Here is a 72,089-nt window from a genome sequence, read left to right as displayed (position 1 = left end):
AGGCTTCTTACTCAGATGCACAGATACCAATGCAAGGAATCAAGGATCATGGAGAGTCAGGTAAGCATGACACTACAAAAAGAAACTAATAAAGTTCCAATAACAGGTGCTAAAGAAATGGAGATCTATATACTGTTCTGGCAAAGAATTCAGAATAATCCTTTTCAAGAAATTAAGTAAGTGAACTAGAAGAACATATAGACAAGTAAGTGGAATTGGGAAAATAATGTATGAATACAATGAGTTCAGCAAAGAAATAGAAACCATCAACAAGCAGAAATTATAGAGCTGAAGAAAACAATGACTAAACTGAAGAATTAAATAGAAAGCTTCAATAGCACATTCAAAAAGCAGAAGAAAGAATTAGTGAACTGAAAGAGAGCTCCTTTGAAATTATTCAGTAGAACAAATAAATGAAAGAATGAAAAAGAGTGAATAAAGCCTACAGGACTTGTGGGACACCAGCAACATACAGAAATTAGTTGCATTTCTGTTCACTAACAATCAAATACCTAAGAAAGAAATAAAGAAAACAATCCCCTTCACAATAGCATCAAAAACAATAAAATACTTAGGAACAAACTTAACCAAGCAAATGAAAGTGACATAAAATGAACCTACAAAACATCAATGAAAAAGTATGGAAGACACAAACAAGTAAAAAAATATAATATCCTGTGTTCATGGATTGGAAGAATTAATATTGTTAAAATCTCTGTACTACCTAAAGCCACCTATAGAGTAAGTGCAACCCCTCTCCAAATTACAGTGACATTCTTCACAGAAATAGAAATAACAATCCAAAAATTTGCATGGAACCACAAAAGACCCCAAACATCTGAAGAACTCCTGAGAAGGAACAAAGCTGGAAGCATCACACTTTCTGATTTCAAACTACATTGCAGAACTATAGTAATCAATAAACATGGTACTGGCATAAAAACAAAAACATAGACCAATGGAACAGCATTGAGAGCCAAGACATTAACCCACATGTACACAGTCAACTAATACTGACAAGAGAGACAGGATATTCAAGAAGGAAAAGACAGTCTCTTCAAAAGAATGAAAATGGACCACTCACAAAAATTAACCCCAAATGGATTAAAGACTTAAATATGAGACCTAAAACCATAAAGCCCTTAGACGAAAACAGGGAAAACATTCGTTGGCATTGGTCTTGGCAATGATCTCTTGGATATGACATCAAAAGCACAAGCAACAAAAGCAAAAATCAAGTGCGATTACATCAGACTAAAAAAGCTTCCACATAGCCAAAGAAATCATCAGGAAAATGCAAAGGCAACCTATGGAAGGGGAAAAATATTTGCAAACTACATATCTGACAAGGGATTAATGTGAGCTTGTTTTAAAAAGAGTGGTTTCTCAAACAGGGTCCCTAAGAGGTACTTGCATTTGCTTATCTCTCGGGAACAGACTCTGATCTATGAATTTAAAGCAATTCTTTCTCCAAGGATGCGGTAGAAATCAGTAGCGTTCTAACTTGTCAGTTTCTGCTGGGAAAGTAGTTGATAAAGACAACAGAACTCTGAAGTGGGAGGCGTCCTGTCGTGTGATGTTCTTCCAACACAAAGCACAGGCTCCTCAGTGTTTAAAATGTTCACTTCCTAAGTGGTAGTCTTTTGTACTGCCCAAAGTTGGTGGCACCCGAAGAACATGGGAGTAAGCATTTGTAATACTGTCTGTCTATGCAAATAGCTTTAAAAATGAAAGTCTAAATACCCAAATGCTACTGTACAAACTGAGGTAATGCATTTTATCCCTTCGACTCAACTTTTCCTTCACATTAAAATGAAAAACTTGGCTATATCACCTCCTGGTCACTTTATATTTAAGCTATTGTTATTATTCTATAACTCTGCAAGTATTAATAAAATTATCCTCTTATTTCTTCCTCTGAAAGCTCTATTGGCCCAAAGCATATTGTTGAGTGATGAGCTGTACCCTTTGAGCTTGATGGGGAGTTATTTAAGTGTAAGAATGTTGCTCTATTAAAAAATGGATTTATAAATGCCTGACAGAAAGAAAGAAACAGTTGAAGAAATTTGGCTAAAAGGAAATAAAAATAGGAAAATAATAAAGCCAGAAATAATGTTAGTAGAAATTAATATCATACAGTCATATATTATTGTCACAGGTGGGAGCAAATTTTCCTCTAATCTTTCTAGCAGGCAAAGAAATAGAGAAAAACAATAATTTAAAAGATTTATTGAATAAAAAAGTATGACTTTTTCAGAGGAAAAAACCTTTTTTTATCTTTTCTCAAAGGGAACAGTGTTCAGTGTGGTAGATAACATCTTCAATATCTCAGAATTTTATAACAGCGGAGTTTTATAATATTTTTAGTAGCTTGAGGGTGAACGTCAAAGCACACATTCAGTGTAATGTTATGCAGTTGAGTGAGGCAGGATTTCTAAACATCAGCTGCAGTGACATTTTGGGCTGGATGATATTTTGTTGAGAGCGGCTGTCCTATGCACTGTAGGATGCTTGACAGCATCCCTAACCTCTACCCTCTAGATGCCAATATCAGCCCTTCCTGTGCCCCAGTTGTGACAATCAAACATGTCTCTGGACATTGCCAAAACCCCTGGGGGAACAAAATCATCCACAATTGAGAACTGCTGAGCAGCAGTAATTAACAATTACTAATTGTTCAACCACTTTTGTGAAAAAATGCTATAAAAAGGAAATGGATTTGGGGATTAGAAAATGCTTTCTGGAGGAAGTAAGACCTAATAGGAGACCTTAAAGGTAAGAAGTGTTAAGCTACAAAAAATGTGGGTAAAGAGTATTCCAAATAGAGGAATAATATGCATACTGACCGTGAAGTGGTGAGGCAGGCATGACATGCCATTGAATCAATACCAATGACCAGGATGACAAAATCAATTTCCTGTCATTGTCCAACCAAGAAATGTTGGCTGAATAGTGATCTCCTAGCACTCTGGGAAGGTGGGGGTCTAGATTTTTTATCTAGGACCTTGCAATCTGATAAAGAAAATAGAAATAACAGACAAAACAAAACTGAGTCATAATTAAAGGTAGCTTGAAGAAATTTGGGTAGAAGGAAAAAAATAAGAAAATAATAAAGTGAGTAGACAGTACTTACTCCTTTCCCTATTAAGATGGTTTTTAAACCTGAATTCTAAGCCACCTAAGCCACAAATTCTCCCTGGTTATATCTCCCAGGTATACATGAGGTATACATGTTGGTAAACTTCTGTTTAGTTTTCTCTTATAGAGCTGTCTTTTACTATCGTGGTCTCAGCTAAGAACTCAGAAGGGTAGAGGGATCATTTTCCCTTCTGTACAGGAAAAGGTGATGGAAGTACTGTCAGGGAGGTGAGTTTGAAAGTGATTTGATGGACAAGAGAGAGACATTTATGTTTTCTGGCTGAAATGATGCGTATAATGTTTTGAGGAGGTAAGCTTGCAGTGGTGCTTATACAGAGAGAGCGGGGACAGAACAACCTTCTAGCAGGCGCATGAAATAATAAGTTGTTTATTTACAGGTACCAGGATCAATAGAAGCGTTGGGAATAGGAATTGGAAGAGGTTTGAATTGCTGCATCAATACAAATGCCTTCCTAATCTATATTGCTTGGTGTGATTCCTTAAATTCCATCTTTGTTTAATCAATGATTTGTTAATGTAGGGAAAGTGAAAACACTTAGGCTTTCTCGCCACCTTCTCACAGCAGAAGGTCGCAGTTATGTGAAAGTGATATAGCAGAGTCATAGCAGATGCCCTGTTAGCTGACTAAATTGTCCTGGTTCCTATAAGACTGGCCCAGAACTTTCAGAGGTGTGGGTTTGCCAGTTTGCGGTTTTTGCGGTTTGTCCCCCGGGGGTGTGGTTTGTCCCCTGTGTATGTATGCCCAGCTGGCCGCCACCAGGAAGGCGGTTTGTTTCTCTGTACGTCAGCCTGGCCATCACCTGAATAAAGTAAATGTCTCTTCCCCCTTCAGCTCCACTGTCTTCTTTGGACTGTCCCCAGATCTAGAGTGAACCTCCCTGGTCACTACAGTTGGTATAGTCCTTGGCACGACACTTGGCGTAGTCCTCTGCATTACAGTTAGATATAATACCTTTATGTTATTGTGTACCTTCAAACTCACTGTATCTTAAACTAATTGGATTCTTTAGGCTGTAAGTAATAGAAACTAATTCTGCCCACCTTAGACAGAAAAAAGAAATCCAAAGAATGTGTTGAGTAGTCAAGCCTCAAGAAGTAAGAAACCAGGACAGCTCAAGATTATTATTGGCGGGTCAGTCTTCTAGAATACTTTCATTCCAAACACTCCCCTATCAAGAATCTCCTCTTTCTGTGTAACAGATTCCCAATTTCAGGGAGAGAGAATCTTACTCATTGGGGTCCAACCAACTACAACACAACATTGACGTGTGACTGTTGAAAATCTACCTGCTGTTCAGAGAAGAAAGAAATTCTGAGAGGAATCTGAGTTGTGAAGATGAGGGTCACATCCCAGAGACGGTGGTGTGGTAAGCAGGAAGGAAATGCCACAGCAGAAGGTAGCACAGAAGAAACAACACACAAGTGCCAAACAGCACATACCAGTTATCTTTTAAGATTTCTCCAAACTCATCTTATTCTTCTGTTTACATGTCACTATATATATTCCAAGTGACATATATGAGAGGGGCAGGTAAATGCAGGCTTTATTCCAGGCTGCAGTGTGTCCAGCTAAAAGCTGGAATTCATTGCTAAGAAAGAAGTGTAGAGTGGATATTAAGATCAACAGCTAACAGCTTTATGACACAGTTGGGAAAGTAAGTTATACACATACATGCAAATATACACAGAAATACATGTGCATGCATATGTGGAATTAATGTGTATATGTATATATCTGTGTGTGTGCATATATATTTATATAATTTTTAATATTTTATCTGGTGTTTCCAGGGACCATAAAGATGGAGAAAAGTAACTTCATGATTTGTAATTAAGTCAGTATTTGCTGATATGTTTTCTGTAAATTCTAGTCTGGAGTGATGCTTCATGAAAAATAGGTGACTTATGGTTAACTATTGTCAGGGAATGCTTTATGCAATACTGTGGATACAGACTCATGATACAAATAAGCATGTTAAAGTTATAGAAAGGTCCTGCGGTAAACAAGCTTATTTAATGTTAACTCAGAATATTCTAAACTTAATGGAACATTTTTCTTTTTGTATATACCTATCACTAGTACATATTTATATTTATATTTATATTTTGAGAAGCATTGAGATAGTAAAACAATAATGAAATGAAATGAAAGAAAATATCAAATTCATAAATTAAGAAAAACAGCTTAAAAATCTTAGATTAGTAGCCATATTTATGTTTAATTTTATAAATGATATTTATCTAGTATTCTGTTGTTGAAAATACAGAGAATTCTAAATGAAAATAACCACTTTAGTTTTTATCAATTGTTTAAAATATTATTTTAAAAATTAATTTGCAACACTTAAAAATTATTTATTTCAAAATCAAACTTTTATGCAGGAGGTAGCCTATCAATGACTCTCATCATTGATGTTTCTATCTCTCTCTCTTCCTCTCTCAGTAAAGATGTATTTTTTTTAAAAATCAAGCTTTTAAATATCAAATCTATACTGTTCTTGAAAACTAGTTGGCCAGTTCAGACATAGTTTGATATGACATACAAATAATTACCTGAAAAATAATTGTAATATATTTATAGAGACAAATGTACCAGTCTAACACCTGGTGCTATTCTCACTGGTGTTAGACCAGTGGGGTCAGACTGGACCTCTGTTCAAATCTTGGTACTGGAGTTCTAGCTAAGAAAAAATTCAAAGTCAAGACTCAAACTGTAGGAGAACGTTTATTTAGAAGGTCACAGAAGTAGAGGAAGTGAGCTATAAAAGAAATGGGCTCAGGAAACAAGTTACAGAGACAAAAGAAGGGCCCCGGAGAAAAATGTATCTCGGAGAAGGGGTGGGGAAAGGCACAGGTATGCTCCATAGAGAAAATAGAGGTGGACCCTCCATCCTATTATCTGGAGGTCTCAGGGTAGGATCTCAATAGAATATTCATCAGCTTTTTATGTGTTTCCTTTCAGACTTGTGGTCTCTACTGATTGGTCAGTTCCAGGGCAGGGGGTCATTAGTCAGTGCAGCTGGTCCTGATGTCAGCCATGGCATCCCTTGTCTGGTTTTGCTGCTCGGTTTTACACAACCGAAGTCTAGATGTATTTGATGCAGATCAGAACCTCATTGTCCTGGGGGCTTAACGTTTAAGGGTTATCCTCTGGTCCCCTTGTTTCCCCCTCAAGGAGGATCTGATCCACATTACTAGCACCATGCCAGTGAAGAGAGGTCAGGGGAGCATCTGAAACACATGACCAGCACTATGAAAGGTCAGCAGGTCTAAACCACATGACCGGCCATATGCCAGGGGAAGAAAGGTCACTCTGGGGGCGAGGTCCTTGTTTTCTCAGTTTTGCCTGTTGCTAGGCACCCGAAGCTTTCTGCCCTGGTGATCTTCTGCACCTGACCCATCATCCTTGCTCTGATCATGTCTGCCTAACTGCCTACCACATTAGAATTTGAAGATTTTTATTGTCATACACCATCCTTTCTGGAAATCATTTGATTTTAGTTGTCCTTCATCATTTTAAATGTAAAAGCCTCATTGAGGAAGTTTTCCTTTAGTTTTCTTTAACAAGATGGAAAGGTCCTAAAGTTTAACAGGTCTTAAATGTCCCTGTACCCCACACTTTTGCAACTGACAAAGGAAGCTAGTTTAACTGTCTGAAAATTCTAAGGGCTATATCACATCAAATGTATGCTTTGTAATTGCTTGTGGCAAATTATCCTACTGGTAGAGAAATATGTACCCAAGTTCCATGTGGATATTATTTCTTTGAACATCAGAAATGATTCTAAGTAAACGTCTTCAAAGTAATCTTTTGAAATGGGCTAGCTATGTCTTTAGTTTATAAATTACACAATATGTACTATTTTCAATCAAACTGACCACTATAAATCAAAGAATTTGTATCTATTAGAAGGATGACTTTCAAAGCTCATTGTTTGAAAAATTACCTAGAAATTAGTTTTATTTTATCTTCTCAGACATGGGTTTTAAGATATGTGATGCTAGTGAAATTGTTTTATTTTTTTAACCAGCTTTTCATTTTCTTTACTACACGTAGCAGTGTAGTTAGGCATTGGGAACAGACTTTATACTAATGCTTAAAATTCCCAAAAGGAATCCCATGTAAATAAAACATGCAGTTAAAATGATGAGGAAAAGTTATGTTTTTGATTAAGTAAAGATTTATATAAGAAATATTTTTATTATAACTCCTAGTTACAAAATGTTCATTGGCATGACTATGGAGCTGTAAGGGAGCTTTGAGTGGATTTTGTCTCTTTTCTCAGAGAAGGAGAATTTTCCTTGTCTTAGTACACATAATTTCATAAGCACAATCAAATCTTTCCTTGATAACATTGAATTTTATAGTGTTTCAGAGACACAGTTTAGGAATTCATCAACAATGTGTGAGAAGGTGTCCTTGACCGGGGGTCTGCCATGTGGATTTGGATAGACTATTTGACCTCTTTGACCCCCCTCTGGTTCACCTGTGATATAAAAGCATTTATCACTGAAGCCATTTCTAGACCTTAAATTTCTTTATGGCTGAAAATTCTGACTCTTTGTACTGTGAATTTGCAAGAACTAAAAGATTTGAAAGATGATCAGCTTGTCTCAGATACTCTATAGAAAACTCTTTTCTAAATAAATACTCAGTATTAACTGATTTTCATCTATAAGCCATTTAATGCCACAAATAATGTACAATGCGTGTTTGAGTAATTGGTGGTTCTGAATTTGTTGGTTTGAGTGCCGGCTTTATTGTAGCTTATTTATTATACACTATATTAGAACTGAGTGACTAATAAGACAAATTCATATTAGAGGGACCAGACATACGCACCATTGTGACATAAGCAAGATATGTCTTTGGTATTTCTTCTACTGGCTTTTAGTGCTCCTCCACTTACCATTCCACTTAAGGACTCTAATTCCCCTTATCAAAGTCGGCTCTCAGCAAAACTCCAGCTGTAAATGACTGACAAGAGTTTAAAAGAATTTTCTTTCTTGAAATTAAAAAGATGAATTTGCAGTAGACTTTCAGATAATAGCCCATGTATAGGAGTGACATGTTTTGGGCAGCATACCTCCCTTCCTTTTACTGAATGAACACATTGCATATCTCTTACACTGTGCCCTTCCTTGTAAAAATGCACTAAAACACGTACTCCCTGCGAATCACAGGGCCTCCCAAAGCTTGTACTCTAGTGAGGAAGATGGACGGTGAGCTAAGTCATCACAAAACATAAGTCTGTGACTGCTGCGATGGCCGGTACACGTGGTGACCTGGTACACACAGTAGTGCTTAATGTTTTATTCCTGGTATTTAATATTTTGTATAACAAGAGAAGTCATAACACTCTTCCTTTATTTCTCTTTAGTTGTTAAAAATAAAACAACAGTGAAAAAGATTCTGTCAAGGAAAATACCCATAATTTGACCATTCCCAGTCAACAGCTTTCCCTGTATGTGCATTCTTTTATATAGCTATCCATGGTCATGTGCATTTTGTATGGTCATTAACATGGCATAATTGGGTGTTTTGTATATTACCATTGTTATTGAATGTTATTTTGTAAAATATTGCAATAATATCTTTATAATTATTTACTTTAGGGTAGACATAATATCAGTTTATGATGAGATGCCATAATCTCCTTGAGCAATTGTTTTGTTAAATATTTACTCTTTTCAAATAATATTGCCCAGCACAGAACATCATCATTGGTAGAGCCATTTTTTCTGTTGAATTATTTCATATAAGTAAATTATAGGATCATAGGTATGAACATTTTAGTATTTCTTGTCATTAATGCTTCATTGTTTTTCAAAGATGCTATACTAATTTCCTGTGCCATCATAATTATGTATTTTATTTTGAATAAATTATTTGTTTTATTCAAGAAATATTTACTGAATATTAGTATGGCCAAGGTTTGGAGTTGAACAAATTAAAGGGATTTAAAGCTAATCATATCTTTTGGGTTACCTGAGGGGTGGAACAAGATAAAGGCTTTTGGAGCTGTGAAAGAATCTCAGGGTACAGAGGAGGAAGAATATGGGAGTGCTTTAGACACGACACTTCACAAATTTATCACAGGGAAGCATTAAAACATGATTTGTCTAAAATCTGGTTCCAGCCAGCATTGACCTCTATGCAGCATCCTGGTAATGCATCCAGTCACTGGGCTTCTCCCTGAGGACTGCTCATGGTGCAGTCAGCTTTTCTTTAAGTTCTCTGCCTTTATTGATGTCTTGTCTAAAAAACTCAACAGGTAAACACATTCCTGTCCCATACAGTGATAACAAGGTATGCAGCAGTAGCTTGGCAGAAGATTATTTTAGAGTTTTCTGGTGGTATATGTCTTCCTATTTTCATCTGTATTTGAGGAAGAATCACCATGTAAACAGAGCATCTTTCACATGCACAGCTATTGCAGTCACAGCCACATACAAATGCTACACTCATTTACCTCTTTTAATGTTTTCTTTTCCTACTTATTAAATTTTGGAGTGTTGCATTTACTGCCTCCCTTAATCCTCAAGCATTTGTGATTAACTCCTTTCTATAGATAAGGAAATAGAGGCTTGGGAAATTAAGCAATCTGTTGAATATCATTCAGCTGGTAATTTTGCATCTAGAATTCAGACCCAGAGCTGACTGACTCTGAATACTCTCCACTGGGCACCTCTGCTCAGTTTTTTACTTTGAGATTTATGGATGTTTTCCTAGATGGAAACACATCTATAAGTTGACCCTTTCCCCTTACTTCTCATTTATTCTTTCTCTATTTGGTGACAATATCTAACGTTTATTGAACATTTATGATCACCTATGTCCTAGACAATCATCACATTTAATCTTTGTAACAACCCTAAGAAGAAAATACTATTATCATTACTATTTGATACTTGAGGAATTTGAAACTTGAAAGAAGCATAGTGATGTGCCAAGATTCTTCAGTTATTTGGTGGAAGAACTGGGGAAAATAGGAATGAATGATGTCTGTTCCAGAATCAAACAATTATGTCAGTCACCCTTTACATCAATAGATTGAGGGTTGTAAGCTTTGAATATACCTTTGGCTCCTGATTATGGCTGAATTGGAGAGCTTGGTCAGCATCCTTGGACCTCAATCTACAAGCAACAAGAAAACAGCTCTGAGATAAATGAGAAATTTAACTGTTACCAGTTAACTCAGTTTTCCACCTTCAGCTGTTAGAGGCTACACCACAGATTTACAGCAGATATATGAAAGTCACCTGATAATTGTGTGAGATAAAATTTTGTAACTGAATAATGCATGGTATGATGCTATTTACCCAGAATGAAATTTTAAAATTTTATTCCTATAATTACCTCTATCCTGAGAGTTGGCTAATGATATATGATTAGGAATTAATAAATACTGAAATAAAAGACAACTACAAATAAATAAAAATTATGTTGAGTGATTATAATACATCCCTTATATTTTAAACCTAAAGAGATTTAACCTTTTATTCAAATAGTGGCTCCTCAGATTGTTTTTCATGTAAAGGTATAGAGTGATACCATGCTTGGGGTATTTGCTTTCCTATATTACTCTAGCATCAGTAGTGAGATGAGCAACCATATATAATCGAACACAAAAACAGATGTTTCCTTTCTTTAACTTATTGATATACTATTATATTTTGAATCATTGAATTTATTCCATCGTACTCCAACCTAAAGATTTAAAGGGAGGAATCATAGACACCATCCTCCCATCCTTCCATCCTTTCATTCACTCATCCATCCAGTAAATCTTGAGCACCTGCTGTGTTCTGCCTAGATTCCGGGTTTGAAAGCTCTGACTTCAAGAAGTTCACACTAATCTAGTGGGGGAAGCAAATAGGCTACCAAATAAGTGAAGTGTAGACAGTGTTCTGTGGAAAATAGAGGGCAAGTGCATAGCTATGGCTTTGCCAAAAAAGGTGACTTCGAAATTTTTTTATTGAATTTATTGGGGTGACATTGGTAATAAAATTATATAGGCTTCAAGTGCACAATTCTACAATACCTTATCTGTAGATTGCATGGTGTGTTTACCACCCAAAGTAAAATCTCCTTCTGTCGCCATATATTTGAACCCCTTTACCCTTTACTCCCTCCCTCACCCCCTCTCCCTCTGGTAACCAGTATGCTGTTGTCTGTTTCTTTGAGTTTTTGTTTTTCCTTTTTGTTCATTTGTTGCTTTCAGTTTTATATCCCACATATGAGTGAAATCATATGGTTCTTGACTTTGTCCATCTGACTTATTTCACTTAGCTTGATATTCTCAAGATCCATCGATGTCACAAATGGCAGTATTTCATCTTTTCCTATGGCTAAGCAATATTCCATTGTATACATGTCCCAAATCGCCTCCATCCAGTCATCTATTGAGAGACACTTTAGTTGTTTCTATGTCTTGGCCACTGTGAATAATGCTGCAATAAACATAGAGGTACATATTTCTTTAAGAATAGATATTTTCGCCTGGCTGGGCGTGGCTCAGTGGTTGAGCATTGATTGACCTAGTATCCAGGAGATCACGGTTCGATTCCCAGTCAGGGCACAGGCCCGAGTTGCGGGCTCCATCCCCAGTCTGGGGTGTGCAGGAGGCAGCTGATCAATGACTCTCTCATCATTGATGTTTCTATCTCTCTCTCTCCCTCTCCTTTCCTCTCTCTCTGAAATCAATAAAGATATATTTTTTAAAATAAATAAAAATAAATATTTTCAGATTTTTCAGTTAGATAGCAAAAGAGGGATTGGTGGGTCATATGGTAACTGTATTCTTAATTTTTTGAGGAATCTCCATACTGTTTTCCATAGTGGCTGTACCAGTTTACATTCCCATCAGCAGTGAATGAGGGCTCCCTTTTTTCAAAAGGTAACTTTTCATTGGCGTTAGGAAGGATAAGTAGGTGTTCTCCATGTGGGCAAGGAGGAGAAAGAAGGAAAGCCATCGATCAGCTATATGGCAGGCATAAGATTGGGTTTTATTTTACATAAGATAATATTTAATTTACTCTGAGAGCAGTCTTATTATCTCCACTTTATAGATGAAAAAATGTGGGATCAGAGAGATGCAGCAACTTTCTCAAGATTACATGGGCAAGTCCTATAAGAGTTGAGACATAAGCCCCAATCTGCAAAATCAAGAGGCTCATACTAGTTGCACTATGATATCCTAAAAAAGGGAAGATTATTTTTCAAAACATTGCCTAACATTAGCAGAACACAATAGAGACAAGAATGACTGTCAGCTGTGATCAAGGAAAGCTTATCTAGTTCATGTCACCAGCTGCCATGGCCCCACATGAGAGCCCTGATGCAAACTAAAGAAGTGTTCCCTCATCTGGACTTTTTCAGTCTTCTCAACAGCAGCATTCACCTGTCATATTTTTCATATTCTCAGACCTTTTTCTTTTTTCAATCCTCACCGGAGGATATTCCCCTCCATTGCTTTTCAGAGAGAGTGGAAGGGAGAAAGGGAGAGAGAGAAAGAAACATCGATGTGAGAGAGACACATAAATTGGTTGCCTCCCCCATTTTGCCCTGACCTTGGCCAGGGATCAAGCCTGCAACCCAGGTATGTGCCCTTGGCTGGAATCGAACCTGGGACCCTTCAGCTTGTGGGCCAAAACTCTAACTACTGAACCAAACTGGCTAGGGCCCCAGCCCTTCTTTTTCTGCCACTGTGGTAATGAACTAACAGTTTTAAATAGGCTAATCTATGGACAAATCAGTACGTATTTCCCAACCTACTGTCTTTGGCACATCAAAATAATTTCCCTAGCACAGCAACTTCCAATAAAAATATAAAGTGAATCACATATGTGAATTTCTACTAGATATAATAAAAAACTGAATTTAATTTTATTAATATATAATATTTCATCCACAGTCAAAATATCATTTCAATATGTCATCAACATTAAATTTTCTGATAATTTTGCATTTTTTATTTCCTACTAGAACTCTGAACTATTAGAGCACTCAATAGCCTATGTGGCAGGCTAATGGCTACTGTATTTATTTGACAATACAGCCCATAGGAGACATATATTGTTGGTTTTAATAATGAAATATCAGCTACTACAGCAAGTTAGTGAAAAGGATACTTTTGGTCTGCAGTAGCTTTCTTGCTTTTCACATCACAACAAATAAATAAATTAGGTTCTCAACCTTCGCTGAACTTCGAACTAATTGGGGAACTTAAGAGCTCAAGTGTCCCACCAGAGTTCTGATTTGGTTCAGCTAGCGTGGGGTTCACACATCACTCTTTTAAAAGCATCCTTGATGATTCTAGCATGTAGCCAAGGCTGAGAATCACTAAGGTAGATACAGCCAATTCTTATCCTTGCTATGTCTAGTAGCAGGAAAGGGTCAGGACAAATGGAATATCAGACACCTTGTTGTTCCTTCCTTCATGAGAAATAGGCCATTAGAGTCTCCTGGAAATGCCTACTGACTGACAGGGCTTGCACATGCTTTGGTTTGAAGATAATGGGTCCCCAGTAGGGCTCATATACCCCAGTGATCTCTTCCCTGTCATTCTTGTATCAATTTGAGATTTTTTGTAAAAATCAACATAGAAATGACTCACATCTGAAAAATACTGTTGTCTTACTGAACTAAAAAACTTAGTTAGATGTCGTTAAAAATTATATATATATATAAAATATACAGCATACATATGGTGAAAAGTTAGGAGTATGTAGACTTCTGTAGGAACTGCTTTCTTTAACACTGTGGAAAAATAGTGTTTTTGCCCTTTGCACTTGATGTGGAACAGTCTAGACTTCTGCACTGGCATTTCTGTGCATAGTCTTCATGGTTTGGAGTTCCTGGGGTGAGGAGGCCGGGGAAGAAGGCGGGGCTTAAGTATCCACTGTCTGTGCCACAGGCCCGATCCTCTTTGGCTATAATAGAGCATTAAAATGCATGCATATCCTTGACTCAGTCCTTAGCTAATGTCCCATTTGTATCTAATGGTATAAATGCCATTGTAAATTACCCTTAAATTAAGGCTTACCATCTCTCAATAATAGGGTTAAGTTATTAACTGGAGTTTAAAAGGAAGACATCAAGCTTTCTTAATGCTGAAGCAAATACCATCCAAATGAGTAGACCAATATAACTTTAAGTTTTCATTAATAGAGTAAAATTATTAGCACCTGGTTACCCAGAGAATATCTAATACTGGCATGCAATTGCTTTTTTATGATCATTACAATAGTGATTTATTCTCTTTTAACTCGTAACCATTCTCTTTGGAGTGTTTTTTCTTCTAATGTGTATAGAGAAGCCTTAGGCTCATGACAATGATATTTACTACCCTCAATATTAGGATATTTCTTCATTTTTGTACTCATTTACAACATTTATAAGACATCTGCCAAAATGCTAAAATCAGCTTTGAGAAAGTAAAGTAATGGCGCCCTGTGAAATGAGGAGGTCTGCGAGGTTTGGAAGGCTGTAATTTCTCGAGCTCTCACACTGCGATCTGTATCTATAGCACAGGGACACATGGCGAGTCCTGAATGAAACACTGATGCCCATGTAGTGTCCCCTGTAAATGAAGCTACTGTGCTAAATGCCAACAAGGCCCAAACCTGTGCATGTGCGCGTGCATGCACACACACACTCACTCACTCACTCACTCACTCACTCACTCACTCCAAAAGTAGGGTTAAAAAATGCTGCAAAGAGGACTTAAGAATTTAAAGTCCTCACAACCTGCATCATCATGTTAACAGTGAAGTAGTTTGTCATTAGCGATAGCCTCTATTTCCATTTTTGCACCCTAAAGACATTTGCTAGTGATGGCTGTGTCCTCAAATTTTGAAATTAGAAATCAGAACTTTAAGAAAATAGCTAACTTGCCTGAATTCACAGAGAACCAAGTGTAGAATCATACTGTGATAAATAGTCTATAGTCTGTAATATTACGATGTAGCCAATCAGATTAGGGACAATTTAATATAGCAAGAAACCAGTCAGCTGCATTGAGTCAGTCCCCAAGGGTTCCATTAAAATCAGATGAATCAGAGCAGTATGGCTGCTAATCTTGTGCTCATCCAAATTATATGTGAACAGCCTGAGCCTGCAGATTTGGGTTGAGAAAAACCTAAACACAGTTTCTTCTTAGATATTTAACACACAAACTGATTAGCACATTTCAAAATGGGCTTCAGTTAGATTCACTGAACAAATCTTATCAAGAACTTCCCGATTCCTCTCAGACACACATTTAGAGATGCCATTAGCCATTTTTGTTTTTTAATTTTTGATCAATAGCAAGTTGATGTAAAAATTTACAGAGATTCATTCTGTTTTCTCAGTCTGTTTTATCTGTAGAGGAATGCCTGAGTTTGTCAAAGGTGAAATGCAACTCTAAAATGTTTTGACGTGGTTGAATACTTCTTACCTGTGTTTTTTGGCATAGACTTCATCACAACTGTAAATCATGGAAATATGATCATTAAAAATATAGTTTTTTCCTGGTTGGATGAATATGTATTTGAAGACACTGTAGTGTGCGGTGAGAAGCATTCTTATCAACAAGGATAATGCTAGATTTCTTCTGAAATAATTTTGTGGGAGGAAAGCAGAGTTTACCTTTATTAAGAGTTGGAGGAATTGGAGCAGCAGTGAGCAAAGTATACCTAAGACACACGGGATACCTGAAAACATAAATATACCATTGAATCATTAAAGAAACAATCTTGTTAAGAATTAAGTTTGACCTAAGTCTCTGGTTCACATTTTTGACCACTCAGAAGCTTATAATATTGATAAAAGGGAAGCAAGAAATTTAGAGATTTCAAGGCATAACACTTGGCAATTTAAAAATGGAAAATCTAAAAGTAACTTTGAAGTCAAATTTGTAATAAATTCTTTATTTTACCAATATTGTCTCAATTGTTATTTTTTTCAAGGACAGTCTTTGGATGTGTGTTAGTTTTATGACAAGTGATTATGTTTTCCATTTTTGAAACAGTCCTGTGTTCCAGTGTTGTAGAAACAAACTAACATCTTGGTTTCCACATCTAGTTTATGGTTCATCAGCACTGGCATGTAAAAAAAGGGAGGGGACAGTGAATCTAGGAGAAAGATAGCATTCTGTTGATTACCTGCTTTGAACAAAGATAAATGTCTTTATATGATTATCATTGCAATTTAGCTGATGAAGGCCCTGATGCCATTGAAATGAGGAAACTCATGTAAATTCCCCAGTGATATAGTGTAACAGAGCTAGGGTTTGCCTAGGACCAGGGTTCTGGTTAACACACACTGCAGGAGAGTACTGAAGTTGAATTTCTAGAGCAACCGCTTTATTTTTGGCCCATCCAACTTAAACCAGCATTTACTGGGTAAATACTTTGTGCAAAGTGCTATGTTCTCATAGTTTACAACTGAGTAGGTGAAAAGATCATTGTGGAATTAACTTGTGCATGTGGATGTAATATGCAGCGAAGCAGCTCTTGCCCCCCTCAGTTTGGATGATGCCCCACACAGGACCACACAAATCTGGATGGTTTGAGTTATGATGTAGTAAATGAACAAACCCCAAATCTCAGAGGTTCAGCACATTTCTGGCTCGTGCTCCATATTTATCACAGGTTGGCTGAGAGCCCTGCTCTGCATCTCCCTCCCTTTGGGACCCGGCGCTCTGATCAGGGATCCTTGGGAATGATGTCAGTTACTATGGAAAGGGTAACACAAAAGCATGGTAACTTGTATCCTGGTTCCTACAGATTTCACCCAGAAGCGATTCACATCAGTTCCACTTCATCTCATTGGTCAAAATAAGTCTCTCAGCCACAGTGAACTTGAACGGAGTAGGGTGTGTACCTTATCCTGTGCTTGGGAGGGGAGGTGGCAGTATTTTTTGACAGTACTGACCACCGTAGCACTGTTTTTTCTCTGGCCCGGACTCATTCACTTTTACTGTTACTGTTCTTTAACAGAAATTCCATGATGCTCCTGTTTCTTATTATATCTCCAACACGATCACAGTGGTTGGGATATGCACTATTTGTTGAATTAAAGGCACGTTCCTTTTGCACATTCATAATAATTAGAGTCTGTGGTCAGCTGAGAAATCACAAAACCCTCCAGTTTCTGTATTAAAATCTCAAAACAAAAAAATTCCCACATATATTGGCACAAATGATGTTTTAGGGAAAAAAAATTAATGAAAGATTTTGATGCTACATAGACCTGAGTTAAACCTTGGAAAATGCCTACCCATCTTTCATGAAATGATGGCTTATTTTTCCTGCTTGTGTAGTTGTGGTGCACCAATCACATATGAAAAGACTTATGCAAAAGACATTTTCATAAATTACGAGTGCTCTAATAACATTCTATCTCAGGAAGCTTCATCTCTTTCTCAAGTGTGATTTTTTCCCCTCTTTTCATCTCAAGATGAAACACAGATCAGTACACACCATATCAACACTTTTTCTTGGCATAAAACCATTTACTATCTCAACCTTTTCCTACAAAAGAATCCATTGTTGTGTGAATTTTGGAATTAAAAAAAAATCTTTATTGTTGAAAGTATTACAGATGTCCCCTTTTTCCCCCATTGATCCCCTCCACCCCACTTCCCCCTCACCCCAGGCCTTCCCCATACCAATGTCTTTATCCATGTGTTATGGTTATAAACATATAAGTTCTTTGATTAATCTCTCCTCACCCACTCCCCCATCCTCACCTTCCCTCTGAGATCCCTCAATCTGTCCATGCTTCTATGTCTCTGGATACACTTTGTTCATCAGTTTATTTGTTTATTATATTCCACATATGAGTGAGATCATGTGGTATTTGTCTTTCTCTGACTAGCTTATTTCACTTAGCATAATACTCTCCAGTTCCATCCATGCTGCCTCATAAGGTAAGGGATACTTCTTTTTTACTGCTGCATAGTACTCCATGGTGTCCCACAGCTTTTTTATCCACTCATCTATTGTTGGGCACAAGGGCTGTTTCCAGATCTTAGCTAGTGTAAATTGCGCTGCTATGAACATAGGGGTGCATAAGTTCTTTCTGATTGGTGTTTCGGGTTCCTTAGGAAGTGGGATCACTGGGTCAAATGGCATGTCAATTTTTAGTTTTTTAAGTTAACTCCATACTGCTTTCCATAGTGGCTGCACCAATCTGCATTCCCACCAGCAGTGTACTAGGGTGTCCTTTTCACCGCACCCTGGCCAGCACTTGCTGTTCATTGATTTGTTGATGGAGCCATTCTGACAGGTGTGAAGTGATGCCTCATTGTGGTTTTAATCTCTCTGATGATTAGCGACGTTGAGCATTTTTTCATGTGTCTCTTGGCCATCTGTATGTCCTCTTTGGAGAAGTGTCTATTTAGGTCCTTTGCCCATTTTTCAATTGGAATATTTGTCTTCGTTTTGTTAAGTTGTATGAATTCCTTATATATTTTGGATATTAACGCTTTATCAGATGTGTCATTGGCAAATATGTTCTCCCATACAGTGGGCTCCCTTTTTGTTTTGTTGATGGTTTCTTTTGCTGTGCAGAGGCTTTTTGTTTTGATGTAGTCCCATTTGTTTATTTTCTCCTTTGTTTTTCTTGCTGTAGGAGATGTATTGGCAAACATATTGCTATGTGAGATGTCTGAGACTTTGCTACCTATGTTTTCCTCTAGGATTTTTATGGTTTCACGTCTTACATTTTTAAGTGTTTTATCAATTTTGAGTTTATTTTTGTGTCTGGTGTAAGTTGGTGATCTAATTTCATTTTTTAATGTACCTGTCCAATTTTCCCAACATAATTTATTGAAGAGACTGTCTTTACTCCATTGCATGTTCTTGCCTCCTTTGTCAAATATTAATTGACCATAATGGTGTGGGTCAATTTCTGGGTTCTCTATTCTGTTCCACTGATCTATATGTCTGTTCTTATGCCAGTACCAGGCTTTTATTATAGTGGCTGTGTAGTGTAACTTGATATCAGGTATTGTAATCACTCCAACTTTGTTCTTGTTTCTCAAAGTTGCCATGGTGATTCCGGGTCTTTTTTGGTTCCATATAAATTTTCGAAGTGTTTGCTCTAGATCTGTGAAATATGCTGTTGGTATTTTAATAGGGATTGCATTGAATTTATAGATCGCTTTGGGTAATATGGACATTTTAATGATGTTAATTCTTCTAATCCATGAACATGGCATATTCTTCCACTTGTTTACATCTTCCTCTATCTCTTTTTGCAATGTCCTATAGTTTTCCGAGTCTTTTGCCTGCTTGATTAAGTTCATTCCTAAGTATCTAAATTTTTTTGTTGCAGTGGTAAATGGGATTGTATTTTTAGTTCCTCTTTCTGAGAGTACATTATTGGTGTATAAAAATGCCATCGATATCTGGATGTTAATTTTGTATACTGCTACTTTGCCTAATTCATTTATTAAATCTAGTAGTTTTTTGGTGGAGTCTTTAGGGTTTTCTATGTACAATATCATGTCATCTGCAAATAATGATAGTTTTATTTCCTCCTTTCCACTTTGGATGCCTTTTATGTTTTCATCTTGTCTGATCGCTGTGGCTAGGATTTCCAGTACTATGTTGAATAAGAGTGGTGAAAGTGGACACCCCTGTCTTGTCCCTGTTCTTAGGGGAAATGGTTTTGGTTTTTGCCCGTTGAGTATGATGTTGGCTGTAGGTTTGTCATATTTGGCCTTGATTATGTTGAGGTATGATCCCTTTATTTCCACTTTGCTGAAAGTTTTTATCAAAAATGGGTGTTGGATTTTATTGAATGCTTTTTTTGCATCTATTGATATGATCATTTGATTTTTGTCTTTCAATTTGTTTATATGATGTATCACATTTATTGATTTGCAAATATTGTACCAGCCTTGCATCCCTGGAATAAATCCCACTTGGTCATGGTGTATGATCTTTTCAATATATTGCTGGATCCAATATACTAATATTTTGTTGAGGATTTTAGCATCTATGTTCATCAGGGATATTGTCCTGTAATTCTCTTTCTTTGTAGTGTCTGGTTTTGGAATTAGGCTAATGCTGGCCTCGTAAAAAGAGTTTGGAAGTGTTCCTTCCTCTTGGATTTTTTGGAATAGTGTGAGGAGGGTAGGTGTTAGTTCTTCTTTGAATGTTTGGTAAAACTCCCCTGTGTAGTCATCCGGGGCAGGGCTTTTCTGTGCTGGGAGTCCTTTGATTACTGCTTCAACTTCATCAGCAGTTAGCGTATTCAGGTTTTCTGACTCTTCCTGATTGAGTTTTGGAAGGTTGTGTTTTTCTAGGAATTTGTCCATTTCATCCAGGTTGTCCAGCTTGGTGGCATATAGTTGTTCATAGTATTTTCTTACAATCCTTTGTGTTTCCATCGGGTTAGTTGTTACTTCACCTCTTTCATTTCTGATTTTGTTTATTTGGGTCCTCTCTCTTTGTTTTTTAATGAGTATGGCTAAAGGTTCATCAGTCTTGTTTATCTTTTCAGAGAACCAGCTCTTGGATTCATTGATCTTTTGTATTGTTTTTTTAGTCTCTGTGTCATTTATTTCTGTTCTGATCTTTATTATTTCTTTCCTTCTACTTACTCTGGGCTTTCTTGTTGTTCTCTTTCTAAGTTTTTAAGTTGTAGGGTTAGAGAGTCTATTAGAAGTTTTTCTTGTTTTTTGAGGTAGGCTTGTAGTGCTATGAACTTCCCTCTCAGGACTGCTTTCATTGTGTCCCATAGATTTGGAGTTGTTGTGTGTTCATTTTCATTTGTTTCCAGGAAGTTTTTTTAATTTTTCTTGATCTCTTTTGTAACCCATTCATTGTTTAATAACATGCTATTTAGCCTCCATGTGTTTGAATGTTTTTTAGTGTTTTTATTGTAGTTGATTTCTAATTTCATGCCATTGTGGTCCGAGAAGATGTGTGATATGATTTCAGTCTTCTTGAACTTGTAGAGACTGGTTTTGTGTCCTAACATGTGGTCTGTCTTTGAGAATGTCCCATCTGCACTTAGAAGAATGTATATTCTGCAGCTTTGGGGTGGAATGTTCTATAAATGTCAATTAAATCCATCTTATCTAGTGTGTCATTTAGGGTCACTGTTTTCTGTTGATTTTTTATCTGGAAGACCTATCCTGTGAAGTCAGTGGGGTGTTAAAGTCCCCTAGTATGACTGTATTGCTGTTGATCTCTCCCTTAAAGTCCTCTAGAAGTTTTTTTTATAAATTTAGTTGCTCCTATATTGGGTGCATATATGTTTGTCAGGGTTATATGCTCTTGTTGGATTGATCCCCATAATACTATGTAATGACCTTTCTTGTCTCTCATTATGGTCTTCATTTTGAAGTCTATTTTGTCTGATATGAGTATTGCTACCCTAGCTTTTTCTTTCATTTCCATTTGCATGGAAAATGTTTTTCTATTCCCTCACTCTCATCCTGTGTGAGTCTTTTGTTTTGAGGTGGGTCTGTTGTAGACAGCATATATTTGGGTCATGTTTTCTTATCCATTCAGCTACCCTATGTCTTTTTGTTGGAACATTTAATCCGTTTACATTTAAGGTTATTGAAGATACTTATCTATTGCCAGTTTAATTCTCTATGCCCATGTTTTTCTCTCTATATATTTCTACTTCTAATTACAGCAGTTCCTTTAACATTTCCCGCAATGCTTGTTTGGTGGTGATAAACTCCTTTAACCATTTTTTGTCTGGGAAGCTCTTTATTTCACCATCTATCTTGAATGATAGTCTTGCTGGATAGAGTAGTCTTGGTTTCAGATCCTTGTTTTGCATGACCTTGAATACTTCATGCCATTCCCTTCTGGCCTATAGAGTTTCTGATGAGAAGTTAGCTGACAGCCTTATGCAAGCTCCTTTGTAGGTAACAGAATGCTTTTCTCTAGTTTCCTTTAAGATTGTCTCTGTCTTGAATTCTTGGCATTTTAATTATGATGTGTCTGAGCATGGGCCTCTTTGAATTCTTGCTTCGGGTTCTCTGTGCCTCCTGTACTTGTGTGACTATTTCCTTGAAGTTTTCTGCCACTATTTCTTCAAACAGGTTCTTTAACCCTTGCTTACTTTTGACCTCTTCTCTGGAGCTCATATAATGCTAATATTGTTATGTTTCATATTGTCCCAGAGCTCCCATACACTGTCCTCTTGCTTTTTAATTGTTTTTTCTTTTTGGATCTCTGATTGAGTGATTTTTTTCTACCCTGTCTTCTAATTCGCTGATCTGATCCTCAGCTTCCTCTAATCTGCTGCTTATTCCTTCCAATGTATTCTTTATTTCTGTTATGTCATTCTTAATTTCCTTCATAATTTCCATATCTTTTTTATGCTGTTGAGCATCCTTACAGTGAGTATTCTGAACTCTATATCTGATAGATTGTTTATCTCCATTTCATTTAGCTTTTTTCTGGAGACTTCTCTTGTTCTTTCATTTGGGGCTTGTATTTTTACCTCCCCATTTTGGCTGTGATTTGGGTTTGTTTTTATGTATTAGGTAGATCTGTTGAGACTATCAGTCTTTTTTGAGGGTGTCTGGTGTGGGCCATTCTCAGACACAGTTTGTGACTGGCCCTGAGTACCCTATTTGGAGCTGTCAACAACCCTCAGTTTGAGGTCTCCTTTGCTCGGTCTGGGTGTGGTTGAACAGGACCAAGATGCACACCAAGGTCTGCTCTTCCAAGGCCCGAGTTCAGAAGCAGATGAAGCAAAGACTCAAAACACTCTTAGGTCTACCTCTCTGCCTGCAGGGTGATTAATATGATTCTCTTAATGAGCCTCAGACTGTAGAAACTCCACAGGGTAGGGACAGAGGTTTTCCATCAGAGTGGGGAAATTCCTTCCCCTGCCAGGCAAAGGCAGCACATTTTCTGCCTGAGAAAGATGTCCTCTGCAGTGTGGGGGAATGACTAAGCACAGGAATCCAGACTGGTGCCTTCTGATCTCAATCTCCAGAGCCCACAACCCTAGATTCTCCTCACACAGGTCCAGTCCTCTCTGCCCTCCCTCTTCCGGAGCCCAAGGTGAGTGGCTGCACAGGAAACTTTGTGTGTTGGCTCCTTAAGAGGGTGCCTGCATTTCCAGCTGCCTCTCCCTGGCAGATAGAAACCCTACTGCTTTTCACAGCCAGATGTTATGTGGGCACCTTTCTCAGTTCTGGTGCTCTGGGCTGGGAAGCTCAGCCTGGGGGTTAGGCCCCAGAGTCCTCAGTGGGAGCCCCCACAGCTGAGCTATCCCTCCTTTCTCAGCTGCGGCCTGTGGGAGCCCAGCCAGCCCTCTTGAGTCTACACTTCCTACTAGTCTCTATGTGGTCTCCACTTTTCCTCCTTGGTTATGAGGGTGCTCTCCAGCTCGTCTTCAGTTGCAGTTGATTATTCAGGGTGGGTTTTGTATATTTTAGTTATAAATCCAGTTTGCTCCCAGGAGAATGTCAATGTAGCTTCCACTCAGCCCACCACCATCTTTAATCTCTATGAATTTTGTGTATCGTTTTTCAAAGCTCAGTCTCCGAAGGTAGTACTTGGGGTAGATTTTAGTACTATGCAACATTTTCAGTTTTTTAAAAAACTTAAAAAAAATTGGCACATTTACCCGAGAAAAAGTTAAACATGCTAATAAACAGACCAAGTTCCTTTGATTTGAGCTAGAATCATATTAACACCCTCTGGAACCTAGTTATTAAATGATAAATAAGATTCAATTTTTAAAAATTAAATTATTAGCCTGGATGGCATAGCTCAGTGGTTGATATCAACCCATGCACCAAGAGGTTGCCAGTTCGATTTCCGGTCAGAGCACATGTCTGAGTTGCCAGCTCAGTTCCCAGTGGGAGTGTGCAGAAGGCAGCCAATCGATGTTTCTCTCTCGCATTGATGTGTCTCCCTCTCTCTCCCTCTCCCTCTCTCCCTCTCTCTAAAAATCAATAAAAACATTTAAAAAAAATAAAAATTCAATTAAAGTATAAATTTTAGATTGTTTGGAAGACATATGCTTTTAAAAATCAGTCTTGGTGATAGTTTGTATGTGATAGATGGCAAATGCTATAGCGTGGCTACTTTTGATGTACTTACAGGGACCAGAGTGCTTGCCAGGCAGATGAAGTGCCCTAGGGTCCTGACCGCTTGCAGTCTCTGCGCACACTGCCCCCTGCGAGCCGCATTTCTTAGGTAGGAATGTGCTGTATGACCCATGCTATGACCCCACATTACTGAAGAAAGAGTGGGAGGAAGAGAGGGAGAGGGCAGAGGAGGGTGAGAAGAACAGAGAAGGAGAGGAGGGCAAGAGAAAAGGGGGGAGCTTTGGGTTCTGGACCTGCCCACCTCTTTATCTTTAACTCTGGGAGCTGGGATTCTTCAGTTTTTTACAAATGTTCTCTCCACAAACTGCTTATTTTTCTGAGGTAATTTGAGCAAGACTGTTATTTTATAACCAAAAGTGACCCTCTTATAATAATCTCCTATAAACAATGAGCTCTCCTGTAGCATCTGAAGTAGGACTTACATGCACTGAACATTTTAGGAAGCACATCGTGTAGACAGTTGTTTCTGGGCGTGGGTTTGCCCCCTCACCTGCTAGCCTGCCCCTGTGGTGTTGATCTTGTCACAGTGAGAACTGATATAAACCCCTCCTTCTTGAGACATTTTCAGGGGCTCTAAAAAGAGAAAAAGAAAATGAAATCTAAACACAAAAACCAAGAGCATTAACAAACTCCCCCCCCCCCCCAACAACCGACTTTGCTTGACTTGGAATAAATGTTACCTAACATTATGGGTACTACTCGTAGTGTCTGCCAGTCTTCATTTGCTTCATGCAGTTTTGCTTTTTGATTAGTAAGGTTTTAGAAACTTTTAATCACTTACAGTAGGCAAAAACATTAGCAATAGCTAACATTTGGAGGACTTACTCTGTGGCAGATGCTGTGCTCTCAGAACTCTCATTAGGAAACCGAGGCTACGTCACATTAAGGGTGTGCAGCTAGTGAATGCTGGGCTTGCTTTAGAAGCCAGGCAGTCCGACTCCAGAGCCCACGTTTACCCTTCAATCAACTCTGTTTATTAGGATATTTGACCATGTCTGGGTCTAAAGTTCTTTAGAGAATTCTAGGGCTCAAACTTTGACTGGATTTTCTTTGTGTGTGCACATTTTAACCTTTCATACACCCCTTTGAGATGACGTGTGTATAAAATAGCCTTCTCACTTTCAGTTCCTTTCCATATGAAGCAGTCTTTTCACATATTACTTATAGAATATGAACCCTGATTTTCAAGATAAGACAAGCTCAGCTAGTGTTAATAAAACATGTTGTCTTTTTCTCTATTTAATCCACAGTTCCGGAAACTACAGCATTGCCTCATTAAATTCCTACTTAAGAGCCCAGCGTGAATAAATAATTTAGAGTATGCTGTACTTGGGGAGAATCTTGGATAAATATACTCACCAGAGTAGCTACACCCTCTTTGCAACAGAACTTCTGCTCAAGGCTTACATCCATCCTGAGCCTTTTTTTTTTAATTTGATCAAATTTTTATTCTATACTATTGGTAAGCAATGGCACATGTTTATAATATGGATCATATATAAAGATTAGTAGTTATTAGGAAATGTTTGAAATCATTGCTTTTACCTCTGTTGGAGTGGAACAGAAAGTGAAGGTTATTTTCCAGCTTTATTGAGGCATAATTTACAAATAAAATTGTATATATTTAAGGTGTACAACATGGTAGCTTGATGTAATTCTGAAATGATGACTACAACTGAGCTAGTTAACACATCCATCGCCATAGTCACCACCCTTTTTTGTGTGTTGAGAATATTTAAGATCCACTCTCCCAGCAGACAGCAAGTATACAAAAAGTATTATTAGCTGTAAGTGGAGGTTAATTGCTTGAATCAATCGTCTCACTGCCCAAAGGAACTGCCAGAAAATCTTCTTTCACTTTGAAACTTTAAATGTAAGACAAAGGCTTCATAACTCATTAAGTCTGAATAACTGGCAGTTTACAAGTCACTGGGAATGAACTTAAATGATCTCTGTAGAACCAGCAGGTATTATGTATGCATCCCTGGGCTGTTCAAAGATAACGGGATATTTAAGTATTAGTCTTTGTCTACTCTTTTTATGTAAGGGATTTCTTGGTCTTTTGAAAAATATGATTACTTGCCTACCTCTCATCTTAAAGTTATAAACAGATATATAGAACTTAGTAAATTTTATCTGTTTGTTCAGTGCCTGCATAATCATCAAGAGCCTGGGCTCTGGAGTAGGAAAGACCAAGAAAACCATCACCACTCTGGGACCTCAAGTCTGTGGCTCACATTCTCTAAGCCTCAGCCTTGTAAGTTACAAAATGGGTGTCATATTAGGACCAATTTAGGGTGGTTTTGAGGATTAAATGAGATAATGTACCTAAAGCCTTAATAAAGAGAAGAGATTTGTGATTTACTCAGTACAACCCAGTCAATTATGATCTTGGTGTCTAGAACAAATTGTATGCTTAATAGAAATGTGGGAAAGAATTTATGGATGTCCAGAGCTGGTGTTAAGATCTGCGTGGAAATAAAATGCATAAAAAGATAGTCCTTACCCTTTAGAAACTTTTGTAGTGGGAGTGACAGAAGTAGAGGTAGAAATAGAGACAGACAGACAGAATAAAATACTGTATTGATTTATAAAAGCAGAACTAGTTTATGTCTAGGTGAGGCATCAGGGAAATTTTATGAAGGAGTACTTTGAATGGGAACATGAAATATTGGACAGCATTTGTATTTGTGGAGATATTATGATATTGGATATAAAGCTCTGAGAGAGTAAAGTCATTTTTCCGCAGGGTTCTTCCTCAGCAAAAGGTGTGCATAGTAATGACGTGAGAGTTGGCGTGCATTCCTCTTTTGAACATGAATATTTGTAGTACCTGCATAGGACCTAGGGAGTTATAGGACTCCTTTGGACTTGTTAGGAAAACTTAAACTATCCTGGGTTTAAACATTTTAGAAGTTCCTTCTTTTAAATTCTCTAGCTATTCAAATAATTTTAGTAAATTGTTGGTCTAAATATTATAGATAGATGCCAGATAGATGATAGATAGATAGATAGATAGATAGATAGATAGATAGATAGATAGATAGATAGATAGATAGATATAGATAGATGATAGATAGATGATAGATAGATAGATAGATAGATAGATAGATAGATAGATAGATAGATAGATAGATATAGATAGATGAGAGATAGATAGATGAGAGATAGATAGATAGATAGATAGATAGATAGATAGATAGATAGATAGATAGATAGATGATAGATAGATAGATAGATGATAGATAGATAGATGATAGATGATAGATAGATAGATAGATAGATAGATAGATAGATAGATAGATAGATGATAGATAGATAGATAGATAGATAGATAGATAGATAGATAGATAGATAGATAGATGATAGATAAATAGATGATATAGATAGATGATGATAGATAGATGATGATAGATAGATGATAGATAGATAGATAGATAGATAGATGATAGATAGATAGATAGATAGATAGATAGATAGATAGACAGATAGATGATAGATGATAGAGGATATAGATAGATGATGATAGATAGATAGGTAGATGATAGATAGATGATAAATAGATAGATAGATAGATAGATAGATAGATAGATAGATAGATAGATAGATAGATAGATGATAGATAGATAGATATAGATAGATAGAGATAGAGATAGAGATGATAGAGATAGAGAGAGAGAGAAAGAGAGAGAGAGAGAGTGTCTTGGAAGAATACACTGACTTTATTTGCAGTCTGGCTGTATTTAAACATCTTTGTCTCCTTTCCACATTCTTGGGCTTATGGAACACAAGCCCTTTCTTGAGGCAGAGATAGAAATTGTAACAAGCACGTTCGCCTGAGCTGCAATTAAAGAGGAGGTGCAGTTTAATCACACAGCCTATGCTGTGATTTATCTGCATCGGGCTTAATCATTAGAACCTTTTTAAAGACCAGCACTCTATTTCAGGTCAGTCTTCATGCTTGTCACAGGCTCTAAGGTGACCGTTAGTGCCTTACTCTATACTTCCATGTGGTATTTGGGACGGAAACAATTTATTGAGCTCATTTTCTATGTTAGCCAGGGTGCTCACAGGATTATTTCAATGCTGTTCTCAGTAATTCTGTGAGGTAGGTAATAGCGTATCCTCCCTCCCTCACTGATGAAGACAATTCGGTTTAGGCTAACTTGTGCTAGTTGCATACCAGCAACTGGTGAAGCAGGATGGAACCTCAGTTCTGATTTTAAAGACTCTGTTTTAATTACTGTATCTCCCTGGTTGCCTGTGGAGAAATTAATCTTGAAAAAATTACATGTGCATACATACATACATACAGACTTTTACATACAGTATGTGAGTTTTCCTTTATTTATGTTCCATTATAATCTAGCAGGCTACTTGTTAAGGGATTAAAAAGCAAAGCAAGACGTTCCCTTCTCAGATTGAGTTTTAAGAACTAGACCATGCTGGCACATTTTTGCTAACTTTCAAGTCCGAATGCACTGAGAGAGATTTGGAAATAAAAGTTCCCCTTCATTTTTGGAGGATGCAGCTACATATAGCTGATCATGACTTAGCTGGTGAGTATAATCAACAAAACTGTTGGACCATCAATGCTATTTATTCAGCAATTGTTTTGCTTAATCTTCATGTTTTGTTCCATTCCCCGGCATCCTGCTTCCCTCGAGGGGCCACGCAGTGTGACAGGGAGGGTGTGTCTCCCAATAACCATCATGTCCGGGACAGAGCCCCTGGTAGTTGTGTGAACTTCAGCAAATTATTGAACCTTTCGATGTGCCAATTTTCTCATTTCCTAAGGAGTAAAAATAAACACCTTCCAGGGTTATTCTAAACTGAAGCTGATGATGCATATGAAGCACTTAGCAAAATACTGCTTTCATTCACCCTTAAACTTTGTCCCATTCTTTGCAACAAGTGAGTAATATCTACTCTGTGTGTGTGTGTGTGATGTGACTAAATATAAATCACATGTAGAGAGTCTGGCGCCCGGTAGAATCTCAGTGAACAATGGAGCCCCTTTCCACCCATTAATTCACATTAAAAACACATTTCTGTCACCTTTATCTTATTTCGCTTATGGGTGTGTGTATCTCTATTGTCCACCACAGTGCGCTTGGCTTGAATGCAATGTGCAGTTTTCACATTTTCACCTAAATGGTGAAGGAAGGGAAGAGCGCAGGCAGGAGCGGTGCCGGCAGGAGGAGCGTAGGCCGCTTTCCAGGCGGACGGTGAGCTTGAAATGTAGGCTCCTGTCAACATTTCAGGGACACACTCTACATACGGCGCCGGGAACGTAGCCAGAGGAGAAAGCCGAGGGCTTTATCCCGCAGTTGTGGGAGCGGAGGCAGAGTCACAGATATCCAACCACTTCTGTAATAAAGGCGCAGCGGCCATTCCTTCTACCACAGCTTTGTTTTAGAAGAACAGGCAAGGGGTGGAGGCTCTGCAGGGAACCGCGCAGCCCATTGGAAGGGCTTCTCTCTTTTCCTCGCGCCCTCTCCTATTTGTATGCAGCAGGTCTGAGCCAAAATGCAAGGAGGGCCCCTGCATAGAGCATTATTCTTAGGAAATTCTTCGGAGGCAGGTTTAATAATGTACCTCTATCGACTGAATAAGTGTTTTGAGCACCTACTGTGTGCCAGGTCCTGCGATGGATGCTACAGATTCAATCAGGGAGCTTGAGGAAACTCGCTTGGTGCTCATACACCAGACCCAGCGACATGGGTGTCCCGGCACAGACCCCCGTCCCTTCTTTACAGCGCAGACCTGCCCCGCCCCCGCCCCCGGCCTGCTGCGCCCCTGGGTGCTGTGGCCCACGCCCATTCTCCTGCCCCGGGCCTTCGCTCCTGCCCTTGATGCGCCCCGGTGTTCTTCCCTTTGGTGAACATGCTTATCCCTCTTAATAGAGTGGCCTCCTGCTTGCAAAATATGTCCCCCAAACTTACATCGCTCCCCGTTTCTCCAGTGCCTCTTATGGCAAAATTCCTTCGAAGGGTTGTCTCTACTGCGCCTCCTTTCCTTCCGAGCTTCCTTCCAGACTGCTCCCTTCACGCATGCATCCTCATGTTTCTGCAGAACTGCCCCGACCGAGGTCGTCAGGCCTGCCTCACAGCCGCAGCCGCGGGCCCCTGGTCTTCAGGGCACCGTGTCCTGGTTCCTCTGAGCTCAGAGGTGAGCCTCCTGGCCTCCCCTGCTCTGGCCTCTGCCTCCTCCCCAGCACGGAAGGCTGGGGGCCCAGCGTCAGCCCTCAGGCCTTCACTCTGTCTTCCTCACCTGCGAACCCGTCTACATCCCAACAACTTCCCAATGTACGTCTCCACTCTCAAAGCTCCTTAACTCCTTAAGCCAACTGTTACTTGCATTTCCACAGCTGAAACTTTACTCATCTCAAATTGAGCTCTTAATTTCTACCTTCCAACCACCTTCTGTCCAAATATTTCTTATTTTGATCAATGCAACTCTAGTCTTCAAACTGTTCATGCCCAAAAATTTGGAGCCATCCTTGGTGCGTTTCATTCTGCCATTCCTCCTCCAGCCGCTCAGCAAATCCAGTCACTTTACTTTCAGATATACACAGAATGTGACCCGTGCCCCTCACCTTGACAGCAGTCGCTGTTCCATCGTGGTCTATTCTATCCGATCACCCGACTCCATCCTGCTCTTTCACTTAAACTGCTGCAGTCACCTCTTAACCGTTTCCCTTGAGCAACCCCTTCCAGGCTATTCCCCATACAACAGGCAAAAGCAGTCCTTTTAAAACATGTCACGTCCTGTCACTCTCTGTTCAAATCACTTAAATCTTGTTCCCGCCTCACCCAGAATAAAACTAAGTGCCTTACCGTCTCAACATGCCCTTCCTCGTGCCCCATAATCACCCCAGTCTCACCTGCCTTCTCTTGTTCACTTTGCTCCAGCTCAGTGCCCGCCTGCTGTCCATGGGCACAGCGAGCGATCCCAGGCTCAGGTCTTTGCACTTACTGTCCCCTCTACCTGGAGTCTCTTCCTCTACTTGTCGTCAGGGGCCCACTTATAAGGAAGGCTTCCCGGTTTACGTTTGATAAAACAGACCTCATCCACCGCGACGACCTCTCGTGGCTGCAGCCCAGAAGCACTCTTTGTGCCCTCCTATTGCTATATTCTTCATAACATTACAACCTACCTTTTTCATTTTCATTTTTGCTGTTTTCTGTTTCCCACTACTAGACCGTCAGTTCACTGCTGTACCCGGTGCCTACAAACAATGCTTGGCACCTAGTACGTGTTAAATAAATATTTCTGGATGCGGAAGAAAACCGATGCGGTTTCTGCCCTCACAGAACTTACATTTAGTGGGTGCTAAAGACAAATACAAGTAAGCAGACGAATGACTAGAATAGCATACACCTTTGAGAAGTAATTTTGATCAGTATTTTAAAAGCAATGCACATCGATGTGGAGATTAATAGGGAAAATTAAATTTGGATTGATTGGTTGGGGAGGCTTTTCTGAAGAGGTGATAGAGAGATGGTAACCATCCTGGATTAAAGGGAGAGCACTCCATTTCTTGCAAATGCTGGAAAGTGTAGTTACAAACATTTGATCAACAAGCTTCTCATAGTGATGTGCACACACCTTTCAGTATAAAGGAATCCTTGTAGAAATGAAAGAGTAAAGAACACGTTTATTCCAGCTAGTGGGTAATAGAAAGAAGGAAAATTGTATCTGGATGCCAATGAGATGACTGTAGGCCTAAATGGAAAGTCCACCTTGGGATGCGTAACAGCTATGAATCCAGGCTGATCTCAAGGTGTTTGGAGCCAGTCTCCACATTTTGCGTCTCCTTGAAAAGGAAAATCTGTCTAAAATTTGGATTAGAAGTAGAGTTAAATCTTTCATTCCAACCTCATCTGGCATCAGGATATTAAGACATTTATTAACACTGTCATTGAGATTAGGAATTAACTAGCTAAAAGGAATGGCATTAATGGCGATTTTAATGGTAGCCACTATTTGTTGAGCACCTAGTATGAGTCTGACACCTTGAAAAGAACTTCAGCTATGGTACCTCAGTCAGTTATTTTTGTACTAGCTTTCCCTTTCTTGCATAATGATTGTATTTCTCTACCGTCTTTCCTTTGCTTACCTGGTGGTTTCATATAATTGATTCAAAACGCACTAAACCAGGCTTCTTTTCAGGAATTTGCTACCTGGCTGACTTTCGATCAAGGTTGAGCCCTTTCCTTCATTCCTTCCTCTTGCCTTCACTCTCCCCTGCCCCCGGCTTGACTGCATCATCTGCCCTGCATCTGTTTCCAGGCCCCTGTCCACACTTCACCCTTCCGTGTGCACTTGAGAAGTTGTTGCTCCTCCCCTGCACAAGAGCCCCTCTCTTTCCTTTCTTGGGGCTCTACTTTCCTGCTGGCACCCTGTCCTGCAGCTGGCCTCCCCTTGGTCTTGGTACAGGAGCGCCGGTCTCCACTGGCAGCTCCTCCGCCGGCCTTTTGGTGCCAGCCTCCTTCTGAGTGGCCAAAAGCTATTCCCAGTTCCCTCCTCTACTTCTGGGGCTTGCCAAAGTTTTCTTCAGACCAGCCAAGCCTCTACTCTTCAGAAAATTACTTAATGACTACCGATGGATCTTTACCCCCACAAACAGCCACCAAGCAAAACCACACCGAGAAATGAAGCTGTAAAATGCTTGTGAAGAAACTAGTTAGTGTTTCAGAATTGTAATAGCAGCTATGAAAGGCAAGCACGAGTATTTACAAACTATATTGTTCAGTAGGATTTACTTTGTGTCCAAAAAACCAAAAATCTCTTTTCACGCTGTCTGTGTGCTAATACGAAGGAGCAAAAGTGCCCTCCAGGTCCATATTCCCTTTAAGAGGAGTCAGTAGTGTAATTGGCCCACGATGAATTTCGCCGGTCCACTGAGCCTCAGGGCATGGGTGCTACAGGCCAGCAGATGAGAGAGCTTTGGAGTCAGAAAGGCTTAGGGCTGAAGCCCAGCACAGTCATAAATGAGCTGTGCTATCTCGAGGAGCTACTTAAATTTCTCTATCCAAGTTTTCTCATCTATAAAACGGGAGAGAGTAATTCCTACTTTGTAATGCTGTTACAGGGATTAAATAGGTAGTGTGAATCAACCTAGACTTATAAATCCAGGACTGAAGGAAAACAAGATTTCTCCATTTTCTTTAACTCATAATTTATGACTGAATGCTTCTTCTATTGGTCTAGTGGAGATACAAACATAAAAACTCAATTTAATTTGTACCGGCGATTTTATTCTCACACTCTTTGGGAAACAATATCCACTGTTTGAGGCCAGTATACGGTGGTAAGGTTTTGGCTGTTAGATCTTGGTGAGAGTCTTAGAGTCTTGTCTGAGGTCATAAGTTAGCCCGGGGGGCCTTGGAGGCATCCACCGCATCAGTGTGTGGGCCCCGTCAGATCCCAAGCCTCTCCAAGGCGCTCTAATTCTCTCCACTGCCCAGCTGGACTATGGAGTATTGGCCCAGGTCCTAGGTGCCACTTTCTCCAGTCCTGTTGCCTTTGTTGCTGAAAACTAGGGGCTAGGTTTTCTCTGCTCTCAGGACCCATAGAATTTTCTCTCTTCCTCTGTTTCTTATTCAAGCCAAACAAAATATTTTACTAATAACAATCTGGGGAGTACCCTGCTTTCTACCTGATATGGACCCATAGGTACGAAGACCCTTTCCCACATTACTCTCAGGAGCATCTAGCATTATTTCCTCAGTAGGTTTGGAAATTCTGAGCACAAATACTCTTCCCCAAACTTTATAGAAGAAAACTAACCAGAATTCTGTCCTTAGCCTTGAATGAAGGTTGAGAGGAGTGGGCATTAAAAGGGGAAAACTCCAGGGAAAGAAATGAATACTTTAAATTAGTATTCTGCATCATGTGTAAAAGCATCCTCACAATTACTGGTCAACAGGTGCTCAAGAGGTTGGAGTTATTGCTGACATTAGAGGTGATTCTCTAATACTGTTGTGTTGTTTTTTTCTCATGGAACCAGAACCTTCTAGGATCTCTCTTCTGGAATGTCTTGATTCTGGGCAGTCATTTTGAGATGGCTGGCCTGGGGTCAGAAGAGAAGTCTGTAACTATGGAACTGAACTAACTTAACTGGTGCACGCTGATAGAGTGGGGAGGGGGATCCAACTCAGCACTTAGGTCCGTGTGCAGTGGAGTCCAGCCCCGAATGAGACACTCACAGGAGCACTTTCTAAGAGAAACATAAGCTAACCTATACACTTGCTAGTATATTTTTGCTTGCTAAGCCTAATTCGCTAATGAAGGAATGCTAATGAGGATGGCAGTTCCTTGGTGGACAGGCTAAGGGTGATGTCTAGAAGAATAAACATATTGCAGGAGCCCAATCATGACCTATTATTGTGGAAAGCAGCAGGCAGAGTTCTGCAGAACACAGAAAGCAAGACTGTCTGTCTCCTCACGTAAGTAGTAACAGCTCATGTTTGTGTAGCACTTTAAATTTTGTAATACTTTTTATAAACCTTAATTTCCTCGTATACCTTCACAGCATTGGTCTGGAGGTATGTAGATGGTTCTTATAATTTCCACTTAGAGACAAAAAAAGTCTTAGGAACTTACCTGAGCTCAAACAACTAAGCAGCAGCCAGAACAATGCTTTTTCTGATATTCCGTGGTCTCCTCAGAGGCATGGAAAAGGTCCCCTGCCTCTAGTTTTTGACCTGCAATCTTAACATTGACAGAAGCTTTCAATGCAGTGCTGACTACTTAAAATTACTCCTTTATGAAACTTCTGACTTTCTGTTATGGGACAATTACTGCTTCAAGGAATTCTAATAATTCAGATGAAAGGCTTTGTTTGATTATTTAAACTTGTTTGATATTTAGATCAATTCGTATACTTGACCATAGCTGTCTGTTGTTTTTCAATTTGACCTTTTTCTCATGCTTAGACTAATCTTAACCTTGTTGTGTTTTATTATTTATCTTCTATTTTGCACAATACTTTCAAATGAGAATCACAAAAGGGAGATAAAATGGCTTTGGTTTTTAAAATGAGCCTTGCCATAAGCAAGGCTGGACTCTGACTTTTATATTCATCTTCCTTCTATTAGTTTCCTTAAAGACCCTTAGAGCATCTCAGAGCAGATTTACCATTTAATTCCCATTAAACATCTTCACCCTAAACTGAATCGGCTGGGACATCCTGGTAGTCTACTTGGCTTGGGGCAATGGCACATGATGCAGTGTGCAGAGGATGTTTTATTGAGTTGTACACTTGAAACCTATATGGTTTTTTGAACCAATGTCACCCCAATAAATTCAATAAAAATAATAAATAATAAAAAAAATAAATGCACAGACTAAAAAAATCCAGTCACTGAAGATGGTATGCCAGGTTAACCACAGACATATTTTTTAATTCAAAAAATGTTCTGGAAAAGCAATGAAGCAACACAGATTCTCATGTCTATAGTGTAGACAAGAATGATGAGTGTCCTTATGATCAGGGCCCTCCCCAGCCCTGGGCCAGTGCTGTATCTAACAAGGTCTCTTTAAACTGGACTCAGAAAATTTAGTTTGCTCTTCTACGTCTGACACTAATAATTCTTAAGGGGTGATAAAGTAAATGATAAAGCTACTCTATTAATGAAAGATACCCAACATCTTCACTTTCTTATAACTCAGATTCTGCCTTTGACCTTTGCACTTGGTGTTTGAAACTTTAACTCTTCCAACTGACTTGGACCTGACCCTCCACCTCCTGCTCCAGATCACCTGCAGTAGATTAGTGTATCTTAGCACCACTGCCTTGGGATCCGGCTTCTGATTCGGCTGCTTGGCTGGTGCTCAGTCCACCTGCTCTGAGGATGAGCAGTGAGCGGAATTGGGTTTGAGATGGTTCAACTTCAGCTGGTACCATCTTTAGAAAAACAAATCTGATGGAAATCCTCATGTAGGATCATTTCTAAAAGGAGAAAGGTTGGACAGCACATGCTAAGATAAAGTTGGAATGAAAGCATTTCTTAAGACAGAGCATAAGCAAAGTGGGGTTATTTTAAATCATAGACTGCTTTTCCTCAATTAAATCACATACCTTGAGACATGAGTCTTCTCAATATTATATCAGGTGACATGGGTCTTGTTTTATTTTATTTCATTTTTTGCTACTTCAGGTTGGCTTCTTTTGCTGAATTGTAACCACTTTAATCACATTTGCTGCAGAATTATAGAGATTATACAATGTTATACTCTTCCTCAGTGTAGCTTGTTTATTTATCATTGAGTCTCAAATTAGAACAGATTTGTGTCTGGATTGAGAAGCAAACCAGGGAATGTGAGGGACAATGCTAGTTAATCTCATGTTCTTTAACAGCAAAAACAGTTCCCCTGGAGGAGCCGCAAAACATACAGGCATTTTTCTAAGCACCTGCTCTATACATTTTTTAAAAAACGTAACTAGTCAATACAATGAAAACTGTATTTGTTTGCGCACTATGACATAATAGTAATGAGAAGCCAGGCTGTTTGGCTTTGTAACTGATGAAACCCTACCAGTCAACTTATAGACCTGTAATTATTACCTGTTCTTCAGCTAAAAAACTTTTCCTATATTACATTATGAAGCATTTTTGCTTTTCAGTTAAAAAAGTTAAAAAAAAAAGTTGAACTGTCTTACAAGGATAACTTCTACCATTGTGAAAATCCTGACATAGAAGAAAACTTGAGAGACCATCAGTCTGTCCGTTTTCTTGTTTTATACACACACCCAAACCTTCAGGGACATGTCGATTATACAACACGTTCTTTTTGTTTTCAGCTCACATGTAATTTAGTGGCTACTCCGTTATCCTTGGAGGCACTGTAACACTATAACTTTTTTTTTTGCTGTCTTGGATCAAGATATAGTGTATCCCCTTAGACATTGAATTACACATTCAATATTAACCTCTGATGGAGACCGAGAGCTACTTGTGTTTAAATAATCTTGGGTGCTTATTAAAATACAGAGTCCCTTAGCCTAGAAATCTGTATTTTTATAATCACACCAGAAAAACTTAATGTAAATTTGAAGATCCACTAGTTAAAACTATTTGTATATGACCCCAGAGGAGCCCCACCTGTTGTGAGGTATAATATGTCACTTCACTGAGTCGCTAATAATTAGAATGATGAACCTAGATTGAGGGAGTGGTCCTTAGTGCGGGAGGAAGGGCATAAGGCCACTCCGTGTCTCAGAGCAGCCTTTGCTGTTTGCACATGAGCTCCGGAGAAGCCTCGCTCTCCTGCATTAAATGGGTAAGTTACAGGCTCTCCTAATGTTTGAGACTTCTCAGGACTGTCTAGAGTATCAAGATTCTGCTATTTGTATGTATGTATGTATATATGTATGTATTTATTTTTAAACATGTTTTATTGACTTTATTGGGGTTACATTGGTTAATAAAATAGGTTTCAAGTGTACAGTTCTGTAAAACATCATCTGTATATCGTATTGTGTGTTCACTGCCCATAGTCTAGTCTCCTTCCCTCACCATTTATTCCCCCTTTACCCTCTCCTACCTGCCCCCAGCCCCATTCCCTCTGGTAATCACCATACTAGATTCTGCCCCAAACTTAAAATGCTTTGAAAGGTTATGTTTTGGCTAATTTTTTTCCTGATTTTTCACTAACAGTCTGCACACATCCTACACAGAGTGCAACAGATGTGGGACATGGTTATCTGCACAGAGAGAGGTTCACACCTATGATTTCATAAAGAATTGTTATTCGGTATGTAAGCCAAGGACACCTTTGCATTACATGGTAATGCCACTGTATGGTTCTCATTCAGTGCACTGTCCCTTGGGATGCCTACTCTTTTTTTCTCTTTTGTTCTTCCCAGTTCTCTCTCTCCAACTGAGTGGGTTTATATTCTAAACCGTATTTTTTAACATAAGACTTCTCAAGTTCATCTCATCTTGTTATTTCTTGCTCCGTAAGTCTAATTTTCTTTGTCCTTTTATATGATTGCTCTGTCCTTCTTGGTCCTGGTAATAGTTCTAATTTAGCATGTTCTGTGATTTAAAATTTTCTCTCTTTATGCAGATCATTATTAACTGCTTAAAAATAGGATAGATTAATTTTTGCTTCCATCGTTTTTCCAACCACTTAAAATTTTGCAAGTCATTGCTACTGTAAGTTTCTAGCCCATTTTATAATTTACCCTATGGAGCATACTTTTATACGAACACTGCAGAAAATGTGCTAACTTCCCCTGGTGAAACTAACCAGTTAAATCAGGTCCAGCGTATTTCCTTCAGCTCTTAATTTAATATACATCTAAGGAAAGCAGCTTAGCTTTCTCAGTTTACCTTTGTAGGAAATTAATGGTTCATTAGTTAATGCGACCCGTTAGTGAGAGTGTTAAAAACCTCTTTGTGCATTTGCGTGTATGTGTGAGTATGATGCTTTCACTGATCCCCCTCTGGATGCTAATTGCCATTATCACTTTTGTCCTTCTTGGAAGGGTCATGTCAACAAATAATACTCCTTGGAAAATAAACATAATAATGCCTGATAGGAAGGATCTATGCCAACTATGAGCACCTGCTTGACTAGTTCCAAAATAATTGCTGTTCTGAGAAGGAGCTGACATCAAGCTAAGATCAGAGGCACAGGCCTGTTTCCTCTTACTCTGTGTAGGTGTGAAGTCAGAGGCGTCGACCGCCTGGCTCGTTACGGCTTCATTGGAGTGAGTGAGTGAAGTGCAGCCTGCAAAGCCCAATGTTCAGCAAAGAGGAGAATTCTTCCTTTTCATTTATCCTGTATCTGTTTAATTGACCAATATAGAAAAGTTTCTATTGTCGGATCAATCCAAGCAACATTTAGAGTACCTACTATCAGAGCACTATCCCCGGTCAAGAGTTATAACAAATGTTCACATTAAAGATCGCACAGAATCTTACATTTCCCCCCAGCAAATATACCCCCCCTTAAAATTGTCACATGATAAAATATGAAATGTTATGGTTATTTTTTTTGTCTACACTCACTGACTCACTGACTGTTTCGGTTTTGGCTCCCCGTCTTTTAAGAGTGCCTGGAACATCTAGATACTTACTAAACATTAGCTGGGTTAGTGCATAACGTCCGTATTCCGTTGGTCACGTGGGTGCCAGCCCCCTTCAGTGTGGGAGGGACTGTGCAAGTGTGTAACTCAAGGAGGTGAGAACCTCTGGGGCCATTGTGAAGGCTGCCTACCACAAACTGCATCCATATACTCAGAAAATTATCTCTACGCTCAAAGTGTCCACAGATGATGCCTGCACCCAGCAGAGGAAAGCTCAGGGGCAGAGTGCTAGGCCAGCTTCTTGTTTCCACACACCGTCTCTTATGCCCTCCCAGGAAGGGCTTCTTGGAAGAACCAGGACATGTGGCCGTCAGAGAATGATGCCGACCTGTAGTGACACTTTCACAGTTATGGTGACCTTTTCTCTCCCCCCCTTCTGACCCGAACCGGTGCTTAGCTGTCACTTTCCTCCTCTTGTGCTCCTTGTCTATCACCAACACATTCAAGTAAATGAACCTTTTCTTTTCATTGTTGGCCTAGTTTAAGTTACCACATCTCTTTCCTGAACAACTGCAAGAGCCTAGTCATTCCTCCAGCAACAGCTGGAAGTCAGTCAGCGTGAACAAAGGCAATTTCAATAATGTTCTTCCCACTTAAAGCCCTTTGATAATTAATGTAAGGAACAAACTCTTGCTAGGACCTGCATTCTTTCAATTAGCTGGCTCCTCTCTTCACTTCCAAGATCACATTTTGCGTCTATGCCCCTCTTTTTCTGACCCAATCATCCCTCATGCGGTTTCTCAAATATTTTCACGTTCCTTCCTACTCTGAGGCCCCAGAACAAGATGTTCTCTCTCCATACATTCACCCAGGTGAGTCCTCTCGTATATTAGCCAATTTGTTTCTTTCTCATAGGAGTCTTCCTGATTTTGGACATACTCAGGTTCTCCAGAAATATTCTCTTAACATTTAGTGTATTTTATTCTGTTATATCCCAGCGACTATTCTAGGAATTTCATCTCAGATATCTCAATAAGTGTTACAGAAAATATTTGACCACCTTATCACATATTTCTATTGTAAAGATTAAAAAGTAAAAGTTTGTCAGATTTGTTTATCATTTCAAAGATCCAGCTCCTGGTTTCCTTGATCTTTTGTATTTTATTTTAGAATCCATTTTATTTATTTCCACTCTGATATTTAATATTTCTTTTCTTCTACTCACTTTGGGTTTTGTTTGTTGTTCTTGTTCTAGCTCCTTTAAGTGTAAGGTTAGATTGTTTATTTGAGATATTTCTTCTTTCTTGAGGTAAGCCTGTAATGCTCTGAATTTCCCTCTTAGGGCTGCTTTCCCTGTATCACAAAGATTTTTGGGTTGCGTTCTCATTTTCATTTGTCTCAAGGTGCCTTTTGATTTCCTCCTTGATCTCATTATTAACCCATGCATGGTTTAGTAACATATTATTTAGCCTCCATGTGTTTGTGTGCCTTTCACTTTTTTTCTTGTAATTGATATCTACTTTTATACCCTTGCGGTTGGGAAAGATGCTTTATATGATTTCAATCTTCTTGAATTTGTTGAGACTTGTTTTGTGCCCTAACATGTTGTCTATCCTAGAAAATGTTCCACGTGCACTTGAAAAGAATGTATATTGTGCTGCTTTGGGATGAAATTCTCTAAAAATATCAATTAAATACTTCGGTCTTATGTGTTGTTTAAGGCCGATGTTTCCTTGTTGATTATTTTGTCTGAAAGGTCTATCCATTGATGTCGCTGGGGTGTTAAAATCCACTACTATGACTACTTTACTGTCAGTCCCTCCCGTGTATGTTCATGAAGATTCGCTTTATACATTTAGGTGCTCCTATGTTGGGAGCATAACTGTCTACAAGTGTTATATCCTCTTGTTGCATTGATCGCTTTAGCATTATGTTATGCCATTCTTGTCTCTTATTATAGCCTTTGTTTTAAAGTCTAGTTTGTCTGATATAAGTATTGCTTCCCCAGCTTTTTTGTTTGTTTCCATTTGAAGAAATATCTTTTTCTGTCTGTATGCTTTTCATTCTGAGGTGGGTCTCTTGTGGACAGTTCATATATTGGTCTTGTTTTCTTGTCCATTCAGCTATCCATTGTCTTTTGATTGGAGTGTTTAATCCATTTTCATTTAAAGTGATTACTGATGGCACATAATTATTGCCATTATATTCTTTATTTTGTTTGTTTTTTCTTCTTCTTAAAGAAGTTCCTTTAACTTTTCCTGTAATACTGGTTTGATGGTAATGGACTTCTCTACCTTTTTCTTGTCTGAAAAACTCTTTATTTCTCCTTCCATTTTAAATGATAGCCTTGCTATGTAGTAGCCTTGGTTGTATGTCCTTGCTTTTCATCACTTTGAATATTTTGTGCCAAAGCCTTCTGGCCTGAAATGCTTCTGTTGAGAAATTAAGTGACAGTCTTATGGGAGCTTCATTGTAGGTAACTGTCTTTGTCTTGCTGCTGTTAAGATTCTCTCTTTGTCGTTAACCTTTGGCATTTTAATTATAGTGTGTCTTGGTGTGGGCCTCTTTGGGTTCATCCTGTTTGAGACTCTCTGCACTTCCTGGACTTGTGTGTCTTTTTCATTCACCAGGTGCTTCAGGTTAAGGAGATTTTTAGTAATTATTACTTCAACAGTTTCTCAATCCCTTATTCTCGCTCTCTCAGCCTTCTAGGTGGTACCGTTATAATGTAGATGGTGTTACACTTCACATTGTCACAGAAATCTCTTAAACTAACCTCATGTTTTTTAGCCTGGCTGGTGTCTTCAGTGGTTAGAGCATCAGCCTGCCACAGGACCTCCTCCCAGCCAGCAGTCCAGCAGATGGGTGGTCTGAGGCCAGTCCTTGCTCCTGGTCAGCCTTTGGGGGCAGCTCCCTATATGTCTGGCACCAACCCCTCCCAGTAATCTTGCATGCATCTCCACCCCATCCCACCACTACCTCTACCACCTTCTCAACGTGGGGCTCTGACTCCTTGGGCTCCATGTCTCCAGTCTTAGTTGTTTGGACTTGGACACAGTGCTTCAGGTTGGAGGCAGATATTGTGAGCTGCCTGTGGAGCCTCGGTGATTTCAGGGAAGAGCCCTTCTCTCGCCAATCACGAGTCCTGGTTTCCCAGATCCCCAGGTAGCTACATTCACTTTGGGCCTGCTTTGGTCCTCCTTGGTGTGACCCACCTGCTCCTCACTGGTGGAGATGGGGTAGGGGTCTTCATTGGCCAGCTGCTTTCCAGTGTTCTGGGTTCAGCTCTGGGTTCAGCTGCTTCTGCCCACTGGACCTTCTGCTCCCAGATCAGGCCCAGCCCTGTGTCTGCACAGACCTCCACCCAGAGGAATAAAATTCACCTCCTGGGCTCGGGATATAAACCTTAGGCAGAAGACACACTCCCAACATTTCATGTCCACCGAGCCAACCATGACCTTGTGGGAGTGGGAGAGCAGGTTGAACAGCAAGGGGCCTTAAAACTGGCCCTGAGTGATTTTCTTGAGGTAGCTCCTTGTCTCTGCTTGAGCTAGGACAGTTTCGTGGAGGGTTTTTCAGGCAGGAGATGCTGCACAGGTGGGCCCTGGTTCCAGAGCTGCTGTTGGAGTAGCTGCTGGAAGTGGCACAACCATTGAGTGTGGACACCCTTCCAGGTGTGGAGTGGCGTCCAGGTCTTCCCCTGCATGGGGCTCCTGGGGATGTATAACACTTGTCAAGGCAGGAGCTGGCTCTGCCTCCGGGGCTGGGGCTAGTGAGAGAAGAAAAGATCACCCATCTGCCTGCATTTCCATGTGTCCCTCAAAGACAGAACACAGCTGCAGCCCAGGACCCACCACAGGACGTCCTCCCAGCCAGCAGTCCAGCAGATGGGTGTCTGAGGCCAGTCTTTGCTCCTGGACAGCCTCTGGGGTGATCCCTGTGTGTCTGACACTGACCCCTCTCTATAAGCTGACATGTATCTCCACCCCGTATTCCACATCCACCTCCCCCACCTTCTCAACCTTGGGCTGTGCCTTTTTGGACTCCAGGTCCTGAGCCTGGTTGGTTGACCAAGGATATGGTGCTCCAGATGGGAGTCAGAAATTTTGAGCTGCCTGTGGCAACTTAAATTCACTTGAGTTTAATCTAGCATCCAATATTGAAACCTAGTTCCCTCTGTCTTGAAAACAAGAGCCAAAAAAGATACTCTTTGAATATGGATTAATTAAGAACCACTATGGAATAGACGGGCACCCCTCGTGGAGATGGTCAAGTCTAGCTCAGGATATTAGAGGGCTTGCAATGGGCTTCTGCTTCCTTCTCTGGTCTCTTTTTAACCTATGAGAATATATTTATGACATAAGCATCGTATTTGTTCGCTTATATCAGGTATAACACTTCAGTAATTGATGAATTTAATTCCATGTCCACTCAAAGACTACCTGGGAACTGTAAAGAGGAAATATAAAGCAACTTTACTCTATTGGTCGATGGAGCACTGGACAGTGAGTATAACTCCCTGGAGCTTCACCCTCTTTCTTTTCATGAAGACTCCACATCATAACACACAGAATCTGTCGAAGTGTGCTGCCCTGCCCACATCCCCCTCTCCACAGCGTTAGCCTCTGTGCACTAGCAAGTACCAGGGTTCCAAGGCCAGACACCGGCGTGAATCCCCTTTGCCTCCATGGCTTTGCCAAATGTCCCCCTCTTGCAGTCTCACCCACTTGAGGTTTCAATCTAATTAACTAACCTTGAATTCTTCTTCTCAGCCCACATTCTCTGTCTCAGATCACCCCCTTCAAATGGTGAGACCTTGGCATTACTTCAAGGAATTTCTAAGCCATATCTCATTACTGACTTCCCTAAGGGCTGGCAAACCTTTCACGCCAGTTCATATGACCCTGTGGAAAGGGCCTGCATGTATCTTCATGACCTCAAGCTTTCGTGGATTTTTCTTCCTTAACAAGCTTATAACGGGAGACTGAGAGGCTACTTGACTTCCAGTGTCAGTTTCTTTATCAGTAAATCAAATGGTCTGATCACTCAAGATTCCTCTCAGCCCTAATGAACTCTGCCTTCTCTCTTTTCCCAGTGACTCAGTTCATGCATCTCACAGCTACTAGGCAGCCTTGAGCAGTAGCTAATAGAGTTTGTTCTTTCAATAACAAAAACTAACAAAAAACAAAACACCAAACCATCAGCTTCATGATGCAGCAAAAAAGAGAACTGTCATGTTTCTAGCAGCGCTCCTTGCTGCAGTTGCAATCCTGGCCTCCTGCCTTTTCAGGGCATCACACTAAAGGGTGACGTAAAGGGCTTGTTCAAAACCTGCTGGTCAACAGGACAAGTGTCTCGTTAGCCTCAAGTGTAGAGAGAGGGCTCTAATGTGGCTATACAGAGGTAGAGTGTCAGAATTTTGATAAAATTAATAACAATTAATTTTCCCTTGGTAAGGATATGCACGGAAGATGTCCTTTTGCCATTTTATAGGAAGCTAAAAAATAAAAGTCAAATGAAATCATTTAGTTTTTGCTTTTTCCCTCTGAGCCTGCAGAACTCAGCAGTAACAAAAGATCAAGCTGCATTTCACACTTCTCTCTGACAAGGAGAGAGGTGCCTGGCAAGGAGAGAGGTGCCCTGAGAAAGAATATGAATCTTAAGAGTCTTTCACTTCTAGGTTCAGATCCTGTCTGTGCCACTTGGTACCTACAACCCTGGAAAAATTAAATCACTTCTTTATCCTTTGTTTCCTTGTCTGACTCTCTTTCAAGGTTGTTACCTGACCCCACTTAGACAGGTACACATGTTACCCTCATCACATTTCATTGCCCATTTTTCTTTCAAGTCTCTACACCCATGAAAGAGAGCACAGTGCCTATCTTTTCACCATTGCATTTGAAGGGTCTTTTGCGGAAACTGGAAATACTATGTGCCCAATTAATATCTGGAAATGATTAATATTTTTTTCAGTGGTTTTTAGTATATTCACATAGCTGTGCAGTCATGACCACTATCAAATTTTATAACATTTTCATCACCCCCAAAAAGAAACCCTTTCCCCACCTGCAATCACTTGCCATCCTCCTGTCCCCCTGTTACTGGCAACCACAAATCTACTCTCTGTCTCTATGGATTTGCCTATAACAATTAACGTTCTAGAGTCTCACATGGTGTCTGGTTCTTAGTCCATATTTGAAAAGTGAGAGTCCTCCATCCTTTTTGGGTCCTTCGCTTGTGCCTAAACTCTGTTTAGAAAATCCAAATTGGACGTGCCCGTTATCTTCCTATTGTCTTAAATCCAAACTCACATTTCTAGGCTCTGCTTCGTGACACTAGGGCTGGGACCCTGCCTGCTGCACTTCTTAGACTGCTGTGCCAAGTGGCTTCTGGTAAATTCAGTCAGTAAGATCACCAGAGGGAGACTGAAAGGTAGGAAGAGGGCAGAAGGGAGCCTGTCCGTGACCTTTGGCTTCTGTCAGTATTGCTCCATGGAGGTGGCTCTCTTCAGGCTCCTTCAGGACTCCCAGGATTAACCACAGCACGTCCTCCCACGGGGAGCTGGAGCAGGCAGGGTGGTAGCTCTTTCTCAGATGTCCGAGCATGAATCATGTCCATAGTTTCTTCTTTGAGCATCTAAATTTCAGCAATTCCATGTTTTCAGTAAAAATATCCTTCATCAAGTGGCGTCTTTCACAGCATAGGGTCATCTTGTTTTCAGTTCTAAGGTGGGAAATCACACAATGTGAGTAATGGATGATATTATTTTCTACTTTCCCATTGAATGATCTAAAAAATAAGCCTCCATTTTTAAACACCTGATTATGATGAGCAGCACATTTAGCTTGTCCACACCAGTTGGTTAAGGAAATAAGAAACTAGCTTCTTTCCACTGCTGAAACAATTAAGACACATGAGCTCAGCTTCTGGTCAAGAATATATACATGATTACACATAATTTGGAGAGGCTGAGGTCTGGTGTCTTCAGCCCTGCCAAAAGTAAATGGCAATAAACACTGCAGCACCCTGCCCCCTTTCACCAATACTTAAGGCTCAGTTCCAGGATTAGCATTAAAACTTTAAAAAACGGACAGCCAGAAAGCCTTCCTAAGCATTTGTCCACGACCTCTCAGTGATAGTGGTCCATACCAAAACATCTCTATTATTACTCTAATTTGATGCAATTCAGAAAAAGAAAAAAAAAAATACACTTTACTTACTTGAGAGACTGCATGCAGGTTGTAACTAATGAATAGAGTATATGTGATGAATCAGTGAGTGAAGACACTATGTTGAAGAAGGAAACAGGGACCAAATCCTTAAGGACACTGTGCACCAAGGGAAGGACTGCGTGCTGATCCTCACGCTATCAGTAGAATGGCCATGTTTTTCAGTTTGACTGGCGCAGCTCTTACTTACGCATTTTGTTACAGAATAACTTTTAATACCACACCTTCCACTATCAAAAGTGGATTTTTTTGGAGGATTCTAGTGATATGGTGACAGTAGGAAGACAGATTTTGAATCTCTCCAAATCCCCATGTAAAAATGTTAAAGACTAACAATGCATGGACAGCATTTGCAATGAGAATTCATCAATAAAAATTCATCAAGCTGCACATGAACGTAGGTTATAGCTCAATAAACCACTCAGCTTTCCTCATTTGAAAAGAGAGTTCGTGAAATGGCATATATAAAGCAGTAAGCCCAGTGCTTGGCACATCCTTGGAACTCAGTAAGCGGTGGCTTTGTTTCTCATCTTAAAGGGGAAATGAAATCAAATATCACAATAAGAATATTGACGGACAAGAAAGCTACTAAATAGAAAGAATGTCATAAGATAAATTGGTATATAAAGTTTGTCAAATAAAAATAGTGAAAGGAACTGGAAAGATTTGCTTTGGAGAAAACACTTGATAATCTAATAACAATTTCCAAATATTTTAGTCTTTCTAAGCAAAAGAAAGGGTGCCCAGAGCTAGTAAAGGAAAAGAATCCGTACCAAGCCACCTCTTCACAGAGAGGTTTCCCCACCACTGGAGTCATGCAAGCAGAAGCTGGAGGACCACATCAAGGATGTGATCAGCGGGTTCTGGCTCACGTTATCTAACCCTAAGTTTCCGTGATTCTAAGAAATTAATGTCTCAGAATGATGCAGAATGTTTGATGTCATTGATAGGTCCAAGGAAGCATACACTGCACCCTGTGGCCCCAAAGCACATGACCCAGATTCGTGAATAAATAGAATGTTCAGGTCCATGAATTAAGAATTTGGGGAAAAAAATGTATTAAGGAACATCATATTGTATTTAACTCAGTTAGATGGCAAAGGGGCTGGAGGGAGAAGGAGTGAGGCTCAGAGGCGCTTTCATTATCTCACATGGCAATGGTTTATTGTAAAGATTCCTGGAAAGTGAGAAAGCGCAAAAAAATTGTTTGAAGGTGGAATAGTCAGAGCTCATGGAGAAATGAAATACCATTCATAACCTTCCATAATATGGGCTCCATAAACTACTCAGAAATTCATTAAAATTTTTCTAACATTTTATCTTAATCTTTTCAATTGAGTAAACCTTCAATATCTTCCTCAACAAAGCTATTTGTCATAAAGGAAACAAACAAACAAAACTACAGTATGTGGAAGCAGAGATAACCATAATGTGAGCCAGCCAGGAAAAGTAAATGTGAAAAATTCATCAAGCCTCAGAACAATCCATCCAGTAATAACAGTAAAAGTAGGTAAAACTTGTATTTCCTATAAAAGCTGTTTGTAGCCTTTTTGTGTCTCTGACCACACTGTGTTATGAAGTAGATTATTATGTTCTTTCCTATGATAGCCACATTCTTAATTAAAAATATTTAGGCCCTGGCCCGGTGGCTCAGTTGGTTAGAGCATCATCTCATATGCCAAAAACGTTGCAGGTTCAGTTCCCTGTCAGGGCCCATATGGAGGCAACCGATTGATGCTTCTTTCTCACATTGATATTTCTCTCTCTTTCTCTCTATCTCAAATCAATAAAAATATTCTTGGGTGAGGATTTAAAAATATCTATATCTATATATACACATATATATATATCTAGAGTTAGACCAAGTAGTCTATTCATGAAGTAAATTTATTCATTGCCAAGGTACCAATTCATCAATTTATAGTGCTCTCTCCACTACAGCTTAAGTTCACAAATGTTTGTCTTGAAAAGTCTTTGATGGATTATGGTAGAGATGAGAATATCCTTTCTTCGTCCAGAGTTTATGAAAGAAGAAAAGAAGAATCGGTTTTCTATACTTTGCAGATAGAAGAAATAACTTGATTTTACAAAATCACAGGTCAAGAGACCCAACGTTTGGTCTGATTTTATGTGCAACAAGAAGCAAATCCTGGAGTGCTTTGGTCAGTGATTTAAAATTTTATTTTAATTTATTGATTTTTTTAATTAATTAATTAATTAATTTATTTTTTTAGAGAGAGAAGAAAAAGGAAGAGAGAGAGAGAGAGAGAGAGAGAGAGAGAGAAACATGGATTTGCTGTCCTGTGTATTGATGCAGTCACTGGTTGTTTCTTGTATGTTCCCTGACCAGGGATCAAACCCACAACCGTGGCGTATGGGGAGGACACTCCAACCAACTGAGCAACCGGGCCAGGGCCGATTGATGATTTTTAAGTTTTGTTTTTTCAATAAAGAACTATAGTTTTTCATTCAGCAGGCATTAAGCAGTATTAAAATGCAAATATCCCTCAGAAGGAAAAGCAAGGGCTGTCTGCTGGCATTTGATGCATAAACATAGGGTGTTATCTTTAGGCTATTTGGATGGATTCCAACAGGTTACCTAAGTCCTTTTACAGTGTACCCAGTGTGTCCTCGTACAGACATTGCTTTAAGTCACTAATATCAGATTTATTCTGGAAGACAAGTTTTAGTCAGGATTGGGGGGAAGGGAACAATGAAAAGAGAGTGAGAAATCTGAAAATGTTTATAGAGCGCTTGGGTGAGATGAAGAGCAACAAAAAGTATACAAAAGGCAAAGTAGGAGCTTTCCATATTTCCTTATTTATTCTCACTATTGACCCCAATTTAAAGAGTTTTAGACTATACTTGAGAAGACAGGAGAAACATTAATTCTTTTAATCTGCTAGGGTGTCATATAGCAGATGAAGACCAAAACCACCATATGGGATGCTATTTCATCACCGCATTACAGCAAAGGTGCCTATTAAAATATACAGTTAAAATGGTGTAAACTGTAGTTTGAGCATCATAGTTGTATGCTAAAAACATGTTTAGAAAAAATCTTCCCAACACCAGTACAGTTATTCTATGAAAGAAACTTTTACTCGTGTAGAATCAGATGTGTTATAATCACTCATCACAACTTCACATTGTCCTCAGATCAGTACTTGGAACTTTTCGTAACTTCTGAAAGAGCCAGTGCCACCTCTAGCCTTCTCACTCGCTATTCCTGCCTGAAGATCACTTACTGCGAGTCTTTCCTTCAGACAGTTCCAGGTGCTGTTGGGAAATCACTGCTGAGTGCCATTTCAATTCCTGTAGTGCACTGTTTAATGAGGATAAGATCATCTTGCTATTGTTTCACGAGCCTTACTACAATGGCTCTTAGTTTTCGCATCCTTCAATAATTCCCTTGGTGTTCCATCTGTGGAAAAAATATGATTCATTATTAAGAATTGAATCATAGCCCCATAACGCAAACTTGTTTTATTTTACTAACTTTCATTGGATGACTTGTAATGGGAGACAATAAAAGTGTTTGTGTGCTTGACTGCTCAGGAAAAGAGGCAATAATTCTCCAAATTGCTTTGAAAATACCTTGAGGTATTATATTTTTATTTGAGAATACTTGAAATGATTGGAAAGTATCATGTTTCGGTAACTGTTACATTATCAATTAATCAAGATATTGTTAGGTAATTTGAGTAAAAATAATATTTTCTCTATGAATTGCACACAAAAATATTTAATATTTAATCTGTTAAGATGATAATGTAATCATTGTGTTCATTGCATGGTAGTCTAGAGTGTATATATAGGCATGTTTCTAATGCATCAATTGTCAATATTTTCAAATTCCTTTCAAAGCATTTTGACATATTGTGATTATGACTTATTTGGACCTTATTACACAGAAAAGTTCTTCCCTTATTTTTCCTCTGCTCAAGTGATGGCTGTCTTACTCTATGGTGGTCCTAATGATCAGAAATTTGTTGCACACTAATAATTAGTAACTGCTCCAAACATCTTAGCCCTAATTAGCTCTAAAACCCAGAAGTAAGTTATTCTAAATGATTAAGCCAGCATTAATATTGATCACCATGCTAATTAGTCCTAGAAGTAAAAGGCAATTTGATCAAGAGCAATTAGTTTTAGCTTTTTACCTGCTGTAATCATTCAGACTCATTTTAGCATAGTGTTAAAATCAATGTGTTTCTTATGATTTAGATTATCATTTATTTTTTTCATCACCCAAACTAATCCTGGCCTATGCATTTATAGCAGTTCAAACACTCCTGACTGAGTCTTATAAACTACCGTTGGCTTAGGAATTGAGCAATGGAAGAGCTAAGATCTCTTAACAGTGTCACCCAGTTAAGTCCAAAAAAATTTTAGGAGTTTCCCTAGGTCTAAGCCCCATTCAGCTAATCAGCTGTCACAGCACACAACCATCATCATTTAAAAATTAATGTAATTCTGGCTCTATCCCAAATAAACTGTGTCTAAATCATCTAAATTCAGAATACTATGTTCATAAACTGTAAGAGGTTAAAACTTTGTTCTACTTCTTTCCTTAGTGAACACAAATTTATATGCAGTTATCATGATATTACTGTTTTATATCAAAACTTTCATACAAAATAGGCATGTATATACAGTATTATGCATTTCATCAATGGAATAAGTCAGTTGTCAGTTTTCTCCTACTTGGACTGATTACTTCTGCCTGGAAAGTCTTTTCCCTGGCTTTCAATCTGGAAAATATTTACTCATCCATCAGGAATCAGCTCACCCAGCACATTTTCTGTGTCATGATCCCGAAGTAACAAGTTAGGACCAGGAAAAGTACTAGGTAATACAAGGTTACAAAGATTGGTGAAACGCCAGCTCTGCTCTCAAGATCACATCACACTGCCTGAGTTTGTATGAGCAAGTGACTTATAGTTTCTGTGCCCCAGTATACTCAGTTTAAAATGTGAATAACCCTGGCTTGTGTGGCTCACTTGGCTGAGCATCCTCCTGTGCACCCGAGTCGCCTGTTCAGTTCCCAGTTGGGGCACATGCCCAGGTTGTGGGCTTTCTTCCCAGTAGGGTGAGTCCAGAAGGCAGCCCATCAATGTTTCTCTCTCACATAGATCTTTCTCTCTCTCTGTCTCTCTCCCTCTCCCTTCCACTCTCTCTAAAATCAATATAAATAAATTAAAATAAAATAGTTCCCCTTGCAGAATATTGTTTTGGAGACTACTTAAGAATATATGTAAATCATTTAAAGGAAACCTAATAAATAATGAATGCTCAATAAATGTTAGATATTAATATAATCATAAAATTAATGCATATATTTAAGAAAAAATACTAAATGTACAAAAAGGAAAGTACAAAGGAATTGCAATGAAGGGTCAAACATGAGGAAAGACTATAGTAATCTGTAATCAGTACCTAAAGTTTCTATCTCTTTGTATGCTAATCTGAACTACTTATAATTAGCACTAGTTAATAGTAAATGACTATATTTCCCTCTTGAATAAATTATTGCAATGTTTTCTTCAGATCCTTTATTGAAGCATGCAGGGATGGGCCAACTCAGTGTTTAGCAAGCAACATTCGTTATTCTTGTTTCCTTTTTTTATTGTTGACACTATTACAAATGTCCCTCCTCTCCCTCCCCCCATCTTTACCCACCTCCACCCTCCCCTGGCCCTCACCACTCTGTTGTCTGTGTCCACGGGCTGTGCGTATATGTTCCTTGGCTAATCTCTTCACCTTCTTTTATCCAGTGGTCTCCACTCCCTCCCCTCTGACATCTGTCAGTCTGTTCCATGTATTCTTGCCCCTGGTTCAATTTCGTTCATCAGTTTATTTTGTTCATTAATTCCACATATAAGTGATGTTATTCCTGTTTCTTATCACGTTGATCTTGTCATAAAGAACTATGTCTATCCCAACAATTCTCATTCCTCATGGCAGCTGATTACAATGTATTCCTACTTTGTTATTCGAGACTTTTTCTACATACTAGTGGTCAAATGTGGTCTTAACTGTTGCAAGTAACAAATAATTCCTCATCATACTCTGTCTACACATGCAACCAAAGTCAGACATTTTCTTGAAGCTACTTGGGTTAAATGACTCACCAGGGTTCAAAGTTTAAACCCACTTATTTTTAAGTGTTACTCTGGGAAGAAAAATCTTTGCATACTTTGCAAATGTACTCTAATACACATTTCTTTTTTTTAAGTTAAATTGTTATCCTTTTTCCATATTTTCTGGTATTATTCAGAAAGCATTTGTTTTAAATAATGGTAAAACCCACATTAAATCCAAATTTGTGAATTTTCTACCATAGCCCAGTGCAAGCCCAGCTTATCTCTGAAAGTTTTTTATTCTGTCCCTTTTACTGATCTATGCATCCATGTAAATCTTTTCTTTCAGACTTTACTGAATTAAGTTATTTAAACAAGGATGATATGAGTGCTAAATGAGAAAGTACAACAAAGTTAGGGAGCCCAATCAAATGAGTTTAGAAAATAAAGACAGATTGCAAATACTAGAGTTTTATGCAAGCACTTGAACCACATGTTCACTTTAAATTTTGTTTTATAGCTGATTCATTTGTAGATGCACATATGCTTTTGGAAGTAAATGTAATATACTAAGCATGCTGTATACCTGGACTATGGATTCTTATTGTTTCTAGGCCATTTCACTAAAAATAGCCAGAGTATGTTCATGTAAGAGCATGCATATCCACAAACACACACACACACACAGTTGAAGTTAAACAGATATAGATTTGGGACAATGCATTTAATTTAATTTCTATATTAGATCTATATCTATGTTTTTCCACACTGAGAATTTTAATTTTCTAAGTTAAAAGTATAATAGAATTAAAATTTCCCATGATTATTCATTTGTTTTAATCCATGAAGGTTCCATTGTGTCTTCCAAAAGACATTGAAGTCTTAAGTTCCCGTAGCTGTAAATGTGACTTTATTTGGAAATAGGTCTCTGCAGGTAATCAAAGATGAGGTCTATTGGGTGGGCCCTAATCCAATATGATTATGACCTTAAAAAGAGGTGAAATTTAGACAGAGAGCTAGATACACACAGAGGGGAGATGATGTGAAGCTACAGGGAGGACCCCAGGTATAAGTCAAGGAATGCTTAAGGCCACCAGGAGGTAGGACAGAGGCATAGAACAGAATCTCCTTTACCACCCTCAGAAGAAACTGGCCATGCTGTCACATTGATCTCAGATTTCTGGTCTCCAGAAATGTAAACCATAAATTTCTGTTGTTTAAGCCACCCAGTTTGTGGTACTTTGTTATGGCAGCTCCAATAAACTAATACATCCTACAATACAAAAAATATATATATTTGAAATTACAATATTAATATTCTAATCACTCTTATATTTCCTGAAATACTTACATTTTCAGTATACACTCTGCCATTCTACCCCAATTTCTTAATAGCTCATGATTTCTACATTATAAAAATGTATGACCATTACATACTATACTATATTCCCATTAATTTTCTTTCAATTTTTGTTTCATAAGTAACTATTTATGTGATCTTCATGCCCTTATTTTAATTCTGTGTTCCTCTGTCATGGTTGTCTGAGCTTATTATCTAGTAGATTTCTTAGAAAGAAAGAATTGGGAAAACAGTTCCTAATTTATTTCACTTTAATAATTCTTTGATCTCCTTGCACTTAAAAGTAGGTTTTGCTGGATATAAAATCATTGGTTCACATTTTCTTTCCTTGAGTACCTTTAACTTATTTATATATATATATATATAATATATATTATATATATTATTTATATATATTATATATATTCATATATATTTATATATATCTTTCTTTCTTCTTTCTTTCTTTCTTCCTTTCTTTCTTCTTTCTTTCTTTTATCTTCTCTTTTTGCCTTATATGCTCAAAGGATTTTTTTCCTGTCACTTTAAAATTCTTTTATTTTACTGGTTACTTATAAGAATATCTCTTGGTGTTTGTCATTCTGGGCCAATATTCTCAGATATGTGGTTATGTTTTTTTAAATATGTATGTGCATGTGTATGTTTGTATATTTATATATTTATGTATTTTAGAAAAATATTTATAAAGGATAATTTTTACTTTTGTTATTGTTCCTTGCTTTAGGGAACTTCAGATACTCCTATGATACATATGTTGGATCTTCTTAGCTTATCTTCAGTTTTTTTCTATTTTTACCATTTCTTGCCTATTTGTCAAAAGAAAAAAAAAATTCACCCTATATGTGTGAGTCTATTTCATATCTATCTGTTCTTGTATCCTTGAGCCAATACAACCACCTTGATTATTGTACCTTTATTGTCAGTTTTAAAATTAGTTATGGTAAGGTGGCAACTTTGTTTCCCTTTTTCAGAATTGTTTTGGACATCCTAGCTACCTTATTTTTTCATACAAATTTCAGAATAATCTCAATATCTACAAGAAGCTCTTATATTTATCATAATTGTGTTGAATCTATAGGTCAATTTGGGGTCAAGTGACATTTTAACAATTTTGAGCATTTCAGTCCATGAACAAAATAACTGTCTCCATTTAGTATTTAGGCTTTCTTTAATTTCAGCAAAATTTTGTAATTTTAAGGTCCTGTAAATAATTTGCTAAGTTTAGTTGTAATTAACTTCAGTTTTTATTATATTGAGAATGGTATCTGAAAATTTTAATATCCATTCTAACAGGTGTGATCATTGTGTTTTTTGTTATTGTTTTTAACCTCTCAATAACTGATAGGACAAGTAAATAAAAAAATCGGACCCAAGTGGTTTAATTTTTTAAATTTTATTTTACTATTTCCTACCATTTATCCCCTCTATGCCCCCTTCCACCTCCACCCGTGCCCCACCACCCCCACAATCACCACACTGTTGTCCATGTCCATGAGTTCTCGCTCTCTCTTTTTCCTTTTTTTGCTGAAACGCTCCATCCCCCCAAGAGCCTCCCCTCCGCCCAGCTGTCTGCCTGCTCTCTATGTATGAGCCTATTTTATTGGTAGTTCAGTAGATTTACATATCCCTTAAAACTAGTGATATTGAGCATCTTTTCATTTATCTGTTGGCCATTTTTAGTCCTCCATGGCAAAGTGCCTATTCACAGGTCCTCTGCTCATTTTTAAATTGTATTATTTATTTTTTGTTGTTGAATTGAGTTCTTTATATGTTTCTCAAAAATTAAGAATTGAACTACTATGTCACCCAGCAATCCTTCCTATAGGTGTCACACTGAGGCTTCAGTAATTCATTATAACAGTTCTGATTTTTCTACTCCAGAATAGCTTCCTGTGGTGGTTTCTGGTGGTGAGTCTCTGATCTACTAAACTGCAATTCCCTCTATTCCCATCTCTCTAACATTAGTCACAGTGGTTTGCTGAGTCTCCTCCCCTCCGAAGAAGAGTTTTTGAGTTTTCAGTCTGTTCAGCTTTTTACTTGTTAGGACAGACTAGAGACCTTCAAGCTCCTTACATGTGGAATCAGAAACTGGAAGTCTTTTTTTTTTAAGAATACATTGTCTGCCTCATTCACATTATATATCTCTTTTACAGATTACAATGCCACATGTATTCTTCAGTTTAATGTTGCTGTAAACTGAGGATCTTCTCTGTGTGTTCTCCCTTTATTTTTCTTTCTGCTTTTCAGATTGGATAATTTACATGTCTTCAAGTTCATTGAACATTTCTTCTTTTATCTTCAATCTTCTATTAATCTCATCTAGTGAATTTTTTTATTTCAGATATTATTCTGTTAATACTAGAAATCGAGTTGTATTTCTTTTTATTGTTTCTTATTTTGGGGGATGAAATTTTCCATCTGTTCACTGTTTTTGACACTTTTTTCTTTACATTGCAAACTTTTAAAAAATATATAATAGCTTTTTTAATTCTTTGGTAATTCTAAAATCTGAATTTTCTTAAATTTTTTTGTGTTGATTGCTTTTTTTCTTGATTATGGTATTTAATGTTCTATCTCTTTTCTGATATTTTATTGTATGGTGGGCACAGATGATGCATTTTAGAGACTCTTATCTTCCAATAAAAGTGTTGGCTTTCGTATTGGCAGGTACATAAACTATTGTCTGATTATCATGAACTTGTGGAAGCTTGCTTTAACACTTCCTAGGATGGATTAACTTAAGTTTTATCCTTAATCTTCAGGCAGATCTTTAATCCTTTGTTAAAGTATTTAGTCCTATGACATGATCCATTTTGAGTATTAACTCAAAGACATTAGCCCTAAGATATTTTCCAAGCCAGTCTAAGTTAGTGATATAAAAATTCCTGTCTTTTCTCTGATAGGGAGCAATTGAAATCTCTGTCCAGATTCTGCTGTGATCCTTTGATTTTCCTTTCATACATGATTCAGGAGTCTTTCAAATATATGTGGGGAGTCTTATGCCAAGTTGGCCTCCCTCATCCTGTGGGTCCATCATTTCTGGGATTTCACTTCTCAATTATCAGCTCTTCTTGTGGCCCTGAACTTTGTACTTTGACCCCCTCAAGTCAATCAAGACTATAGATTTCTGTATGAGTTGAAGGAACCCTTTGCTATGTGGTCTGTTGAATCCTTTCAGGCCAAAAGCCAAACTAACATAGCTCACCCTGTGCCACTTCCTTCTTTGAAAGCTTGAATTACCTATACTTTCTTAATGCTTTTGTTTGCTCCCCAGTGCCTTTAAAGAGTTCTTTATGCTTAAATATTTTTTCCAGAGCTCATAATTTCTATCTATTAGTACATTACTCCAGTACTAGTTAAACTGAATTTAAAACCAGAACCCCAAGATATAGAGTTTTAATTATCTTGACTAAGTAAAAACCAATATCTGAGCTTACTGATGTTTGAATTCCCCACTGCATCTGATGCTGCCCTGTTGTGCAAAAGGCATCAGTGAATGGTGGTTGACTGACATTTAATTAAATCTGAGCAACTGTGCATTATCAGAGAAAGTGACACCACAAAGCGGATTGATAAAGCCAGCTTCAAGTAGGTCCAAAACATTGCATGGTAATTCCACTGTATTTCCATTTTCAACTTGTTCTCTCATTTTTATGACTATTTCAAGCTTTCTAATGCTCCTTATATTTTGGCAACCTTTCCCCATCACTGTTAGCAAATGACGTCACTTCTTACAGTGAATTATCTATACCTGTTTTCTCCTAGCCTACTCCCTCCATAACCCAATCTACTTAACTGGCTAAATCAAAACAGCTCTTTCTGTGTTGACACAATCTAAATTAACCATATTCAGTAGCTATTGTATAGTCTTTATCTTACCTGATCTCAAAGCAACATTTGACATAGTTGACCATTCCACCTTCTGAAAACCCAGTTTCCCCCAGGTTTCTAGGGCATTAGACTCCTCTGTTACCTATGAAGCCTTCTTATTTATTTTCCTTTTATACTAGTTCTATCTGGCCTATTGCTACATGTTAAATTCCTCAAGGTTCTCCTCTCTTCTCACTTTAAACCTGTTGCGTGGGCAGTCTCACCCACATTGTATTCTTTAGTTATCATTTACTTCATAATGACTCCCCTACACATATACTCCTTTCACAAATATCTATATCTATGTCTCTGTCTATAGCTATACCTATCTATATCTATATTGATATCTATAACTCTAACTCAGACCTCAGCTCGAGTTCCTGACATGGGAATCCAATTGCATACTCAGAATCTCCATTTACATGTCTTAAGGGAAACTCAAACTCATCATGCCCGAAACCGATCTTATATTTCCCAAAAAGATTTTCCAGTCACTTGGCATCCTTTTGATCCTAATGTCCAAAATTAATCCATCATTATCTTCTGTCAAATGTATATCCTAAATACTTCTCAAGGCTACATAGTACTTTCCATATCACCACTACCATTATGATAGCTAATGCTACTTTATGTGGCATAGTAACTATTGCAATAGCCCACTTAATGGAATTCTCACATTTCTTTCTTTTTAAAATTGATTTTAGAAAGAGAGAAGGAAGAAGAGAGAGAGAAAAAACCATATCAATCTGTTGTTCCACTTATTTATGCATTCATTGTTTCCTTTTTATATGTCCCCTGACTGCAGATCAAACCCACAACTTTGGTGTATCGGGACAATGCTCTAACCAACTGAGCTACCCAGTTAGGGCTTGAGTTCTCACATTTCTTACCCCTAACCATCATATATGCTGCAACCAGATTTATCTGATAAAAATGTACATATGATTAAGACATCCACCTACTAAAAAACATTCAACACCTTCCCACCATTTTTAAGATTATGATAAAAATACATAACATGTCTTGCAAGATCCAGGATAGTTTGTTCTCTGAATACCTCTATTCAATCAGACATCCTTCAATTTCACTGACTTCCTCAGTTTCTCACATGTACCATTTCTTTCTAATTACTTCTGTTTACTGCTCACTGTCAAAAATTTTCTTCTCCCTGTCTCAATCTATTATAAAATATTTAAATATATAAAAGCTAGATTGATTCTGTGGAGCTAAGCTTGTAATACCAGTATTTATTGGCTCAACTTTTGTAAACAGAAGTGTTGTTACAACATTTATTAAGTCTAATTCACTCAGCTTATCTCCAGTTTTCAACTTAAGAGTCATTTTCTCAACGAAGCCATAATTGACCTCCCAAACTATAGGATTATGTCTTTATTATGCATTTTACTAAAACAGCATTCCTTTTTCAGCTTATAATTGTGTATATAATTATGATTATTTGATTAATATCTGTCTGAGTAGGCTAAAGTCTCCATTAGAACATAAATCACATTTGGTTTTACTCAAAAGTTTATCTCTAGAGTCCAGCATGGTCCCCATTACAAATATGCCCAATAATAATTTTCAAATGAATGTTTCTGTAAATAAAAGAATAACACAATTGAGACGTAGTATTGGAATAAGATTAAGGTAGACATAAGAAAGAAATTAAGTGAAAGAAAGAGAACTGGGAATTGAAAAAACTTTCATTAATATTGAAATCTGCCCCAGTTGAATGAGAGTTAGAAATTAGGTCTATAACTGACATTTGCTCTATAGGTTAAATTTTTTTTAATCTTTGTCTATTTTTTTAACTATATAAAGTCAATTTCATATGATTCAATCTAACAAAATTTACCTGCTCTTTTATTTATTAAGTGATCCTATGAATATTTATTAGTTACTATTCTCCAGGTATTATGTAAGTACCTGGAATAAGTGCAAGTAAATCCTGAGCCTGGTTTCATATTGCTGAGCCTTAGGAGATGATAGACATGAACAGACAGCTGATGTGTGATAATGGTTATATTGATTCAACAGGAACAGAAAAAAAGAGAGTGATGATTTCAGAGGTCAGATGGACAGGGATTCTTGCACTCCATGTGTCTAAAAGGAAAATGAGAGAACACCAGTGGCACTCATTAATTGCTGACCTTGAGCTGGCAGAAAAAGCCATGGCATTCTGGCAGGACTAGAAGTAGTAACTACATGATTAGTATGAAACTCTAATTTGGCATTTAATACCAAGAAGTATAATATTCTATCCTTCTATATTTCTACATATATATAAAGTAGTATCAAGGCCAGTGAGTGCTGGAGTGTGGAAAATTTGAATGAACAGTAGAAAATCCTTGGTAGTTCACTTAACTGATCAGGGTCTTATTTCTTTACCAATATTTGTGTTTAGTTATATAAGAGATAATTGTTAAGTCTTATAGAGCTAGAAAATTGTATTGATTCTAAGGCAACTACCAACTACCTTTCTCTACAAACTATGTAGTTTTTCAGACCTGGACATGGCACTATAGGCCACCTGGTAGCCAACCTAGTTATGTTACATGCGAAGAACTGGAACCTCAAATGGCAAACCCAAGATTATGTAATTAGATAATTCTAACAGTGGGACAAGAATCCAACTCGAACAAATTCTTATTCACTTGTTATTTTATAGACAACATTTGATTTAGATGAGTAAAAAATGGATAAAAATAATAACGATCATTTACTGGATGCCTACTATGTGCCCACTATTGTGGTGAGTGCTATACATGTGTTATCTCATTTAAACCTTATGACTATGTGAGGTGAGTACTATTATTACGGCCATTTGGCACCTTAGAACACCAAGGTTTATGACTATTAAGTAACCCATCCAAGATAAATTTGAGACAAACATAAATATATTATGTTTAAAGCTCTCCCTCTTATTATCTAATCTCCATATCAGCAAATCTGGTTGTGGTCTTATTTATATAATGTTTCAGGCAAATCCACTTATAAACATGTAATTTTAAACCTTATATAGTGTTCATAGTTTCATGGGATGCAAGCAGTGTGTGTGCAATGAAACTGCCTTTCAAACTGTATTCTGATCAATGTAGTGCAAACGATCTTCCCTTGTCAAAATAGAAATGATAGGTACTGCCAGAGTAAAAGCAACCAGGTTTGATTATAGTCTTTACCTCCTTGATACACACTTTAGAGTCTACAGGATTCCTGTGAAATTATAGCTCTCCACGTTTCAGTGTTTCAGTCTTGTATGTTCTTTATTTTTACATTGGCAGTATGTCCTATGAAAGACAGTTTCTGTATTGATATAGCTTTGCCCAGTGTGTCCCAGAAAGTTTTCCACCTTTATTAAATAGGTGACACATATAAATCTCAGATCATAAATTAATGTTGACAAGAAATGTCACTTCCTTTGTTTCTTCAAACATATTTTTTCCTTTGTTTCTTCAAACTCATCTAGCAGGAAAATATTTAATCTTAGTCAACATGAAGTAAATTCATTCACTCAATTGAATGCTGCTTGGTCTATTCAAAGTTTTTTCTCTCACAATTTATCCCTAGGGCACCTCTAGGATCTACTTTCCAGAGGGCTTCAGGTAGCATCAAGTCGTCAATGGAAGTAGAGTAGGGCATTGTAATTCTCACTCATCTGTCTATCCTGACATCCTCTCAAATTTATACCATCCCATTTGAGTGTGGGCCTTCGTGTCTGTATGAGTCCATCTGCTGAGGGATCCATGTTCTCAAATGGTCTCTGGGCACATAAAATGCAGCCACATGCCCCCTGTCCCAATGGTGAGTCCTCTCTGGTTCCAGCCCTCTTTCACCACTTTCAGATCACTCTTTGGGGCGATGAAAATAATTAGTTGGTCTCAAGTTTTTCTCTGGTCTACTAAAAGATCTCTGTAGTTGTCTAAGGAATTTTGTATAGATGTATTAGACAACTTTTATTCTATGGCCCTTTATGGGTTGAATTGTGTCCCTCCAAAAGATATGTTCAAGTCCTATGTCCTGGTACCAGTGAATGTGATCTAATTTGGAAATAGGGTCTTTGTAGATGTAGATGTAATCAAGTTAAGAAGAGTTCATTAGAGTTGGCCCCGATCCAGTACGACTGGAGGTCTTTACCAGAAGACAAAGTGAGGACAGACACATGGAAACAATAGCCATGGAACTACAGACACACGCTGAAGCCCGGGAACAGCAGGGATTGCTGGCCATCAGCAGGCACTGGGGAGAGGAAAGGGATGATTCTACCAGACTCTCAGAGAGAGAACGGCCCTGCTGACACTTTAATTTTGGATTTTAGCCTCCAGAACTGTTATTTTCAGTTACTCAGTTTGGTACTTCATGACAGCAGCCTTAAGAAACTTACACTGGTCCTTATGCCAAACCAGCAAAAGGGCATTTATCAGGACTTCACGAATCCCAGGAATTTGCCCAGGCTGACGTGCAGAGGTTTCTGGTGTTCTTGGATCCTAAAACTCACTTAGATATCTCATTACATACCTGACCCTGGGAATTAGACTGAGGAAGCAGTGATTAGAAAGACATGGGACAGGCCCCTTTTGGGGTGCCGACACCAAGTTCTAATTCTCTTTGGCCATATTTCAAATTGAATTCTGGGTCTTCAGTTAGTATGAGTTTGTGGAAAGAACATTACCAAATCGATCATTATTGTTCTATGTCTGTTGTTTTTGTATAGACTTTGTTTCTTAAACTGTCAGGATTCTGGTCTTGTTATTCAAAGCCAAGTTTCTTACAAATTAAAAGTTTTCTCTCTCCAAAATCTGTCTCTGTCACATATTTTAAAACTCAAAGACTGAGAATTTACCTTTTCATTCCGTGCTCTCCGACTTAATCACCCCTCTCCCAAGCGGGTGGACCAAGTGAAAAAAGACAAGGGGTAACAGAAATGATCAGAAAAAGAGTCACGTTGATGAATTTTACAAAACAGTATATTATTTGAAAAACCTTATAAAGTCAGGTGATCGGATTTGGTGGTTCGACTGAATGCAGTTTCACCAGCCCTCTCTCCTGGTCCTGTCAAACCTGAGGACATCTACCTAGTCAGCACTGCTCCCCGAGCAGTGGAACTGCGCTTGGCTCAGTATGAAAATGTTAAAGGGAATTAAAATGTAACACGGCCCAACTTATGAAGAGAACTGAGAAAGCTTAAGGGAAAGCGTGGGTTTAGGAGTGCAGTTTTAGACTGTGCTTTATATTTCACAGGGGTTTTTCTGCCTGTTTATTCTCTTTGGGACTTTACGTTGGTATTAGCCTGGGGTCAAGGATTACCTTATTCTTGATATTGACCCGCTTCTACATGGGCCCTGAAGGAAAGATATACGCATAAGGGAGAAGTCAACACAAATGAGCCCTACTCAGAGCGTTTGACCTCAAGCCACACGCAGCATTCTAATGAGCTAGGCGGAACCCTTCGGAGGAGTCAGTGTGCATAACTTACTTTCTTTGGCATTTGTGCTAGACTTTCTGTTGACATCTTGGCACAGTTTCACCTCTCTTCTATGCTATTTTCTATACTGCAGAGGATAGAGCTGTAGATACTATATTTCAGGACTTCTTGACAGTTGAGCTTTTATCAAGGAGAAATAAAGCTGGCTCAGGCAGCCCATCCTGAGCTTTTATTTTGTGGGTGGCCAAGGGAACTTCAACTCTTTTTTTTTTTTTTTTATAACTGGAAGGAGATTGTCTTTAGAAGTAACAAGTGATACGTGATAGGGCTCCAATCTTAAAGAGACAGAGAGTTCAGTGTTGACACTCATTAATTTATTAACTTGGGTGCATCATATACTCTTGCTGGACCTCATTGTCATTTACTGTAAAATGGAAGAGTCAAGATAGTTGGCTTAAAATTTACCCAGGTTAGTCTTTAAACTCTCTCCCAAAAGAACTTATACAGAAAGAAAAAGGTACTTGGCATGGAAATCTTATTCCAATAGGAAGACACCATACTTTTGAGTACTCAGATCCCAACTAGACCCTGGAATATTCATGGGCATCAATCTTCTAAATCCTTGGGAAGTGTCACTTGATAAGGTTGAGCCCTAAAATGACTTCCTGGCATTGATCAATCCAGATGAGCACTCCCCACTGCAGGAAGAGTTCGGAAGAAAAGGAGGAACCATGGGGTGACCATCACTACTCTGTCCTCTCAAGATATAAGTATCCTCATATAATTACCTCCGCAGTCCTGTAAAGTGGTCGCTGTTACTTCCAATTCATAGGTAATGTAGATAATGTAACTAACTTGCCCAAGTTCTGGTTTTTATGAGTTGGAAAACTACACCTAATTTCTAAGTTTTCTGGTTCCAAATGAAACTTTCTGTCTCCCACACTCCAGCTGCTCCTATTTATTGGCATCTCTATACGCAAAGGAGAAGGCACTCTCCACTCATCACCTTCTGCATCTATTCTTAAGTGTTACTGACTTGATTATACACTTAAACTGCCTCACCTCGCAGACACCGTGTTCCTTTATTCGCAAAATCGGGATAATTATTGCCGGCTCCTAGACATTTCACAAGAATAGTTTCAGGTTTAATTAGAAAATGAGCAATAGTTTTGGAAACCTCATTGCAGTCTTGGCTATTAATGGACTGAACTATTTTCAGCCAATTAATAAGACAATCTTTTTCTCTTTCAATTCAAATCTTTAGTCATATCTGTAATTGTATACCTCATACCACTTTCTTTTCAGAAACCCAATATAGACTCTCCTCTTTCTCTTTTATAAACTTATTCTTTGGAAGACAACTAAATTCATTCGTTTCTCCCTTTATTTGAATTTCTTAGTGAGCAAGCTCCTCCAGGATAGTCTTTATTTTTTGTAAAACTATATGACTATTGAATTTATGCATTAAAAGGAATTTAGTTTTTAGTGATAAAACATTTAGAGAAGTAAAATAGTCTTTCTTATGCCCTTGAAATTAGACATGTTTCTACAAATGGCTATCTAAAGTTATTTTTTTTTTCCATTTACCATATGAAAAAGAAAAGGAAAGCATTCAATAGCAAATACAACTATTTTACGTCTATGACTTACCCCAATTGTAATTTCTAAATTATAATGAGATAGCAGAGTATGATTCTTAGAAGTAAATATATTATTTGATTCAAGATAAGCTTATTTCCCCCTTAGGTCACCATGAGGATTGCAATTAGTCAGTCACTTATAGCACATACAGGAGTGCCTGGCCACTTTGTTTGTCCTAAACATTTTACCCGGCCTGTTAGGGTGACAGACTCTGCCCCACACTTGCTATAGGGAATGTGTAAATCACGTTGAACCAATTATAAGATCACAGCTCCAACTTCTGTGACTGGTCCAGAGAGTAAACATGTGATTAAAGCAGACCAATCAGAATACTTCCTTGTATTTTTTTTTTTTTAATAATGAAGCTAGTAAAGACAAATTCTATTTCTTCCCTGGTTGAGTAGTTCTAAGACTATGACTGGACTTGCCAGCAACCATGTTCTGTACAATGTGTAGAGTGCAGCGTATAAGAAACCCCAGCCAGAGAGAAGTAAAAGAAGGGGGCGGCAGGGAGAAAGGGAGAAAAACGGGAGGTATTAAGATGAAAACCAGGGGTCCTAAGTTGTTTAGTCCCCATTGATTTTCCTTAGTTAGGTCACTGCAGTGTCACTCCAATAAATACCATCTCCCTCCTTTTCTTTAGGTTATTCAGATTGATTGATTATCATTTACAGCCATGAATGGTGAGCTTAACACTGTGGAATAACATTGTAAAATAAAGTAATGCTGTAAATTACAGCCAAAGGAGAGAGAAGGAAAGGAGAAACTTTAATTTACAATGGTAAAAAAAAAAAAAAAAAATCACTGAAAAAAGAAATATGTAATAAAAACTTGTTTATCATAATGTTTATATATATGTGTATGTGTGTGTGTGTGTGTGTGTGTGTATAGGGTGCTTGCAAATACAAAATTATAAGGAAATCATAGCAAAGAGATTTAACATTTCTTTAAAAATTAGTTCTCTCCAGGTACTTTTAAATACAATTTAATTTAATATTTCATCTAACCCCATGGAAAAGTTACTGTTGTCTCTATAGTGGAAAATATCAGAAACTTAAGGAGAGCAAGTGTTTGGCCCAAGATCACACAGCTAGGAAGTACTGTGGCCGAGCAAGGACTAGACCGTAGGTGTGTAGGGCAAGCCCAGGTATTGTCCAGCCCACCACCTCTTTACAGGGAATGAATGGGGATGATCATCACTGGCTACAGTGAAACTGTTCTCAATGTGATTTCTTTCAGTTTGTAATCAGGAAATGTTAGACATGGCAGGGAGGTTTACAACAATTTAGCCTGGTCCTCTCATGTCATAGTGAAAAAAACCCAGACTCAGAAAGGCTAGTGGACTTACCTCAAGTTCAGTAGCCCTTTATTTAGAGTGGGTTCATGCGTAGAGGGCCTCTCAGGGTCTCTGCCATCCTAGTTATTCTGTGTTCTTCTGGTTTCACATCTGAGAATGCCTTATGTCTGTCCACGCGCAGCCTTGCCAGTGAAACTGCTAGAAGGAATACTTTCAAATGAACCTTTTACATTTCGTTCTCTAGTATTTCTATGAACAGAATGCAAATGGTGTCAATTCTATTATCTTCCGCACAAAATGTTCCCTTCTCAGGGCCAAATCAAGGGTAGGAAATATGGAACCATGCCCCAAGTACCTCAAGGACAGCTGGCCACTTCTATTTCTAGATCCCAAGCACCTGCATTTCTTAAAAGCTGGGGCCGTTTCAGACGAGGCATTTGGAAGTCATCAATATACCGCTTGCTTACTGAAAACCTTGAAATGTCAAGTTTTAGCTTGAGGCCAAGTTGGATTTGTGAGCCCTCATACTGATGGGTGATGAGATCATTTACATTGGATTATACCTCTGGTGTGAGAGCCATTCAGTAAGTGATGAATACGCTGGGAATTACTGCCGTACATCTGCTGGACACTTTTATAAAACAGCTCTCTCATCTCACCTCCTAGGTGTGCGATCTTGAATTAGGAAACATATTTGAACCGGGAAATCAGTTCTCAAGCCCAGGGCTGTATCATCTGCTTCTGTCTCTTTTGCAGAGAGTAATTTTGTCCACTGCCATATTGCGAAGCCGGCAATCGTAGCACAATGATTATTTATCGCCAGGAAATAATGCACTCCAAAAAATGCCTCCAAAGTCACGGCAGACCATTTGCTGACTATTGTTAGGAAATTATGATTAACATGTTGATAGACTCAGGCACTGAACTAGATTCTGGGAATTCAGTCACTTGTAATATCATGTCCTTGTTCCTCACTGAGCTTCAAACTAGCCGTGATGATAGGCAATTATAATGTGATATGTTCTGCACCCAGTTAAATAAAGAGTGCTAAAGTAGTGAATAGTAAAATAAGTCAAGATATGTTTGCAACTTGCTCCTGAAAAACTGTATTCAGGTGGACCCTTGAATTAGGTGAGTATTGGAGGTGGTAAGATTGAATGTTTCAGAAGGAAATGCATATGTATAGGATTAGAGTTAAAGTAAAACCAGAAAACCAAGACAAATCCAAATGGGACAGTAAAAACAGAAACATTCATTTAGGCAATAGTCATATGGAGTCCTATGCTCTCACTTTTCCTGCTATGTAATGTGGGATATGTTGGGTGGCTTCTACTGGTTGTTTATTAATTAATTTATTTCTTCATGCATTCAACAATCCTATATGCAGTGCTTTATATGTTTCTAGCACTATCATCATCACTGTTCCTATAAGCTGAAAGATGGATTTTATCTAAATTCTTAAACCTTACAGTCAACCATTGTCATCCAGGAGCTATGTTTTGGTGCTAGCAACAAAAATGTGATTACAGTGGCTTAAACACAAAAGGGTTTATTCTTTCTTGTAGGGGTCTAGATACAGCGTGCTGTGAAGAAAAAAAGTTTTCTGTAGTTTCCAGTACTCTCATAAAATGCCGCAGTCAGGCATGTGCATCTAATATAAAGATGGGAAATGCTTGCCTTCCCTTTCCCTAGGAACATTTAACTCTTCACTTACCACGAAAATGAGATCTTTAGCCATTTTCTGCTTAATTGCTCTGATCAGAAAGAACCAAATGGTTATTTTAGAGAGGACAAGGGTCTCAAGGTCCCCAACAGTTCTAAATGTTATTTCTGGCTGAATGTTAAAAAGTAACAGAGTATTTTGCAGATGCAGCTGTAAACAGAATGAGCTGACAGGAATTCAACCAGATAAATGTAGACAGCTGCGAAGAAGAAATCAACATGTAATTGACCGAATCGTGGATCTAAGCAATGGCTAAGCCAGGGAGGCAGAGCTTTGGATACAATCCCGGCTCCTTCACTTGCTGCAAGTAAATAAAACCACCTTGTAATAACCACCTCTGCTTTTTTGAATAGAGCATCCCATGCAAGGAGCCAGTAACTGTCATAGCCTGGATTAGGTTATGAACCCAGGTATCAGGAAGCCTGGAGCAGTATTTCTTTAGGTGTTTCCCTTTGAAATGAGATGAAGCTCAGACCTTAGAGACATCTTTATCTTAGAAGTCCTAAAAGATACCAGAGGTTTATCTGGCCCCTGGAAAGATGTATTTACATTCCAAAAGGTTAGAGTGAGAACTCAGGATCCCTGCCATCCGTTAGCAATTTTTTTCCTCTCATTTCTGTGGGAGTGATGGATGTCTCTTTCTTAAATGTAAATGGGGAAAATCTATTGTCTTTTCCTCATCTGTGCAGTGCCTGCCTGCTAGCACAGGACATTTGACCTAGCTTTCACCCGGCCACTCCAGGGGCAAGGGCTGGGGCAAGAGGGAGCAGAGCCATAGACTTAATTACTGTGATGTAATTAACAAGAAATCACTTTGATCCAGAGCACCTCATGTTCACATTCAAGATAAAGTTAATAAACATGAATATTAAAAACAACATCAGTTTAGGACTGGTATGTCAATATCTGGAAGCCGTTAAGAACCCAGGGTTCCTCTGCCATTCCATAGCTTGTGATTTCTACCCTCAAACCGTGATGTGGCTTCTGGAGCTCCAGCTATTACAATCGTATTCCAGGCAAGAAGTAAGAAAGGGTGCAGAGGAGGACAGTGAGATTTTTCTGGACGTCCTTCCTCAAAACTGCTTAGATTTGTTTACTTGATCATTTCTATCTGCAAAGGAGGCTAAGGAATAAAGTAGCATTTTCATTTGAGGGGAAATAGAAGGTCTATTAATAAAGAAGGTGGAAATGAATAACATTAGTCTTCCCTTCAACTGGATACTCCAATAAAGAAGAAAACTGATGTAAAGTTAGTACAAACACTTGTTTTCCTAGGGATTCTAAGGCCAGAGATGATGGGTACAGTGCCTTAAGGACGTAGATAATTCGTAACTGAATGGCTATCCCAACTGACTCCTTCTGCAACAGAATTCCTGCTTTACCTGCAAACCTCAATATTTTCAAGTATTTGATAGTTTAGCAGAAAAGGCAGTGTTTCTACAAGACTATCTGAGCACATTCTGTGTACATGTAATTCAATATGCCAACACACATCAGAGAAATTTAAAAAAAAAATAGGGGAATTGGCAGGTATTTCTGGTTTTTCCCTGTTTCCAAAAGCATTCCTAACATAGGTTCTTCTGGATCTCTTGTTATTACACCGTTGTCAAACATATGTGAAGAGGGACATTTTGACATCTTTGAAGTATGTGTTTGGCCAGTTGTTAGATGAGAACAGAAAGTTCTATGCGATAGGTTTTCTTTGAACTACACTCATTAATTCTTTCATTCAGTAAGCATTTTATTTGGGACCTTCTCTGTGCCAGGCATTGTATTAGACATCTGCATTGCTCGTACTAGGTAACCTGTAACTATTATCAGTGAGGACAGTGACAGATGCTCATGAACCCTTTGTTCTTTGGGCAGGTTAAGGTTATTCACTGACTTAAATTTCAACCATTTCCAAAAGAATTGTTTTACTAAGTTATGAAGGAAGTCCCTGATAGAGAGTTCTTATTTGCAATATGCATCCATAAGCCATGAACCCTTGATATTGTACTGGTATTTCTACTGCATCATATGAATTAGGATCTTGGTAAAGTGTTCATGTGTTAACCATGCTAGATATTTTAAAAGTGAAAATAATGACAATCTGGCTTGGTCATGGGTAACAGGTTATTATTAACAGTTCATTCTTCATTCCCTCTACTAATATTCTACGTGACCTAAGTACCTGTTCAGTATTAAATGGTATAGAAAGAAAAACTTAAGACAAACTTGATTTTAAATCCCAGCCCTGTCACCTTTAAGCAATGCAGTGACTGGATGTTACTGGATCTTTCTGATATTTTGTTTCTCAACAAGTAAGGAGAGAGAAAAAGAGAGAGGGTGGGAAGGAGAGGGAGGGAGAGAAGGGGCTGAAATGAGGGAGGGAGGGAGGGAGAGAGAGGGTGAAATGGGGAATATCTTTCTCATTAAGTATTATTGAGAACTAATATGAGGCTCCTTAGAATTAGAAATAATATGTAGGAAATACCTATTAGACTGTGTAACAAATAGTTAACCCTCAGTAAGTGGTAACAATTACAATGCATTTTAATTTTCATTCCTTTCCTCCTTCCTTCCCTCCCTCCCCACTCTTCTTCCTCCTTTAAGGAGACACTACAAATGTAGTTTTACTATCTTTTCATCTCTTAATGGAGTTATAGATACGTAATGTCAAAATCCAAACCAAAAGGGAGTATGTAAGGACTGGAGAGATTTGTAAATGATAGTCAAACTTGATAAAACAATGCCAAAATGTGGAATGAGACTCTTACAAATCCGTGTGCCTGCGTCGCTGGACGTATGCCGCCTCCTGTAGCTGTTCTCAGCTCTCCTTCCACTTCCCAGCTCTCCCTCTTTTCTTCTCTCTTTCTTTCCAAGGCGACCGTTCATCATCGCCTTAGTGGTGGCGAAGCTACTAGCAAAGGAAGCAGTGAAAGTTGGGTAGTTTGTATCACATTGAAAATCTCTGTCCTGTGAACCGAAATTAATCCGGAAATCAGATTGCCTCCCATCCCTACTGCTTGTGCCGAAGTGTCATCTCGGCATGGTTTGTCGGCCCACTGAAGTCTTTAGAACCAAATAAAAGTTACTTCAGGCAAACAGTTGTCTACCTTTGTCTTTTTCAGACCCTGTCTTGTGTCTGCTTGATACTACAGTCTGAAGGTTAGTCAGCGATCTTTATGGCAGAGAATAATAGGATTGATTTTGAGCTCTTTTGGAAGGATGACCACAAAACAAATTAGAGATTTGGCCATGTCCTCAGCTTGCCCTGTGACTTCAGCAAAGGCATTAACTGTTTCTCACCAGTAGAGAGTGAATAGCAAAGGCTCACAGGGTGGTTAAAAGAAATAGATCACCTTATTTTTGATGTGTTTTCAAAGCTTAATAAGAGCAAGGCAAGAGAATTGAGTTGATTCACTTTGATAGTCGCTCTGGGATAAAAATTCATTATTCCCAGTTATACATTTGAGCCAGTAGGATGTACATTTCAATGATTCTCCTTCTGAGGAGCCTGATTTTTTTAAATAGGCTACCTTCAGGCCCTGGCCAAGTACCTCAATTGGTTAGATAATCATCCCGATACGTCAAGGTTGTGGGTTACACCCCCAGCCAGGGCACATACAAGAAGCAACCAATGACTACATACATAAGTGGGGAAAACACATCGATGTCTCCCTCACTCACTTACTCACTCACTCACTCACTCTTTTTCTCTCTAAAATCAATCAATAAAAATTTAATAAAATAGGCTACCTTTACATATATTCTTTTAAAAATGATTTTAAATAATAATTTTTAAATGATTAATAATCCTACCTCTATTTCTACAAAATTTGAATTTGATGATGAAGCTAAGCCTCATCATGTGCTGTTTTGTGGACAAAGGCATTCTTAAACTGGAATAAACCCCCAAAAGTTCAAATTCTGCTTTCCTTCGCACAGGTGCCCTTGGTCAGGTAGAACTATCTTGGGAAAGAAATAGACAAAATATTTTCCTCTCCTTGTTTATATGGGCAAAGGGAAGGTGGAAAGTCAAATACAAATACAGACTCTACTGCCCAAAAATGTTTTTATTCAAAGAAAAAGAAGGCAGTCGTTTGCCTTTCTGTGTTAGGTAACTTTTTTTATATTGACTGAGTTCAGTTAGTAGTTAAAACTTTATCTGTATATTAGGCAACAACCCTT

The sequence above is a fragment of the Miniopterus schreibersii genome (genome assembly GCF_964146895.1).
Source record: "Miniopterus schreibersii genome assembly, chromosome: 11".
Classification (NCBI taxonomy): Eukaryota; Metazoa; Chordata; class Mammalia; order Chiroptera; family Miniopteridae; genus Miniopterus; species Miniopterus schreibersii.
The sequence above is the reverse complement of the archived record's forward strand: the minus strand, read 5'-3'. Positions refer to the sequence as shown.